At 39.2% G+C, this 60,948-nt stretch overlaps 1 protein-coding gene across 1 annotated transcript; it reads left to right on the forward strand.

Moving 5' to 3' along the window:
- The first annotated feature begins 25,433 nt into the window (after positions 1-25,433).
- On the forward strand, positions 25,434-58,913 carry DBX2 (developing brain homeobox 2). Its single transcript, XM_057703413.1, has 4 exons — positions 25,434-26,151; positions 40,577-40,672; positions 51,462-51,649; positions 58,244-58,913. The coding sequence occupies exons 1-4, from the start codon at positions 25,752-25,754 to the stop codon at positions 58,574-58,576; spliced, it is 1,017 nt and encodes a 338-aa protein (XP_057559396.1). The 5' UTR covers positions 25,434-25,751; the 3' UTR covers positions 58,577-58,913.
- Positions 58,914-60,948: the final 2,035 nt, after the last annotated feature.

The raw sequence follows: 60,948 nt of genomic DNA on the forward strand, positions 1-60,948 counted from the left end.
TGCTTAGAATTAAGCTCTTCCCATCTCCAACACTCTAAAAACTTCCATGCAATTCCTTGTATCTGAAACAGCAGTTTGATTTCCTGATATAGCTTCTTGCAGCAAGTTTATATTAAATAAAATGTGTACGTCTGTTTCAAAACATAAAACATTGGTGAGCTTTGTTTGTTTATTCTTCAGCATAGGCAATGCACTAACTGCTAGGAATGAACAGAACTGATGACCCAGCTGCATTCACCTGGAGCTTATTCAGGTGCAGAGGACAGCAATTAAATGAAAAAGAAATTATTTGATTTTACTTAAACACAATCATTGGGGTACTTTGAAAGTGAACAACATGGGAGTCTAACCTCAGCTGGCTCTAAGATTAGGGAACTTGGGGAAGGTTTCCTGAGGAAGTGACATTCAAGCTGAGGCCAAAAAGGCAAGTGGGCATTTTCCAGGTGAGGCTGAGAGTGAGGCTTTCCTGGCAACAGGAATAGAATGTGCAAAGTCTCGGGGATGGGGAGGAACATAACACACTCAAAGGAAATGAACAGTGAGCAGTAACCTAGGGGCAACTGACTGAGATGCCAGGAGGCAGGGCAGTCAGGGCTTTGAAGAACGTCAAACGATCTTAGATTCTATACCATTCTAAAAAAGAGAAAAGAAAACCATTGAAGAGTTTTAAATAGGTGAGTTATATAACTAGATTTATACTTTATAAAAAGATTTATACTTTATAAAAAGATTAAGCTGGCTCCTGTTGAAAAATAAAGCATTTCCATTTTTGGTAATATAGGGACTTAAAATAAAACCCCTACTGGCATAAACAATTAAAAATTACAGGGTAAAACGTAACCTCTTCATTTGAATTATATACCTTGGGTTTCAGTTTTGTTTTTTAAAAAATACTTATTTTTATTTGGTTGCACAGGGTCTTAATTGTGTCAGGCAGCTTCCTTAGTTGCAGCTCACAGGCTCTTTAGTTGTGGCATGTGAACTCTCAGTTGTGGCACGCATGTGGGATCTAGTTCCCTGACCAGGGATCGAACCCAGGCCCCTTGCATTGGGAGTGGGGAGTCTTATCTGTTGTGCTACCAGAGAAGTCCCTGGGTTTCAGTTTCAATTGCTCAATTTGTATCTTCCCAAGACCTCATCTTATCAAGGTTGGAAAAATTGGAAGAAGTAGCCACAAAGTATAGCGATACACAGTAAAGTCAGATAATAGTGGGTTTCTCTAAGATACAACTCCATTAAAAATGACCGCACAATAAAAAACTGCAATACAAAAGGAAGCAACCTAGCAGAAGCAAATTTCATATGACATTAAAAACATGTATAGAACTTTAGGATCTTCAGATAACAGAACTATTAATAGAACCCATAAAATAAGTATTCTTAAATTGTTTGAAAACATTTAAAAATAATGAAAATATAAGAAAAGATCAATAGAGTATTAAAAATGGCTGTGAAGGGACCTCCCTGGTTGTCCAGTGGTTGGGACTCCGAGCTCCCAATGCAGGGGTCCCAGGTTTGATCCTTGGTTGGGGAACTAGATCCCACATACTGCAACTAAGAGCCTGCATGCTGCAACTAAAAATCCCACATGCCACAATGAAGATCCTGCACAAGGCAATGAAGATCCCATGTACCACAACTAGGACCTGGCACAGCCAAAAAAATAAATAAATATTAAAAATAGAAATGGCCATGAAGATTTGAAAATAGAACTGTTAAAATTAAAATTGAAAATGTAATCATTTAAGTAAAATTTTCACTAAATCAAATTAAATAGCAAGTTGAACAGCTGAGGATAGAAACAGTGTCTGGAAAATAGATAAAAGGAAATTACCTGGAAGACTGAAGACATGAAAAAGATGAAAATGTAGATAAGAGAAATGGAAAATCAAGCAAAAAATGTCTGGAATTGGTTAATAGGATTTTAGAAGAGAGAGATTAAAGAGCAGTTGGAAAGGAAGTAATATTTAATGAGATAATAGTTGAGAATTTTTTAGAACTGATCAAATATATGAATCATCATATTCAGGAAGCACTACAAGTTCTGAGGAGGATTTTTCAAAAAGGAAAAAGAGTAGTCATTGGATATGTTACAGTGAAACCTTAAAAGCAGGAAAGAAAATACAGATGATAAGCATACATCTGAAATATTGCAGGTTCAGTTCCAGACCACTGCAATCATGCAAGTATTGCAATAAAGTGAATTGTATGAATTTTTTGGTTTCTCGGTGCATATAAATGTTATGTTTACACTACATACTGTAGTCTATTAAGTGTGCAATTACAAATTGAAGGTTTGTGTCAACCTTGAAATAAGCAAGTCTATCGGCACCATTTTTAAAATAACATTTGCTCACTTTGTGTCTCTGTGTCACATTTTCGTAAATTTCGCAATTTTAAGAACATAATGCTTTTGCACACTTAATAGACAACAGTGCAGTGTAAATTTAGCTTTTACATGCACTGGGAAGCCAGAAAACTTGTGTGACATTTTATTGCCCATTCTCTTTATTGTCACCACAATGGAACTAAATCCGCAACATCTCTAGGGTATGCCTGTAACCCTTTTGGTCTCATAAAACAATTGATTTCTTTTCTTTTTATTCTTTTTTTTCCTGTTATTTAATAAGTTTAATGGAAATACAATATAAACTCGAAAAATAATCAGTTTATGCAGAATAAAAGAAGGGCAGGAGAAGATTCCTCTTAAAAGATGAGAACTTAACATGGGAGCAGTCATGTAACAAAAGGATGAGAATGGAAGAATAAAGCAAGAACATAAAAGAATTCACATCGTGAACAACTACTACATTACAAACAATTTGCATTGAATCCTCACAGCAAATATATTTGGTAGGTACAATTACGTCCATTTTAGAGATGAAGACTCTGAGAGTTCTTCAAGATCAGAGGTTGGAGTAAGCATTTAAATATGAACTGTTTGACTCCAGATGTCTTATGCCTCATTACTGGATTAAACTTGGTTTACAACCCTTTCCCCCTAAAAAATGTACACCAAAGAACGATTTATTTCTTAATTAAAATAAAAGGCAGCTGGGCTATTTAAGATGGACATAGAAAATTTTGGGCATTATTTCCTTAATTAGACCTAGTTTTGGAGAATCCTCTAGTCCATTCTTAAATACTTTTACTTATATTTATTTGTCTCATAGTTGTTTGATATCTTTGTCCAGAGTCTTAAATACTTCTGCATTCCTAGATTGTCCAATTGATTGGTGTATAACTGTTCACAGTATTCTCTTATGATTTTTTTTTATATTTCTGTGATATTGGTTGTAATTTCTCCTCTTTCATTTCTTATTTTGTTTATTTCAGTCCTCTCTCTTTTTTTCTTAATAAGCCTGACTATAGGCATACTAATTTCGCTTATCTTTTAAAAAAACCAATTCTTGGTTTCTATTGTGCTTTGGTCTCTTTCATTTACTTCCTCTCTGATCTTTATTATTTCCTTCCTTCTGCTGACTTTGGACTTTGGTTGGTTTCTTCTTTTTCTAATTCCTTTAAATGGTAGATAGGTTAGGTTGTTTATTTGTAATTTTTCTTCTGCCTTGAGGTAGGACAATATTGCTATAAAATTCCCTCTTAGAAAACTGCTTTTGCTGCATCCCATAGATTTTGGAAACTTGTGTTTTTATCTTAATTTGTCTTAAGGTAGTTTCTGATTGCCTCTTTGATTGGAAGAATAAAGCAAGAAAATAAAAGAATTCACATTGTGAACAACTACTACATTACAAACCTTATTGATCTACTAGTTGTTTAGTCATATTGTTTGATCTACTAGTTTTTTAGTAACATATTGTTTAGTCTTCACATTTGTGTTTTTCCATTGTTCTTTCCATAACTGATTTCTAGTTTTATACCACTGTGATCAGAAAAATGCTTGATATTATTTCTATCTTCTTAAATTTGTTGAGACTTGTTTGTGGCCTAGCATGTGATCTATCCTGGAAAATGTTCCACATGCATTTAAAAAGAATGCGTATTCTGTTGTTTTTGGATTGAATGTGCTGTAGGTCTCTATTAAGTCCAACTTGTCTTATGTGTCATTTAAGATCACTGTTTCCTTATTGATTTTCTCTCTGGAGAATCTGTCCATTCATGTAAGTGGAGTGTTAAGGTCCCCTATGATTATTGTATTATTGTCAGTTTCTCTGTGTCTATTAATATTTGCTTTATATATTTAAGTGCTCCTGTATTAGGTGAATATATGTTTACCAATGTTATATCCTCTTTTTTGTATTGATTCCTTTGTAATTATATAATGCTCTTCTTTGTCTTTTGTTATAGACTTCTTTTTAAACTCTCCTTTGTCTGATCTGAGAATTGCTATCCCAGTTTTTTGTTTCCATTTGCATGAAATATTTTTTCCCATCCTCTCACTTTCAGCCTAAATTTGTCTTTAGCTCTAAAGACTCTCTTATAAGCAGCACATAGATGGGTCTTATTTTTTTATTCAATCAGCCACCATATGTCTTTTGATTGGAGCACTTATGCCATTGATATTTAAAGTGATTGTTGACAGGTATGTACTTAGTGTCATTTTGTTACTTGTTTTCTGGTTGTTTTTATAGTTCTCTGTTCTTTTCTTCTTTTTGTTTCCTACCTTGTGGTTTGATGATTTTCTTTAGTGATATGCTTGTGTTTCTCTCTATTTTTGTCTATTTTAGGTTTTTGATTTGTGGTTGCCATGGAGTTTATATATGTTGACCAATAACAATATTTACTTGTTTTAAACTGACATTCATTTAAATTCAAACATATTCTAAAAGAAACCATTTTTACTTTCCTGCCCCACATTTTGTGCTCTTGATGTCATATTATACATCTTCATGTTTATCCCTTAACTATTTATTGTAGTTATAGTTGATTTTACAATTTTATTTGTTGATCTTTGTCTAGATTTTTAAGTGGTTGATCCACAGCCTTTACTATATATTTACCTTTACAAATGGGAATTTTTCTTTCTTAGAAATTCTTACTTGTTATTGTAGCCTTTTCTTTTCCACTTGGAGCAGACCCTTTAACACTTCTTTTTGTGTTGGTTTAGTATTGATGAACTCTTACAGTTTTTGCTTCTCTGAGATGTTCTTTATGTCTTCTTCAATTCTGAATAATAATCTTTCTGGGTAGAGTATCCTAGTTTGTTGTTTTTTATCTTTCAGAACTTTAATTGTAACAAGTCACTCCCTTTGTCCTGCAAAGTTTTTGCAGAAAAATCAGCCAATAGTCTTGGGGGTGGGGGGTTTCCCATGCTCTCCGTTTAACTCTAGGCATTTTAAATATATGTGGGTCCCCTTGGGTTCATCTTGTTTGGGACTTTCCATGTTTCCTGTACCTGGATATCTGTTTCCTTCTTCAGGTTTGGGATGTTTTCAGCCATAATTTCATTTGAATACATTTTTGACACTTCTCTCTCTTTCTGTATCTTCTTTTACAACTCCTGTAATGCAAATGTTGGTATGCTTGGTGCTGTCCAAGAGGTCCCTTAAACTTTCCTTATTTTGTAAAAGTTGTTTTTCTTTTTGCTGTTTTGATTGGGTGATTTCCATTATTATATCTTCCAGATCATTTACTCATTTTTCTGTATCATCTAGCCTGACATTAATTCTTCTAGTTTATTTCTCATTACAGCTAGTGTACTCTTCAACTCTGACAAGTTCTTTTTTATATTTTCTAGTTTTTTATTAAAATTCCCATTGTGTTCATTTATCCTTTTCCCAAGTTCAGTTAGCATTCTTATTATTGGTTTGAACTCTTTATCTGGTAAATTATCTCTCTTTTCATTAGGGTTTCTTCCCCAGGTTTTTTTCTTGTTCTTTCATTTGAAGCATATACCCTTTTCTTCTCATTTTGTTTAACTTTGTCTCTATGAAATTACATGAAACAGTTACCTATCCTAGTCTTGAAGGGGTATCCCTGTGTGGGAGCTTTCTATGCCCACTGGCTTTGGTGGGAAAACTGGGTCTGAAGGGAGCACAGGTCACATTTTCCCCAAGGTGTGCTGTCAGTTACCACCTTGGTGGGAGGCAGGGCTGGAGATGGAGGGGCTAGAGCTATAGCCAGGTGTAATCTGGGGCTTCTCTGATGCTTGATGGCAGTCCCTACCCTATCAGGTATGAGGGCAGGGTTCCAGGTGCTGGAGCAGAGTCCCTGAAAGAGTTGGGTTTCTCTTGTGTGGGTGATGGCAGTCTCTACCTTGGTTGTTTAGTGGCAGGGGCCTAAGGGCTTGGGGCATCACTTCTGTATTGGTTTCACTTTCTCCCTGTTGTGCGTGCCTTGGTTAGAGGCAGGATCAGGGCCAAAGAGGTTGGTATCACACTACTGAGCTGGTTTTGCTCCTGCCAGCAATGTCAGTCTCTGTCCTGGAGCTAATTTCACTGCTCCTAAATATAGGTAGGGATGTGTGTGCTGGCAATGGCTACCTTCACTGTGATCAGAGATAGGGTCATGTCCAAGCTGGCTCCGTTCCAAGTGTGTGCATTGTCACTGGCAATGGCATTCTCTGCCCTAGTAGAGAGCAGCACTGGAGCGAGATGGGCAGGAGCAGGTGGCTGGTGCAGGCTTGGGGGCATGCTGGGGCAGGCCTGGCAGGCCAGCCAGAGCCCCAGGCAGTTTTCAATTTGCTGCCTCTGTACTGTGACAGGGAGTAAGCAAGCATGGTATGCTTTTTTTTTTTTTTTATTAAATTTATTTATTTATTTATTTATTTTACTGGCTGTGTTGGGTCTTTGTTGCTGTACATGGGCTTTCTCTAGTTGCGGCGAGCGGGGGCTACTCTTCGCTGTGGTGCGTGGGCTTCTCATTGCAGTGGTCTCTCTTGTTGTAGAGCACGGGCTCTAGGTGCGTGGGCTTCAATAGTTGTGGCACACAGGCTCAATAGTTGTGGCTCACGGGCTCTAGAGCACAGGCTCAATAGTTGTGGTGCACAGTCTTAGTTGTTCCGCGGTATGTGGTATCTTCCTGGGGCAGGGATCGAGCCCATGTCTCCTGCATTGGCAGGCAGATTCTTACCCACTGCGCCACCTAGGAAGTCCACATGGTATGCTCTTCATGAGCAAAGTCTTGGTTTCTTTTAGCCTTCTGGTAAGCCCTACTAGTTTTCAGTCCAGCTAAGGGGATTTGCTTTCCTGGTGTTGGACCCCAGTGCCAGGGTGCCTGATATGTGCTTTGAACTCTGTGCTCCCCAGAGAAGATGCGTTAGCCTGCGATATCCCCTTCCTCTCCTAGGTCCCCCATCAGGGGTGCAGGTCCCAGCCAGATTGCTTCTCCTCCCTTCTGACCAGATTTCATGTGGCTCTTTCTTTATAGCCTTGGTTGTAGAAGAGCCTTTCTGTCAGTCTCCAGGTTGTTGCAGCAAGAACTGCCCCACATGTAGCTGTATTTTTGATGTGTTCATGGTGGGAGATGAGCTCAGTGTCCTCGTAACTCTGCCATGTGGGTCGCTTCCTGCCCTGACATTAAGCATAAAGTATTTCATTATTAAGAAGAAAAAGAAACATCTTAGAGGGCCAAAGGTAAATAGGAGAAAGCTAGTTAGAATGGTTCTCATTCGTGCATTCAACAAGTATTTATTGAGTACTTTTACGTACAAGGTACTGTTGTAATCTGAGGATGTAACAGTGAACAAGAGACAAACACTCTGCCCTCATGGAACATAAATTATAGTGGTTATTATAGTTGAATCAGCAAAAGTAATCAAGGCTTGGATTAGAGTATTGTCAGATGGCAATAAGATGAAATAGTTAAAAGATGAAAATCAACAGAATTTAGGGAGTGATTGGATATGGGTATGAAGGAGTAAGAAATATCAAGTATAACTTGGAAATTTTACCCAGAATGTGGGTGGATGGTGGTGCCATTTCCTGAAATGTGAAACCTTGTTTGCCAATATTAATAGGATTTATAAATATTACTGAAGTTTAGTCTTAAATGCTTATATTAGAAAGAAAGAATAAACGTTAATAGGCTAAGCACTTTACCCTCAGATTAGGAAAAGTACATCAGAATAAACCCAAAGAAAATAAAAATTAGAAAAGGATAAAGATATAACTAGTTGTTATAAAAATATAACCAGCAGAAAACAGAAAACACAGAACATAGAATAAAAATGCCAGTTTGATATTTTGTGAAAACTAATAAAATTGAATAACCAACATTTAGCAGGACTAATCAAGAGAAAAGAGAAAAAGAACAAATAAATACTATGAGTAAAAAGAGATATAATTAGAAATTCCACAGAGCATAAACAGAAAAAGTATATTATATTTTTTTGCCTATAAATTTGAAGTTAATACGTTTCTAGGAAATATAGCTTACCAAAAATGACTCAAGAAAAAGACAGGAAAACCAGTGTAACCTTTACTCTTTAAAGAAATTGAATGAGTAGTTTAAATCTCCCTCCCCCCAAAGCACCTGATCTATTAAGTTATACAGAAAAGTCTTCACCAAATTTTCCTGAAACATAATTTCAATTCATATAATCTCCAGAAAATAGAAAAAAGAAGAGAGACTCTAAAAAGGACAGCATAGAAATGCAAAATCATGGGCCAATCTAACTCATGAATATAGATGCAAAAATTCTAAACAAAGTATTTACAAACAAAATGTAGCCGTGTATAATGACAGAGTTGAGTTTATCTAGGGAATTAAATGTAGTTTTGGTCTCATGGGTCTCTTTATCAGTTTATCATAGGTAAAGCCTATGGACCTCTTCTCAGAAAATGTTTTAAAATCATGAAAAAATATGGAGGGTAAAAAAGGAAAATAACTATATTGAAAAGCAGTTATTAAAATATAGAAAAACAAATCTGTGATATAGTAATATAGGAGTTTTCCTATTAATATGTTAAATAATAAGAGGATCCAGAGGAGGGTCTAAAAACTACCAAAATTTTGAGGTAGCAATAAGTGTAAGTCATATTTCATGATATCTGCAACAACTGCATTTCCATATAAAAGTATTTGTGGCTTCGATTGGTACAGGTACTGATTGTTCCATTGTGGTTCGTTGCCTACATTCATAATTGAAGGAAACGCTAAATTTCAGTTAAAGAATAATGAAAAGAAAGATATAATTCTTTTCTCATGTAACTTGTTATGAATTCTGCACAGGCCCCCGATAGGTCTGTGAAACCCAGGTGAAGAATTCTAGTTCAGACAGAAATCTTGGCTAGAGACGTTTGAGGTGTCTCATCATGGAGGTAATGGTTGAAACCACAGAGATGGATATTTAGAGCAATCAGTGAGAGTGTGTAAAATATTAGAAAAGAAATTCCTATAGAACACTAAAATTTAAGAGATCGGCAGAGAAAAGGACCCTGATAAACAGAATGAGATGCTCAAAAAGTAGGAAGAAAATTAGAAGAGACTGAGGCCAAAATGTTAAAAAAGGAGCTGTTTCAAGGAGGAGGAAATGGTTATAAGCATCATCAGCTTAAGAGAAATCAAGATTTCAAGAAGAACCAACTGCGACCATTGGATTTAGAAAAAAAAAATCACTGATGACTCAGGCATGAGCAGGTCTCTGTAGGATGAGAGAGGAAGTCATGTTATAGTAGTTTGAAGAGTGAACAGAGGGAAGGAGAGACAGAAAGTAGAGAATGCTTTCTAGAAGGTAAACTTGAAGGTGAAAAGAGAGAGAGAAATGTTAGAGAAGAATCTCCAGCATTAAGGATGAGTTTTGCTTTGCCAGATGGAAGAAACCTGAGCATGTTTAAATGCAGATAGGGAAGACCCCAGAGAGAGAAACATATTAATTGGACATCCAAGATATCTCATTCACATCTATTGCGTTTATGTGTCTTAATGTCTGTCTGTATCTCTCTGATACTCCCCCTGTCAGCTTCTCTCTCTCTAAGTAGCACCTCTTTTTCTGGAGCCTCTTCATGTGGCTTGGGCTTGTCTCAGCACAATGGTCTTTGGATAGACACAATTCTATGGTGACTTGCTTCCAAGAAGCAGGAAGAGAAGTTTCCGGCCAATTAACGGCTATACTCGGCCCCACTGTCCATCAGCAACACCTAGGGTAACTGTTAAAGGTGCTGAGGCTAATTCTGGTTCGGAAAGTGTTGAGTGGTGCCTGACATCTGATTTTCAGCAAGCTCTCTCACAGGTGGTGCTTCTGCACATCCAGGCTTTGAAATTACAGGGTTAGGAAGCTAGAGGAGAAACACTGATTGCCCCAGTTGGCTCTCAGCATCAACCCTCTCCTACCCTTCCTCATCAAATCTTCCTTTTCTTTTAAAGATCACACATTTCCTTTTCAATCTCATGATTATTCCCTTGCTGTGAAACACGCCTTCGTTTTAGTGCCATATTTCTTAAAGGAGAAAACCCCCTTTCCTTCTGAGTGATTTAAAATCACCAAATCAAACGAATTCAAAGTTGAACATGGATTTCACCTGTCAAACATCCTCTTTTTAAGGAGACTTTATTTATGAGAAGAATTTTTAAAAATATTTATTTATTTATTTATTTTTGGCTTAGTTGGGTTTTAGTTGTGATGTGTGTGGGCTTCTCTCTAGTTGTGGTGCCTGGGCTCAGTAATTGTGGCACGCAGGCTTAGTTGCCCCATGGCATGTAGGATCTTAGTTCCCCAACAAGGGATTGAACCTGCATCCCCTGCATTGGAAGGTGGATTCTCAACCACTGGACCACCAGGGAAGTCCCGAGAAGCATTTTTAAATGTCAGCTTCTCCACTGAATCTCATTTTTCTATAAAGAAGCATCCCCACTCTATTATCTCATCACTCTCACTATCAGACTGGCCTGGTGTCACTTCTCTATGGACTCACCTCGATTCTCTAGTCTATTTACTCCTTTAAAATACAATCATTGCCTCTCCTCCTCCTCCTCCTCATTGTACATGTCAACAAAACCTCAAACTATCCGTTTATAACCAAGAGATCACTGAAGAAATCAAAGAGGAGGTCAAAAAATACCTACAGACAAGTGACAATGAAAACACAATGATCCAAAACCTATGGGATGCAGCAAAGGCAGTTCTAAGAGGGAAGTTTATAGCAATACAATCCTACCTCAAGAAACAAGAAAAATCCCAAATAAACAATCTAACCTTACACCTAAAGAAACTAGAGAAAGAAGAGCAAACAAAACCCAAAGTTAGTAGATGGAGAGAAATCATAAAGATCAGAGCAGAAATAAATGAAATAGAAACAAAGAAAATAAGAGCAAAAATCAATAAAACTAAAAGCTGGTTCTTTGAGAAGATAAATAAAATTTATAAACCCCTAGCAAGACTCATCAAGAAAAAGAGGGAGAGGACTCAAATCAATAAAATTAGAAAGGAAACAGGAGAAGTTACAACAGACACTGCAGAAATAAAAAGCACCATAAGAGACTACTACAAACAACTATATGCCAATAAAATGGACAACCTGGATGAAATGGGCAGATTCTTAGAAAGGTATAACCTTCCAACACTGAATCAGGAAGAAATAGAAAATATGAACAGACCAATCACAATTAATGAAATTGAAACTGTGATTGAAACTCTCCCAACAAACAAAAGTCCAGGACCAGATGGATTCACAGGTGAATTTTATCAAACAATTAGAGAAGAGCTAACACCCATGCTTCTCAAACTCTTCCAAAACATTGCAGAGGAAGGAACACTCCCAAACTCATTTTATGAGGCCACCATCACCCTGATACCAAAACCAGACAAAGATATTACAAAAAAAGAAAATTACAGACCAATATCACTAATGAATTTAGATGCAAAAATCCTCAACAAAATACTAGCCAACAGAATCCAACAACACATGAAAAGGATCATCCATCATGATCAAGTGGGGTTTATCCCTGGGATGCAAGGATTCTTTAATATATGCAAATCAATCAATGTGATACACCATATTAACAAAGTTAAGGATAAAAACCACATGATCATCTCAATAGATGCAGAAAAAGCTTTTGACAAAATTCAACACCCATTTATGATAAAAACTCTCCAGAAGGTGGGCATAGAGGGAACCTACCTCAACATAATAAAGGCCATATACGACAAACCCACAGCAAACATCATTCTCAATGGTGAAAAACTGGAAGCATTCCCTCTAAGATCAGGAACAAGACAAGGATGTCCACTCTCGCCACTACTATTCAACATAGTTTTGGAAGTCCTTGCCACAGCAATCAGAGAAGAAAAAGAAATAAAAGGAACCCAAATTGGAAAAGAAGTAAAATTGTCACTGTTCGCAGATGACATGATATTATACATAGAAAATCCTAAAGATGCCACCAGAAAACTACTTGAGCTAATCAATGAATCTGGTAAAGTTGCAGGATACAAAATTAACACAGAGAAATCTCTTGCATTTCTATACACTAACAATGAAAGGTTAGAAAGAGAAATTAAGGAAACAATCCCATTCACCACTGCAAAAAAAAGAATAAAATACTTAGGATTAAACCTAACCAAGGAGGTAAAAGACCTATACTCACAAAACTACAAGACACTAATGAAAGAAATCAAAGATGACACAAACAGATGGAGGAACATACCATGTTCTTGGATTAGAAGAATCAATATTGTGAAAATAACTATACTACCCAAAGAAATTTACAGATTCAATGCAATCCCAATCAAATTACCAATGGCATTTTTCACAGAACTAGAACAAGAAATGTTACGATTTGTATGGAAACACAAAAGACCCCGAATAGCCAAAGCAATCTTGAGAAGGAAAGATGGAGTTGGTGGAATCAGGCTTCCTGACTTCAAACTATACTACAAGGCTACAGTGATCAAGACAGTATGGTACTGGCACAAAAACAGAAATATAGGTCAATGGAACAGGATAGAAAGCCCAGAGATAAACTATAGTCAACTAATCTATGACAAAGGAGGCAAGCATATACATCGGAGAAAAGACAGCCTCTTCAATAAGTGGTGCTGGGACAACTGGACAGCTACATGTAAAAGAATGAGATTAGAACACTCCCTAACACTATACACAAAAATAAACTCAAAATGGATTAGAGACCTAAATGCAAGGCTAGACACTATAAAACTCCTGGAGGAAAACATAGGAAGAACACTCTTTGATGTAAATCACAGCAAGATCTTTTTTGATCCACTCCCTAGAGTAATGGAAATAAAAACAAAAATAAATAAGTGGGACCTAATGAAACTTCAAAGCTTCTGTACAGCAAAGGAAACTATAAGCAAGACGAAAAGACAACCCTTAGAAGGGGAGAAAATATTTGTAAACAAATCAAAAGACAAAGGACTAATCTCTAAAATATATAAACTGTTCATCCAGCTCAATATCAAAAAAACAAACAACCCAATCAAAAAATGGGCAGAAGACCTAAATAGGCATTTCTCCAAAGAAGACATACAGATGGCCAAGAGGCACATGAAAAGCTGCTCAACATGACTAATTATTAGAGAAATGCAAATCAAAATGACAATGAGGTATCACCTCACACCGGTTAGAATGGGAATCATCAGAAAGTCTGCAAACAGTAAATGCTGTAGAGGGTGCGAAGAAAAGGAAATGCTCTTGCACTGTTGGTGGGAATGTAAATTGATACAGCCACTATGGAGAACAGTATGGAGGTTCCTTGCAAAACTAAAAATAGAGTTACCATATGACCCAACAATCCCACTGCTGGGCATATACCCAGAGAACACCATCATTCAAAAAGACACATGCACTCCAATGTTAATTGCAGCACTATTTACAATAGCCAGGACATGGAAGCAACCTAAATGTCCATCAACAGATGAATGGTTAAAAAAGATGTGGTACGTATATACAATGGAATATTACTCAGCTGTAAAAAGGAATGAAACTGGGACATTTGTAGAGACATGGATGGACTTGGAGACTGTCATACCGAGTGAAATGAGTCAGAAAAAGAAAAACAAATACCGTATATTAACACATATATGTGGACTATAGAAAAATGGTACAAATCAACCGGTTTGCAAGGCAGAAATAGAGACACAGATGTAGAGAACAAACATATGGACACCAAGTGGGGAAAGTGGGGAGGGTTGGGGGGGAATGAATTGGGAGATTGGGATACCAAATTGTAGTCTCTAAATATATGCAGTTTATTGTATGTTAACTGTATCTCAATAAAGGTTCAAAAAAAAAAATACAATCATTGCCTCTCCTCCTCCTCCCCATTGTACATGTCAACAAAACCTCAAACTACCTGTTTTCTCCTACACAAACTTGAGCAGCTGAAAGGTACTATAGAAAATCAAATCATCAGGCTGACTGAATGACATTAAAAACATGAACACAAAGCTCAATCATGCCAGACAATCTTAAAATGTGTTCTCAGTAAGTTTACTTCCCTACTTTCCAAAAATAGTGTTCTGTTTTGTATTTATACCCGCATCCTCAAATCTCCTATACTGGTTTGCACCATCTCACACATTTCTGAATATATGAAACCCATCCAGGAACTCCTTTATCTTTCCACCACCAAATCAACAAAGTGCTTGCATTGATATCTCTTCCTATGTCTTCTACGCAGTTACAGCAGAGGATGCATCCTTCCTTTCATCAGAGAACCATCCTTCCACGAGTTATCTGGATTTCATCATTTCTGTTCTTAAGGACAGTCCTTCAGTTTTTCTTCTCCCTTGCATCAAGAATTTCTCTTTTCCTACTGGATTGTTCCTATCAGCATATGAACATGCCCTAGTATTGCCTGCCTTCTTTTGTTTTTCTTAGCCCCTCCTTACTTCACGTACCTTTGTAGCAACTGCTTCATTTTTAGACTCTTCCTAGCAAAAATTCTTGAAAGTGGCCTTCATAAAGTCTCCACTTAACTCTCCTGCAATTCATTCTTCATATCAACCCCTTATACTTCATAAATACTTTTCCATTATCTTTCTAACCCTTTAAGCAACACTGACTACAGTTGACCACTTGCACATTCTGGAACCACTCTCCTTTCTCAGCTTCTGTGTGTAACACTACATTCTCCTAATAGAGGGCAGCTTCTAAGATGACTCCTAATAACCCTCACTCCTGGTAGTCATGCCCTTGTATGATCCCCCCACCCTGAGCATGGGCTAGACCTAGGAATGTGCTTCTAAATGAATAGAATATGGCAAAAGTGATGGGTGATACTTCTGAGATTAGATTACGAAAGAACCTGGCTTCCATCTTGCCCACTCTCCCTTGGATGCTCTTTTTCATTCTGATGGAAGCCAGCTGCCATATTAACATCCCTATGGAAAGGCCCATATGGTTAACAACAACAACAACAACTAAAAGAGGTCTCTGGACAACGGGCAACAGGCTGTGAAGAACTGAATCCTGCCAACTACCACTGGGTGAGCCTGGAAGCAGATCCTCCCCAGTGTGAGCCTTGTGGCGGTTCAGCCCCAGCCAACACCTCAGTGGCAGCCTGTGAGAGACCCTGGGCCAAGGACTCAGTTAAGCTGAACCCAGATTCCTGATACACAGACACTGTGAGAAAATAAATATTTGTTGTTTTAAGCTGCTAAATTTTGGGGCAACTTGTTACACAGTCATAGATTACTAATACATGGGAGTTTGCCTCAGAGGTCAGCAAACTGCAGCAATGGGCCAACGCTAGCCCACTGCTTGCTTTTGTCCTGCTTAAGGATGGTTTTCACATTTTTAAATGGTTGAAAATGAATAAAAAGGATGCTAATATTTCATGAAATGTAAAAGTTATGTGAAATTCAAATGTGTCCATAAATAAAGCTTTTATTGGAACATAGCCACATAATTCATTTCTGTATTGTCTATGGTTGCTTTTGTACTGTAACTGCAGAGTTAAGTAGTTGTGACAGAGACCTTATGGCTTGCAAAGCCTAAACTATTTACTATCTGACCCTTTACAGAAGAAGTGTTCCACTCTTTCTCCATCCTCTTTGCAGGCTCCACCTCCTCTGTTCTATCACTAAACATCGTACTCTGTCTCTGTCTCTCTTTCTATACACACATATATACAACATTAGGCACACAACATATAATTTGCTATGTATTACACATATTAGATGTTATATATGTTACTCTGTTTCTATTTGATGTTTGTGCTTCTATATCTAATAAGCTTCTCAAACTTAACATGTCAAACACAGAAGCCCTCTGCTGCCAGCTACCTCCAAAACCTGATTTCCTTCTACTCTTCCCCATCTCAGTTGATGATACTATCATCTACCTAGCTGATCTAGCCAGACATTGAGTGGCCTTTGATTTCTTCCTATTGCTCATCTTGTACATACAATCCATCAATAAGATCTATGTATTTTATTTCCAAAATATATTTTGGAATATATTCAGTCCATCTCAATTAATTTCCTAAACACAGCATCATTTCAATTTTTTTGTCATTTATCAACAGTATATAATTATTTTACTTATTTAATTAATAATGTATTTTATATGTCTTTAAGCAGAATTTAAACTTCCTGAGGAGAGACCATCTCTGTCTTACTCAGTATAGTATCCCCAGTGCCTTGTCCACTGCAAGTACTAGGGCAGTTGATAAGTATTTTTGAATAAATAAACTGGAATATGCTTGGTAAGGAGCTATAGCTTAAAAGGGCATTAATTCACCTTTAAAAGGTTGTATTTGTCTTTTGGTTAACTGTAACTACATTTGCTAGATGCAAGCAAATATCTTCAACTCAAAAAAAAAAGGGTGATGAGGGAAGAAGTTTGTTTCTCTATTTTTAACTACAGTAGTTCACTAAACAACATATTTTTAGAGAATAGTTATGTTATTTTAATGACTGAAGAAGTAAAGACTGTGGTTTATATAGAAACATTTAACCTACAGTTTAAAATGTCTAAAAATCTGTTATCAGTGACCTGTACTATACAAAAATATCACTAGAAATTATTCAATGCTATCTCAATTTAACAGCTATTTTAGGCAAAGTGAGAAAAATCCAGATAATTAATAGAAATAAATGAAAAAAAACTAGCATAGGTATCTAACTAAATAATTTAATTGCATTAATATGAGGCCGTATTACTACTCATGCAAACCAAAGATAATTCCTTATATAATCAACTGAGTTTATTGTTTTATATCATATTTTCCTTTGATTTTATAACCCAGTAGTATTATATGTATGCTTTGATTTCTAATTATTGCAGAATATTACATGATTAGGATACTGTAGTGTACTTTATAACTGTTTACACATGCACACTGTCCCTCCTCAAGGGAAGATTTTATCTCCTCACCCTACTGAACTCAAGTGTGGTCACTTGAGTGACTTGCTTTGGCCAGTGAAATGTGAGCAGAAGTGACATGTGCCCCCCTTTGGGCAGAAACTTTAAGAGTTAGTATGTGCTTTCCTATACTTTCTTTCCCTTCTACCAAAAGTCCAGAAATACTTCAGATAGAGGTTAATCCATCAGCTTGAATCCAGGAATAAATTCTACGTGGAGGAGAACTATGGCCCAGCAGAGACGGACATAAACTTTTACTGCTCTAAGCCATTACGATTTTGGAGTTATCAGAGCATAACCTAACCTAACCCTATCTTTGAACATTATATACATTTGGAACAAGTAGAGTAAAACCTTACATTGACAGAGTGTTGCCTAGGAGAAGGCCATTTTGAATTAGTAAGAAGTCAGAGTTGTAGAATATTTTAAAGAAATTGAAACATTACTTCCAAACAACAAGAACCTAATTAGAGGACTAATTAGTAGTTATACTCTATTAAAAAAGGTATGACTTTGGCCGAATCTAATTAAACAATGCAATCTGTAATGCAATACTGCAATGTAAGAAGAAATAAAAGATGTTGGTTTGTCATTTATTGAAGTGGGGTGCCATTTCACAAGTTCATTACTGAATGACTGGTCAAAGGGTGTAGGCTAAAGGAAGAATGTGTAGCTAGAGCAGAAGTGTTGGATTGGGGCTGGGGGTGATTAGTAGATGGAAGGATGGCGAGAGTGAAATATATGTAGGAACTTGAAAAACAGGGAGGGTATTGGAGTGACATAAGGAATGTCACTGGAGAATTACACCCCACAATTTAAATGATTAACTTTCAAGCAATGCTTACTTTAGAAGTTCTGTAATGTTACTCTAGTTTAAAAATAAATCAACGCTGTGAAACTCAATAGAGGACTGGGGGACTACAAAAAAACTCTAAGGATTAATTTTTGTTTATTGGCCTAAAACACTTGTTATATTTTACATGAAACAAATTCGCACCAGAGAAGGGATATTCTGAAGCAAGGTGATTAACACATCTAAATTTGGTTCAGAGCCTGGATTCATAGCCTTAGAGCGGAGCTTCAGAAGGGATTAACTTCTCTGTGTGCACTTCATAACTTTGGCAGTAAATGCAAACAACTTAATGTTCATCAGAAGGGAGTACTTTGGTGTAACCATTGGGGAATATGACAAAATTCACAATGCAATGTGCATCCTTCCTTTTGTCCAAAGCGTTGATTCAGGGCCAACCAGAAAGCTTTGCAGGATTTCAATATGAATGAGGGGCACCTGTGACTCTGAGGACACTGAGCTAATGAGAAATGGTTGAAAAGGCCGCTGCTCAGCAGCACCCAGGGTAATTTCCTCAAAATCTTTCAGGGGTTCTCACATTTCATTTTGGGCCAAGCAGTACAAGCGGAGACGTGGTTAGAAATGATCAATGAGCAAGGAATGCCAGAGAAACTGAATGGCCTGGAAGGAAACTGGGAAGTCTCCCAGTTACAGAAGAAAGTCAGTAAAATAGAGCTTGAAGGTAGAATGCAGAGCACGGAGATGAACAATGCCCGAGGAATGGCAAAATAATACACCAACACCAACAGGGCCAGCCAGAAAAGACATGTGCAGGAAAAGCAGTACAATCAGGGCATGGGTCTTGCCAGAGCAACACTGAAAACATATTTATAAATGTCTTTCAGAGGTGAGCCAGATTTTTAGAATTTATTTCAAAGACCCGAGAGTATACGCGGATGAGAGGGGGTGGAGGGAATGGGAGACTATGTGGGAAAGAATAGAATTGTATAGAATTCAATTGAGTAATTATTATTGAAGTGGCTGAATGTGCCTAACTGTTCATATATTCCTGTAATTTTCTTTTTTTTTTTGATTTTTAAATTTATTTTATTTTATTTTGGGGCTGCGCCCAGTGGCATGCGGGGTCTTAGTTCCCTGACTAGGGATCAAGCCCATGCCCCCTGCAGTGGAAGTGCAGCGTCTTAACCACTGGGCCGCCGGGGAAGTCCCCCCTGTATTTTTCTTTAAAATATTTTTTCCCTCTAACTCAAGGAGAGGATGTAATCTGCCCACGTTTCCGCGTCGTGAGTGGGTGTTGGGCTACGGAGAGAACCTACAGAGCTAGCAGTTATTGGGAAACATTTGCTTCTCCCTAAGTAACCCTGCACCAGCCAGATTTCCAGGTTACTAAAAGGGCTACCACGAGTCCCTGGATCTTCTCCTTTGAGAACAGAAACCTAGTCCTCACAATGACTTTTCTTCTTCTTTTGGCTGCATCACGTAGCATGTGGAATCTTAGCTCCCCAAGCAGGGCTCCAACCCCCACCCCCTGCACTGGACGTGCGGAAGGAGCCTTAATCCCTGGACCGCCAGGGAAGTCCCGCATCTTTTCAAAGATATCTGATTGTTGGTGCAGGTGCTCAGAGGCTACCAATGAGAGGTCAGCAATTCATCCTGGACTTCACCATCCAGTGTCTGGGGCTACGAGACGGCTTCTCTCTCCACCAAGCACAGTCTCTCCTGCTCAAAATGAAGAATTCTGCTGATCATGGAGGGATGAGAAGAGCTTCTTCAGACTCCATAATAGAAGTCCAGATCTTAGTGGAACTAAGCATGTGCACTCAAAATTAAAAAAAAGATTTACCTATTTGTTGTGTTTGTTTATTACTTAAAGGATTTGAGGAGACACACTAAATGGATACATATACAACAGAGACATTAAAATAAACATAAAAGATGCAAAGTGAGCCAAGCAGAGGATAGAAATGAGGGAAATGCAGTCTAAGGGAGTTACTGCCATTGAACTCTAAAATTAGCTCAACTTCTTGGCATTCAAAACACATCTGGAAACACAATGGCTATATAGTTCTCACGGTCTGATAAAACTAAGCACACTTGTTCCTTACAAGAGACAAGACTTCCTCAGACTCTAAATTCACAGATACTTTCTAGATAGCTCTCAAATTGTCCTGTTTCTCTCCATCATCATTGCCACAAACCCAGCCCAAACTCCCGGGACCTCTTATCTGGATTACTTTAATGGTCTCCAGTCACAGTCTTCTCCAAATCTTAACATAGCCTCCAGGCCACAGAAGTGGTCTTTTAAAATGCAAATAGGAGATCATATCTCATTGCTTTTTAAAAACTGAGATACAACTGACATACAACATTATATCCGTGTTAAGTATACAACAAAATGATTTGATATACGTACACACTGCAAAATGATTATCACAATAAATTTAGTTAACATCCATCACCACACAGTCATGATGTTTTTTTTCTTACGCACATCTCATTGCTTTAGCGACAAAGTCCAAAATCCTGAGCACTGCATACAAGGCACAATCTGGCCCCAGCCTACTTCTCCAGACAAATGATAACATAGGTCTCAGCATACACGTTCCCCTATAGGCTCTCTCCCATCCTCTCCTCCTCTCCATCTCCCCACCTTTTTTAACAGCTAACTTGCACTCATTGTTTTACACTGGGCTATCCCATAAGTTTTATCCATCCAACCCTGAAGGCATTTAAGTTTGTGATGATGCTTTTTTTCTTTTTTTTTGGACCAGATCTCAGCATAGGCCAATATGGTTCTTTAAGGAATGAAAACTCTAGCAAAATGGCCTGAGCCTCTTCGTGCATTCTCAATTATTAGGTTCTTTTGCATAAATGTCAGTAGCTTCTAATAGTTAATTAAGCAAATTAAGGGATATAGAGCCAATCCCATAACCCCACCACCACCAGGCGTGAAAGCAAGTGTCAGACTGAATTCTACGACACACTGTGCAAGCAGGTACAGAGACAATCATACAGCAGGCTTTGGAAGCTCAATGATGTCCAGCTCTTGGCCCTTTAAAGTTCAGATCCTCTAAGAGAGAGTTGCTTGAGGAAATGTGACAGTGTTCCAGTCCTGGGATGCTGCTGATCCTAGCTGGGTTTGGCAATGAGTTCTCTAAGTCAGTGGCTGAATATTAGGACTAGTACAAAATTAAGCCTTGGGCTCCATTCTGGAGGTCACAGGCTTTCACGTAAAGGTGGAAATGCTTCCCTCCACATCTTAAACACCACTTATTGATCTCCTGAAAAATAATTTGTAATGTCCATTGTACTAACTAAAAAAAGTCTGGTGTTAATTGAAGATAAAGATAACTGTTGGGAAAGGCAGTCTTTCATCCCCTACTTGGCTGCATAAGAATGGGCCTGGGGCCCGGAACACTTCACCAGGAGATAAAGAGCCCAACCAACCTGTGCTGGGCTCATCGCCTCTCTCAGCTCCATCAAACAGCCCCCATCTCTTTTTAATCTTCAGCTTCCTGTCTGTAGCACGTCTTTTTGTCTCATCATATAGATATATTCGTCTCTTCTTCTTTTAACCCATGACTCCCTTTAGCTTTTCTCCCGTTTCTTCAATCTCTATTTTCCTATCTTCTATTGACCTTTAATCATCCACAAACTGGTTTCTGCCTCCCTTGCTCCCCATGAAAAGCCTCTTGCCCAAGTCACTTAGAATCAAGTTATTTTTTTGGTCTGAAACATTTACGGAATTGCATATTAACTACTGTAGGTGAGGATATGCTGTGGAAATCAACTCTTTAAATTTTAATGGCATTAACTAATAAAGGTTTACTTTTTGCTTATGTCATAATTTACTCATGTAAATTCTCATGGTCACTGGCCTTCCAGGTGACGATTCAGGGACTTAGGCTCCTTTCACCTTGTGGCTGCACCATCCTCAGCTGGACCTCTGATCCGGCAGCTGAACTGCAGAAGAGTGTGGAGGACTGTGGATCCTTAGCAGCGGACAGCCCTGGAGGAGAAATAGATCACTTCTCTTCTAACTCCATCAGCCATACACAGCCTGCAGGGGAGGCTGGGAAATGTACTGCGGCTGTCTGTCCAGCTGGAAAAAGAAATTGCTGAGAACACAGCAGTTCTCTACTAAAGCTTGCCATTCCCCATTTCTGAAACTGTCTCTCCCTTGTCTGCCATTCTCTCCTGGTTTCTGTCTTCAAATCTTGACTGCCTTACAGCTCCTCTTTCTTTTATCCACCCTTCCATGTTGGTATCCCCCAGCATCCGCCTCCTGACTTTTTCCTTTTCATTACATTATTCTCCCTAGAAGATTTCATAAACAACCAGAACATCTATCTCCATCTTTTTGCTCATACCGGCTCCTCCTCTTACAAGTCCCCATCTTGATAAGTGGGCATCTGCTCAGTCATTGAACCAGAAAACCAGAAGTGATCCTACATTCTTCCCTTACCCTCTACCGCTGAGGTTTCTCAACCACCACACTACTGACATTTCAGGCTGGGAGCTGTCCTGTGCATTACAGGATATTTAGCAGCATCCCTGGATTCCAGCTACTAGATGTCAGTAGCTAACCCCTAATCCCCGCCAAGTTGTGACAACCAACCGTATCTCCAGACATTGCCAAAAGTCCCCTGGGGAGGGAGGGGATCACCCCTGGCTGAGAACTGCCTTATCTAGACTTATTGATTCAACCATTACAATATTTATCTCCTCTGTTCCACTTTCTTACTGTTAACTTTATTAACTTCCACATCATTTTGTGTCTGGATTTCTCCCACTGCTTCTTATTTGTCTGTGGCAAGTTAGCTGACCCAACAGTTTCTTCACTCAAATCTTCACTGACACCTTCCACTGAAGAAAAAAGGAATACTTGTTTTTCAGCCCCTCTTTGCATGGCCAGGCAACACCATTTAGCATGGCAAATCCGGTTTGTGAAGAGGGTGACAGTTGAACTGGGTTGTGAAGAGGGTTCCAAGGCTTTGGAATCATTCAGTTTAAATTATATCTCAGCCTTATCACTCTGGTAGTTGTGTAGCTTTAGGAAAGTTACTTAAATTTCTCTGTGCCCCAGTGTGTAACACTGGGATAACAATAGCACCAACCTTATAGGATTATTGTGGAGATACACACGTTAAAATGTCCCAAGTGTTTAGTGCTATACCTGGCTAAATGTAAACACCGGATAAATGGTGGCTATGATATGGGAATGGTGGTGATGTTGTAATCTCTCTACTCCTTGCTAATTTCAAAGGTTACTACTTCACATCCTATCCCCAACCACTGTCCACTTTTTAAGAGTCAGTTTAGGGGAGACTTCTGGAAGTTTTCTCACACTTTTCCCTCCAAATTACAAGCCCTTTCTCAGATGTTACTTGTTTTTCTCCCTCACTAGGCTGTGAGCTACAGAACTTTCTCTCCTCTATATACTCACAGGGCCACCACAAGTGCTCAATACATATGAAATGCTCTGTAGGGGGCTTCCTAGGTGGCACAGTGGTTAAGAATCCGCCTGCCAGTGCAGGGGACATGGGTTTGATCCCTGCTCCAGGAAGATCCCACATACTGCGGAGCAACTAAGCCTGTGAGCCATAACTATTGAGCCTGCGCTCTAGAGCCTGTGAGCCACAACTATTGAGCCCATGTGCTGCAGCTACTGAAGCCCACACGCCTAGAGCCCATGCTCCGCAACAAGAGAAGCCATGGCAATGAGGAGCCCGCACACCACAACGAAGAGTAGCCCCCACTCACTACAGCTAAAAGAAAGCCCGTGTGCAGCAACGAAGACTCAACACAGCCAATAAAATAAATTTAAAAAAAAAAGTTATTCTTTAAAAAAAAAAAAATGCTCTGTAAAAGTGTGTTGACTAAATCAATAAGTGAATGAATATTAGTAACATGCACCAGCCTCGCCAATAACTTCTCTCCCAATTGGCAGCAGGTGGGGAGGGTGGATGTTTAAAAAGCTTTGGACATACCAAGCAGAAGTGAAACACAAATCAACCAGGTGCATTTTCAAGAGGAAATTTATCACAAACCTGGCAACTCCAGCCAGCTTTTAAGTAAATGGAAGCTAGGGACAAGATTATTCTTAGGGTAAAGAGTAAAACCATATGTGTTACCCCAAACTTTGCAGACATCCTTTAAAAACCATATTCTAAATAAACGCATCTAAATTTGCACAGGAGATTGGCAGTGGGAAGTGTGAATTGACAGAGAAGTCACAGTTTGAACACTCCATTGACACAGTTTCCAGAATAAGCTTGCCTTGTGGTTAACTGGAACTTTTAATGACACACGTGCTTTTTTTCACCTGTCCAGTCTCTATTTAGCAGACTTAATAAATTGAGAAATATCCACATTTCTAGAAAAAAAAAGAAACAAGAGCAACTGTAATTCTAAGGAATTCAGTGTTCTCACCCTGGTCTCTCTGAGGAGACCCCAACCAACTTTGCTCTGCCGATGGCTTTCTTCCAGGATTCTGGACCCAAGCACCTGCCATTTGCCATTTAACCAACTCCAACTAAGATCCCCTTTCCTAGATCAAAATTTATTAGATCATCTCTCCTAGAGCGATTCCTAAATCAAATCTTACTAACAAGTGACTGGAAATGAAGTGCTGGAAACTGAGAAACTTCTTAAAGATCTTCAAGAAAAACTCATTTCCTTTCCTCTTAAAAACAAGGGTCACATTTAATATGCGAACAACGCATTCTTTGAAAGGTAACTTTTCATCTGTTCCACCACAAGTCTCAGTAATGTGTGACTTTCTCTGATGACTACAGCCCTCCAAGACACTAGGGAGGGACTTCCCTGGTGGTCCAGTGGCTAAGACTCCACACTCCCAATGAAGGGGGCCTGGGTTCCATCGCTGGGAAGGGAACTAGATCCCACATGACTGCAACTAAGCGTTCGAATGCCTCAGCTAAAGACCCTACATGCCACAACTGAAGATCCCACATGCTGCTGGAAGATCTCTAGTGCCTACAATTAAGACCTGGCGCAGCCAAATAAATATTAAAAAAAAAACAAAAAACAAAAAACCAAAAACACCAGTGATTTCCATTCACTGCCCTTGCTTGCTCTGAAGGGACGTCAACCCCGGAGAGCCAGGAGTCGCCCAACAGGGGGTCCCCTAAGCGTCTCCAGATGCGAGCGCCACCCGCGCTCAGAGCGTTGGGCGCCGGCCTCCGCGCGCCCGGGCGCCCGGGGGACTGCGTGCGCTCGCGGGCGAAGGCTGTGGCCCGGGCCGCTGGGAGGGGGCGAGCGCCAGGTTCCCGTCGCCTCCACTCCCGCCTCCTCCTGCTCCGCGTCCCCTCCCCTTGCCAAAGCTCGGACTCTCGGGGTTGCCCTTATTGTTGGCCGAGTCTGTCACTTTGTGGGCCGGATGACATGAATGGATGGGCTGGACACAACTTCCAGCCTTCTAGAAAAAAAAAAAAAGTCCCAATCTGCACGGAGAGCGGGAGGGACGTCCGCGGCGCCCCAGGCGCCTACGCCGCGGGCGGGGGAAACGCACAGCTTCCCCCCTCCCACACTCACGCTCCCCCTCCTTAAAACCAACCGCCCAGCCCAAAGAAATCGTCTGGTTCCCAGCCCGCGGGAGTCCGCGGTGCCCTCGCCGCCTTCCGCGGCTGAGCGCGCTCCAGCGCTGCGGGGCGCGGGGCCGCAGGCGGGCGCGCTGCGGGCCCGGCCGCCTTACCATGCTCCCCAGCGCCGTGGCGGCCCACGCCGGCGCCTGCTGGGACGTGGTGGCCTCCTCCGCGCTCCTGAACTTCCCCGCCGCGCCGGGCTTCGGCAGCCTGGGCAAGAGTTTCCTGATCGAGAACCTGCTGCGGGCTGGGGGCGCCCCGCCGCCCGGGCTCCCGCCGCCCCCGCCGCATGGCCCGGCGGCCGCTCTCGCCGCGGGCGCGCAGGTCCGGCCCCTGCCCGCCAGCCCGGTTCCGCTCAAGCTGTGCCCCGCGGCCGAACACGTCAGCCCCGGCGGGGCGCCCTACGGCACGCGGTGGGCGTTCCAGGTGCTCAGCCCCTCGACGGACGGCGCCAGGCTGCCGGGCCGGGCTCCGGGGGACCGAGACGGTGCCTTCCAGCCATCAGCCCCAGGTGAGCCCGCTCTCTCCTCCCCACTCTCCTTGCCGCGCCTCCTGGTCGCGGGGCCGGCGGCCTGGGCGCGCCGGCTCCAGGGCACAGGAAGCCGCTCCGGCCTGGACCTTCCGAGAGCATCTCGGGCTTCCGTGGAGATGCCGAATCGGGGGTGAGGAGGGTACCACCACTAACTGTGATTTTCCTCCCCATCGGGTACCACCAACTTCCTCTCCGTCCTCTCTTGCTACGAGTGATAGGGCTACCTTGAATTTCAGGCCTTTCTGAAGAAACCCTGAAGGCACCTCTTGGCTTTGGCCGAAAGGGCAGCCCCGGTGCTGAGATCTCTGGGCTCACCGGACCAGTTTCGCGGGGTTTTCCAAGTTCAGCGTCTCTGCCCGCCCGCTCCTGTCCCGGGGGCCGCGCGACACCCGTTCCCAGGAAAGTTCTTGGCTTGGAAGAGCTTCGCTCCACCCGTTTTGGGGGCTTTTGCCTCTCAAACCGTTGCGACGGTCGGGGCGGTTGGAGAACGCTCGCGAAGATCTTTGGAAAGAGAGTTGCGCCAAGTTTTGGCTTTGGCCGCTCTTAAATTTTGGATCACGAAGGCACAAGAAAATCGAGGCCGGCTCTTTCTTCGTGCTGAGCTGCAACAGCTGAATTGGCACCTGGAATAGGAAGTTCACCAATAAATGACAGTTTACCAAAAGAAGGGCTTTTGGTTTGCTTCTTTTAATTCCCGCATAAAACCTGTGTTGTGACTGGGAATAGGATGCGGACAGTTTAGTTATATATACGCTAAAACTTACGGAGTGGCTGCCGAAATTGGCAGTGAGAAAGGGAAAAGCCTTTTAAAGACTCAAAAGCTGAGATCCAGTTGGATTAAATTTTTTTTTTCTTTTTTGGCTGTATCCTTAGAAGATCTTAACTCATTCTTTTAATCCCGATGGGTTTGTCCAGAATGACTAATAGACGCTTTTTCAGCAGATTTCATTGTCCCAGCAAACTGCCGGATCAAATGTATTGCTAATGGCTTTATAGAATTGAACATGTTTAGAACCTGTCCTGGTCTTTCAGTTTGAAATGGTTACTAACAGAATGGAACAAATATAATTATGTGAGCACCGGTTTCTTTCACATCGTGTAAAACCTAAATTCTAGGCAGCCTTTTTGCACCCTGGGAGAGGAACAAATACAGTTAAGGCAGAGTTTATGTGCCTTGGAAATCTGGGCCATGCTGTTCTTTTTGAAATATTAGGAAAATTAGAGACGTATAAAGCAGGTTCGTGTAGAAAAGAGCTAGTAAATAATGACTCATAAAATAACATTTTCAAGAAAATTTGGTGATTTGTATAACTTTTGGTGGTTTGGCATTGTGTTCATAGAAGTTATTTTTCAAGGATTCTTAACTTGCCCTTGATCATGATTAGCTACGCAAAAAAGTTAATTTTAACCTTTGTAAATTTTACAGGATAAACTTAAGTAAACCAAATGCAAATCAAATGCAGATATTTCAATAACTCTGAAAAATAATTTTGTATACCTATTCATTTCATTCAAAATATTGCAGTTTTTGGATAAAGGATTTCCTAACTACATGCTTTTTATTTTCAAGAACATGTTCATTCTAGTACACTTACTAAAGTATCAACCCACAAAAATGCTTTTTGGAATAATTAGAGGGTAAGAATTTAAATTTCACTTTGAAGTATTTTAATATAGCTTAAGCCTATAGTTTTCCTAATATTTTATTCAGTCCTTATTGAAGATTTGATGTTTTTCTACGTTAATTTTTATTTGAACAAACTTTTTATTTAAAAAAATTATTCCTGTGAAGAGTGCATTTAATTTTTGAAACTCAAAAAAAATCTTAAGAAGAAAATTAAAACACTGTAAGTTGTGCCCACAAATATACTGCTTAAAAATAGTAAAAAAAAAATAATTTGACAGAGAGTATAGCTTTCTGATCTCTAGTTTTATTTAAATGACAGATTCTTGCCCTACTAAATGCTGTGGGAATTCTTTTGTACTGTGTAGAACTATGAAGTTATAATGAGTGCTGACAGTGTTAGCTATCACCTGAAAACTAGGTGAGGAGGAAATAGTGACTGCCATTCTGTAAAGAGTAGAAAGGAGATTTGGAAAAGCTGCTGTTTTCAGAACAATAAAATACTTCCTACTTCTTTCTGAAACATCAGTGAACAACCAATTCTGATCTTTTAGACACTATCTTAGGAGTGAATCACAAAATGTGATTTTTAATGATTTCAGTGTATCGACTACTCATTTTTTTGTCAGCTTAATTTGTTGAGTGCGCCAGTCTAAATATTGAGTAAGAAAACCCCAGAGTTCTTTTTAAGGGCATTGGTGAAAGACAGCACCATTTAACTAGGGGATTTATGCCACTGCATGCATTTCTGCTTCATTATTTTTGTTACCCACTATTAATTATACCATATAGTTCATTTATTCAGCAAATGCTTACTGACCGTCTCCCATGTGTTCAGACTCTGTTCCAGGCCATTGGGATAATCAGTGAACAAAACAGATGACTGTCTCTGTCCCTGTGAAGCTTATAGTCCATGTTCTGTCCTACTTTATGGTTTACCAAGCATTTTCATAATTGTTAGCTGCTTTAATTCTCATAATAGGCCAATTTTTTTTCTGCAATGATTATTCCACTTGCTAATTTTGTTTTTGTCTGAAATATCAGTTTAAATATCCATGGTCTTGTGAAAGAGAAAAAATCACCCCAAATCTCCATATTCCTTAGATTAGACTTTCATTGAATATGAGAAAACTAATGGGCTTATGGGATAACCAATTACATGTATCACAATAATAAATCAGACTGGGATGTTATAGCTAAGCCCAAAAGGAAAGAAAGTGGCCTTCCCCTTCATCTTGTTATGTGTGTGAAAGGTGGTGACAGTTAAACAGTAACACAGATTTACAGATTATGGACGAAAGTTTAGCTGTCAGTGCTTCATCCCTGAAAACTGGCAAGTCTTTAAGTATTTAGAACAAGAAAAGGAACACTCCATAGCTATTGTCAAGCTGTGTATATAGTTTAAAAATTTTAAACATCAGAGGGCATTCTTCAATGAGAGGAGCATGTTTAGTGTAATAATAGGTAGTGAGTAGATTCACCTTCAGGGGTTGTATGTGAAAAAAAGAATCTTGGATGTTATAGTTTATTAATGGAAACCACGGTTTTCAAGTAAATTCTAACCATCAGAGATCCTTCTCCAGAAGTTCATTAATGCCATTATTTGGTGGCTATTGGGCTAAGTTCAAATGTCCATGATTTTGTATATTAAAGAGGGTCTTGAAATGTGAAAAGCTGAAAATTTTAAATTTCTCTTAGCTGTGCCACCAATTTTCTTCAAAGTGAGTGGAACAAATAGCCCTGCTTTTCAGTAACATTTGTTATTTTAAACATTTTAGAAAATGTTTGAAATAACTTCCTGAATATAATTTAGTGATTATTAAATCTACTCCGTGTGCTGCATATAAAAGGAATAGAAAGCAAATGTTTATTCTGAATGGTTGAATTGAACTGTTCTTTTTTTTTAAAGTAATTTTGTTGAGTAGGTTTTACCATGTACTACAGAAATGGGACCAGATCCGTAGTATTGTTTTCTGGTACCCCGTTAGGACTGTTTCTTACCATTAATACCTCACGTGCACTCTGATTTTCTTGTCCACCTCAGAGTTCCAGTTACTATTTACCTATTAATCCTTGACTCTGTCTTAAACTACTGGCGCTTACGTTTTATGTTCCAACTGGTAGTTTTTTCCGCTTTCACTGAGATACCCTGAAAGTGTGACATAGAAGAGCTTCTCTTGTATCTTAGGCACTTTGGGGAGGGAGGAGAAGATGGATCTGTGCTCCCGGTGAGGATTCCAGTCCAGCTGAAGACTTTGTGATCTGATTTATGAAGCCAGAGTTCATCATTTATTTTTTTCCAGCGCTATGCTCTAGATTTGGTTGGGCAAATTAAAATCACAGAATCTTGACTGTTGATGATGCTGACCTAGAACCAGGACAAAGAAAATGGGGCACCCTGAAAAGGATAATGATGGGACCCATACTAATAGCTCCTTGCTCAGGCCATTACTCCAAACATCCTTTGGTGGAATTTGTAGATAATACCAAACAATATTCTTACTACACCTGTATTTTTTAAATAATCTGCGTAACATATCTTTGGGTTTATATTAACATATTACTAACTTTTACGTAGTTCCTGAGGAGCAATATAAATTGTTATATGGTCCCCAAGTTCATAAACTTCTTCAGGTTCAGAAAGTTCTTACAGTGAAGAGAACCAGGAGGACTAAACAGACAGTCCCTTTACTTCTGGTTCGATTGAGAAAACCACACTCCCTCCAAAATAATGTCTGAGTTGGAATTACAGAAGGGTAGCAGTTTATGTGCATTTTTTTTGCCTCTGGCTTTAGCACCTATCCCTCTCCCAAACCCCAAAATATGCTTGTCTAGTTCACTTTAACAGCAACAAATCTCAATCTGTTAACACGTATTGAAGCTTTATTACTGAGGTTTAATAATAGAACAGTAGTAAATCCAGTAGGCAAGTAGGAACATTTTAGAATTTTCCCCCTAACTCTTACTCACTTGAGGGATTTGAGGATTATTTTAAGAGGCACAGCATTTTGAATGCCCAGAAAATTGCATATGGATTAATGCAGAAGTAAATGTAGGACCCAGAGAGTTCAGAGTCATGTCAGGAAGCCAAAGGATGCCATATGTTGTGGGCAATTAAAAAGAATTGGTCAGGACTTCCCTGGTGGCGCAGTGGTTGGGAATCCACCTGCCAACGCAGGGGACACGGGTTCGAGCCCTGCTCTGGGAAGATTCCACATGCTGCAGAGCAGCTAAGCCTGTGCGCCACAACTATTGAGCCTGTGCTCTAGAGCCCGTGAGCCAAAACTATTGAGCCCGTGTGCCGCAACTACTGAATCCCACGCGCCTAGAGCCCATGCTCTGCAACAAGAGAAGCCACTACAATGAGGAGCCTGCGCACCACAATGAAGAGTAGCTCCCGCTCTCAGCAACTAGAGAAAGCCTGTGTGCAGCAACGAAGACACAACAAAGCCAATAAATAAATTAAATAAATAAATTTATAAAAAAAAAAAAGGATTGGTCAACAGTGATTTTAGCCACGTATGTTTGCATCAGTGTGGCTCAGATGTTGGACCCAACGCTGTGTATTAGACTCCATTGTGTCCCTCTTAGAGCATGCCGCCTCCTTCCTGTTCTTGTGCCCACCAGATAAAAAGTCTCTTTTTGCTGTAAGAAAACATCTTATGGTTAGTTTTGCCCCTGAACAATGATAGAAATAGTAGCAACTTGAAAATAAGGAAAGCAACATAGGTAATAGCTGTGTTCATAAAATACTTTGAGCTTCTTTGCTATGAGTTTTTACAGAAGTAAAAATGTTATCTTTCAAATATGGCTTCTTATGTTAGAGTTGGGGGGAGTAAACACCTTAGTCACTCCTCAGTTTACGTTCCACCACCCTATTTCTCTTGTTCATATCGCCCGTAACTTTAGAACCCATCTTATTATATCTTTTGGGGAGACTTGATTTGTAGTTCTTAAAACAGTGTTTGTCCACTTCTTAATCTTGGGTTAACAGAGGCTCTAAATAAAGTTTTTTTTTTTACCTTAATTACTGTGATTATTTTTTCCCCAGTGAAGGTATATAATTTTTAAGTCAGTTAAATAACTTTGTTTTCATTCAAATACACCTGGGGTCTGCCAGGAATAAAAAGGGGTCTGCCAGGAAAAAAATAAAAATTGTAAAAAGAAACTATGATTTTTATCTAGGAATGCTTGTTAGAACCCTTCTTTAAGACTTCAACAGATTGTGCTTCCATTTTACACTCTCTTAGTAAGAAATTGGATTTTTGCCTTAACATATAATATGCTTACCAGACCCTTGTATATTTTATTCCAAAATATTTTATTTTACTTTCAGTAATGTTTCCACTTTTAATGAAATCTCTGTCTTTGATTCTCTTTAGCCTCCAGTCAGTACTTGTTTTGGCAATGCTGAGTGATTCATCACTTTATATAAAGTTACCATAACTGATTTTATTTTTAATAGCATTATTCAGTTTGTCAGCTAGCTATTAGTTGGGAATATTTCAGGGGCACACACTTTCTGTGAGTTATATGAACAGTAAACTTAAAGCACTAAAATTCTCTCTGAAGTCAAAGATCAAAAAGCCTCTATAAGTTTTTTAGACTTTTGTTTCAGAATCAAAGCATCTGGGAAAAGGAAAGGAAAAAAAAATTCAAGTCTTTTTCTATGTATTGCTGAATATTTAATTGCCTTCTTGTTTATAAATATTCCAAAGTGAACTATGTTTTTGCCTTTTCTTTCACATGTTTAGGCACCATGCATACCATAACAACCTTGATTTCATTAGCTCTAAGTGGCCATCAGAAATAGAATATTCAATATATACATTTCTACCAGTCCTCTTGAGAGGGCTCAAAATTTCTTGTTCCTTAAAAATTTAAATCTCTGATACTTTTAAAATTAAAATATGTGAAGGAATTAGTTATTCTTTGAGAAGATATATGCACATTGAAAGAGAATAAAAACCATTACTGCTGGTGAATTTTTTAATAGACTGACCTAGGACTGGATTGAGTTTAGGTGTGTTGAATCTATTCTAGAGTTATAGTGGGTCTGAAACCAGAAGACAGTCTGATGCTTCCGAGTGGGAACAGCGTTATTTCTGTTTGTTTACATATTTTCTATAGGTGCTTTTGCACTATAAATTGAACAGTTGCAACAGAGACCACGTGGCCTGCAAAGCCTAATGTATTTACTGTCTGGCCCTTTATAGTAAAAGTTTGCCAAGACTTTCTCCAAAGTATAAATGGCAAATTGAGTCAATTTTAGAATAGTGTATAGTTTTCTGAGCTGGTTTTAGCAGCATTTCTTTAATTTTAAAGCCTAGATTCAAATCTAAGGTCTTTAAATGACGGATTATATAATCCTAAGCAATTCACGTAACTGCATTGAGCCTCGTTTCAAAATGATCACAGATGTTAGGCTCACCATTTGACTTTCAACCACATACCTCAAAAACCCATTGATAACATACAGGGAAAGATGTGAAAGACAGCTTTCCACCATTGCACCGTAAGTAAAATGCATACTACTAAAAGGGGTATTATTGTGTAAGGAACCATCTCAAAACTTAAAGGCTTCAAGGAACAAGTTACTATTTTCTCTCCTGCTTTTGTGGGCTCACTGGGCTCAGCTGCGTGGTTCTCACTTGGAATCTCATTGCAGTTAGAGATCAGCTGTGGCTGTCATCATCTGAGGGCTCAGCTTGGCTCTCATGGACGTCCGTGGACTCACGTGGCTGACAGGGATGCTGGCTCTTGATGGGGTGCTCAACTAGAGCTGTTCCAGCATCCACACTTGGATGTTCCTAGTGTCTTGAGCTTCTTATACCATGGCACCTGGGTTCTGAAGGGCAGAGTTTTAAGAGCAACATTCCTAGAAACCCAGGCAATAGCTGTAAGTCTTCTTATTACCTTGCCTTGGAACTTCCAGAATGCCACTTCTTGCATATCCCTTGGTCAAGCAAGGAAGCAAGACCATCCCCAATACAAGAGAAGGGGAAATTGGGATGGCTCTCAATGAGAGGAGTGCCAAATAATTTGCAGCCATTTAAAATCTGCTGCAAGGTAAAATTAGAATAACCATCACCAGACACAATTCCTGCCAGGTCTGTCTCCTGCTGGAGGAGACCAGTGAAGGAATTAATCACATACGGTGGTATAGCTGAGAACTCAAGGAGACTTCACTGAGGATTTTAGAGTTTTGAGAGCTGCAGGTACTGTTCTGCTATGGTATGCTCTTCTGTGACATTGACTTTATAATAAAGAAAGCAAGAAATTTCCTCAAATTTTGCTCATTTTTGGAAGCTGTCTAATGAAGACTCCTTGAAGGGAGAGGCAGCAGAGGTAGTGACTACCTTTGATGATTGCAGTGAACTAGGGCCCCACAGCTTGAGGAGAAGCCAGACTCCACCCGCTGGTTGGTGTGGGGGCAGAGGAGAAGGTGCTAGCGGGGGTGTCCACACAACTTGTCGTTACTTCTCGCCACACAGCACATGACCACAGTAGGATCCTTCCATTTAGCCCCTTACTTTTCTACAACAGCCCATCCACGGCTGCCAGGTGATTTTTTTTTTTTTTTAACATAGCTTTCATCATATCATCAAGCTATTAGGAAAACCTTAATTATCCCCATCTATCAGATCAAATAAAAATATTCACTTTGGCCTTCAAGACCTTCATTCCATCAACTGCATTTAGTGCCTCCATCCACATTCTTTTTTTTTCAGTTATACATAGACATATATATATTCTTTTCAGATTCTTTTCCCTTATATGTTATTGCAAAATATTGAGTATAGTTCCCTGTGTGATACAGTAAGTCTTTGTTGGTTATCTGTTTTATATATAATAGGGTGTATCTGTTAATCCCAAGCTCCTAATTTATCCCTCCCCGCTGCTACCCGCTTTGGTAACCATAAGTTTGTTTTCTGTGTCTGTGAGTCTGTTTCTGTTTTGTAAATAAATTCATTTGTATCACTTTTTTTTTAGATTACACATATAAGTGATATCATATGACACTTGTCTTTCTCTGTCTGGCTTACGTCACCTAGTATGATCTCTAGGTCCATCCATGTTGCTGCAGATGGCATTATTTCATTCTTGGCTGAGTAATATTCCTATGTCTATGTATCCACACACACATTTTTATATATATATATATATATATATATATATATATAAATACAAATATATATATATACACACACACACACACACACACACCACATCTTCTTTATCCATTCATCTGCTGATGGACATTTAGGTTGCTTCCATGTCTTGGGTATTGTAAATAGTGCTGTTGTGAACACAGGGGTGTCCAACCACATTCTTAATGTTCACATCTTTGGTCTTGGCCCAACAGTCAGGCTGGTCTCCTTAACCTGCCCCGTGTGTCACCACCATCCTTGCCTTCTTTCCTTTTGTTCATGCCACCTTTCCTTCCTGGAATGTCTTCTTTCTCTTCTTTTGCCATTCAAATACTTTCCAAATCAAATTTCCAGATCAAGATGCTTTTCCTGCTTAAAGCCTTCTTTGGCAAAGGCTTCCTAAAAATATTTTCTTTGTTCTTCCTAGTATACTTTGGTGGAAGTCTGGACCATGCTGCCTCTTTTTATATGCTGTCTTAGAATCGATCCCAAATTGTATAATAATGGTAGGAGTGAAGGCTACCATGTATTGAGTGTGTGCTGCATGTCAGGCATTTTTTTGTGTGTGTTCTTTTCAGTGGTCTGATCCTGACCATACACTATAATCAGGAGTGCAGCTTTTGAAAAAGATGGTATCCTAGGGAGCCCACTCCTAGCCAGCCTGAGTTAACTCACATGGTATAGGGCCTTGGCATCCATATCTGTGAAAAGCACTCCAGATCATTCTGATGTGTATTCAGAGTTGAAAAACGTCAATTAAGGGAACACACAGTACTGTGTTTTGTTTTGTTTTGTTTTGTTTTGTTTTGGATCTCATGGCCTTGGGAAATGCCTCACATTTTATAGAACAAAACTGAATTTGGAGTTTGAAGATATTTGTATTTCATTTATTTGATCAGCAGATTCAAACCTGTAAGTTACGGAACATTTAGAAGTAGAAATTCTTCCAGGGAGGGAAGCTCTCCTTTTGTAATTCTTGTCGTCCCAGCACACAGTGCATTATGTGCACTTGATAGATATGCAATAAATATTATTTGGGTGGAATTAAAAGGACAGAATCAAACAAGTAGACCCTGCACTTGGTTTATCTTCTCATGAACTGTACCGGAATATTAAGACCTTTGTTTTTCTGTCTCCGAAATACTCAAGGCAAAAAAAAAAAAGAATGCATACTTTTGTTTTCTGATGAACAGAAAGGTAAAGGATAACTTAACTTGCTTTGCCTTGTGATGGAAGGCAAGTTTGCATGTGGATCGCATAAATGGATTCTTCCAGGCTGTGTTATGAAATAAAGCGCACTTTATTCATGTGTTATTTTTTAGGTCTTACTACTCAAGACAGATGGTTGTCATTCTTTAGTCTTTTTTGGTGGGGGGCGGGGGGGCCACTATTAGTCTGTTCAATTGTGTGGTATTTAAAGGTCAGAAGTTTAGATTTCTTTACTCCAGGTGCCATGTACCCAGCACTTGAAGGAGGTCATTAAAATCATCCTTTTGAAATTATTTAATTCCCTGTTATTCTTTCCCAGAAGTATTTGTTGACTCTTTGGTTGCCTTTGTATGACATCTTGGAACATTTTCTCGTTTCTCCTTGTTCTTCTTAAAATGTGCTGCCCAGTCAGCATAGCACTGCACTGGCTCCTGAAATTTATTTGAAGGTTTTGTTAGTGGTCTTTAGGATTCTTCCTTTGAAATGTCAGCGCAAATCAGTTAATACCACGGTTTGCTATGGCAATAAAAAGAATGTGGTTTCACCGCATTTAGATACACTGTTCTTTTTCATCAATAAAGAAAAATGAAAATAATAAAAAACAATTACAAATGTTTTGCTTGCTTTCTAGACAACAGAATTTTGAAAATAATTTCTCTATAGCTAAGCATGTAACCATCCTTGACTGTGGGATGCTTTTGTTACAGAACCATGTAGTTAAATTAAAAAACAAACAAAAACAGGCCAGATCACCATTAAGTTGGCTGTAAGTTCCCATCTTAATTAAACATTCAAAATAAGTAATAGTTTGATTCTTTGTCTTCAGATAAGTCAGAACATCTGATTAAGAAGTGAAAAGTTGGTGAATTTTTCTGTGAATAAGCGATTTTATTCATTTGGATTCAGACAGTTTTTGTTCCAGAAACTTTGTCATTTGTTTGTAACTTGTAGCAGATTGCCACAGAACCCAGAAGGCACATTTGTTGGCAGGGTACAAAATTTGGAGTTTCTGCAGTGTTGTGCTTAGAGAACCTAGCATCATGCTGTAGAACCTGACACCGTGCTTTTTTTCCACAGGGAAAGCCATTCGTTTTTCTCTTATGGAAAGCTGGGGAGATGTGGAGGTGTCCATTTTCTGGATTCCATCTCTTACTGAATACCTGGCAGTCTGTGTGCATGACATCCTTATCCCTTATGGCTAATAACTATATATTATGCTAAAATGTCTGTTTCCCTTGTCTTTTAAAAAATGTACTGAGACCAGTCATCATCACATTCCAGATGCTTGCCCATTTGAGGCTGACAATGAATGAACATAGCAAGTGTTGAACGCATAGCCAGTCCAATGCCTGTGTATACTAAGCTTTCCTTAAATAGTATTATCATAAATATGGTTCGGTAAGCCTAACACGAATTGTTCCTAACGATAAGTGATAGATAAGTGATAGAGTGACTGCGTCTAGATTATACTGATGGGCTTTGAAATGCATATCATCGCCTTGAAATTGCCTTGTTTTCTGCCCTTTTCAGAGTGTCTTCAAGGTAGTTCTTAAACGGTTTACATAACGCATCTGTTAACTCAACACTTTGTTTTAGCACACTTGTTTCCCTTTTTGCTCACTGCTTTAAAAAGCATGTGGTTTACAGACATTTAAAAGTGTGATGTGTACTTTTAATGCATTGCATTGTTTTAAATGGCTATCTCCTCACACCATTCAACACCCCTGCAGTCACATGCTCCGTTGGATTAGCATTTGACTTATGTCCAAGTAGGAGCACATAAAAAAATGGAGCACTTAATTGGAATTTCACAGTGATTTCCACATAAACCAGCTTAAACATGGTGTATTATGTATAGAAATTAGGAATTGACTAATCTTTTGTGTAAATATGTGTGTGTCAATGAGGTGATTTTAAATGGTGAAGAAATACTACACAGTGGAACTTTAAGCCTGGTCATGTCACATGTAGTTTTTTAGCCACTGGAGTTGCTACTGTAGACTAACGTCATTTTGATTACAGCTTTACTATGTTAAGATAGGAGAGTATAGAGCAGTGTAACAAAGTGTCCCATTAAAACTTTTTACCGGTTAAATTTAACAGTTAGATCTTATATCTCAGAACGTCATTTATCAGCAGTGAATTTAATTGAACACTTGTCTCGAACTATCCACTTTTAAAAATTCTTTATTTCTTTCATTTTTAGGGCCATAGGGTTAGACTGAAAAACATTCTGGCTAGAATAGTGTCACTAGTGTGCTTAATTTTCTACACTTGATATTGACCAAAACCATTTCTTTTGTGTGCTTCTAATTATCATGATAAATGCTTAAAGGCATGTATGTAAATGCAACATGGCTGAGCCCTTTTCTTTTACCTCAGTTTAAAAAATGCCAAACAGCACAATTAAGCCATGACTTACTTATCTGTGGAGTGTTTAGTTTGGAGGTGAAATAAGTTCATTAACAGAAATACTTGAGAATAAACATAATGAAGCAACTTTTATACAGGGAAATAGTTCCACTTTTCAAAGTGCTTCATATATTCATAGAAACATTAGAAACATTAGAAAATGTAACTCTGCCTAAATAATGCCATACTCTTATAATATAATTTAAGGTGTTAAATTCAAATAAAGCAATTTATCATTTCTGTGATGGTGTTTCATTCAGCATTAGAACAACCTATGATAATAATGAAAAACCTTAAAAAGTTTTATAGAACTTATTGAACACCAAAATGGGTCTCCTTTTCATACTTTGCTTAGTTGCCATATTTTCAAGGTAGCATTAAGGCAGTTTATTATTTGAAAATCCAAATATTAAAAAAACTGAAAACATTGACAGTGATAACTTTCCATCATATTATAGAAAACACTCTGCATTATGATTAATTTGTAGTTCAAAGGCGTTAAGGACCATGAGACCATAAAATTCTTATGTTGATATATACTTATTTTGATATATCCTTCAAAGATATTGGTAAAGTAAATACATGCTTATCAATTGGTTAAAATATGAGTCTGAAATTACTGTGTTCTTGAAAAAGACATGTATTTGTAGCAAAGTAATATTCACTGTATATGATTAAGAAAAGAAAAAAGTTTCCATTGAAAATGAAGGGAAAATAGTAAAAATATTTATTTGCAAGTCATGTTCTAGATTTCAAGGTCATCTGAGTTGTGGAAGATACTATGTTTCAGGGTGTGTCAGGGGAGTAGGGAAGGGGTTGATTCCTGATTTCCTATTTCTTAGTTTTAAGATTATTCGTTCATTTATTGAAAATTTACTGACTATTTAGAATGTGCGTGGCATTCCGCTGGCTATGTGATGGTAAAAGCACGTTGCTCACCTAAGGAAATCTCACCCATATTTATATTGTATTAAACCCCACCGTACTAAAGGACATATGGTATCTAAGGTACTTAACCAAAGCCTGGCATATAGTAAGTGCTCAATAAAGAAGAGCCATTAGTATTCTGTGATATCCTTTATAGTTATTTTTCATGTACTGAGGAACAGAGTGTAAAATTTCTTTATTTACAAGAATAATGATAACTATTCTGTGTGTATGAATTGAAAATATTCTAAATAGCATAGGCTAATAAAATGAGCAGAGCAGAATTCTGTGGCAACTCCCTATACTTTAAACACAAATGCTTTCAATGGTAACTAGATATCTTTTGAGAGTAAATGTTGTTACTATTCTCAAATATTTTTAAACATGTGAAAATGATCAGAAAGACGCCTTTTTGTTATGGAATTGCTCAGTAAATTAACTATTATCAACTTTGGACTCCAGCTATCTATATATTTCAAAGAACCTTCTGAAAATAAAAAAAGCAGAGTCATATAATCTCTTAAAAAAGTAAACCAAAGTGTGTAACATCCAAATTGTTTCTTGGTAAGTATTATATCTAGAGCTGTGCTGTTCAACGTGAAAGCCTCTAGACACATGAGTCTATTTAGATTTTAAAAGAACTTAAGAATTCAGTTACACAGACATACGAGCCACATTTCAACTGCTTAGTGGCATATGTGACAAGTAGATATGTACTGGACAGTGCAAGTACAGGACATTTCCATCATCACAGAGTTCTCCTGGACAGTGCTGCTTGAGGATATTTTAGATAAAGGACTATTTGATATTCACTATTTATAACCACACGGAAAATGAGTGCTTAAGTTCGGTTTTGATAGTGTGATTGTTTACACCACAGCTTCCAAATTTTGATTGAATTATTTAGCAAGCTCTTTGACAGATAAAGGCTACTTTAAAATGACTTTGATTCCAGTGAAAGTTGTAACTAACTAAAGTCTCAGACGATGTAGTGCTTTACTCCATGACTTCGAGGAAACTGGAATTTCGAGTATTGTCTTAAAAAAATGGCTAATCAATGCGATCAATGCTTTCCCTGCAGCGCCTTCCAAGCCTTTTTTTCTGAGCGCCCCGCCATTCTACCCGGCGTGCTGCGGTGGGTCCTGTCGACGCCCTGCATCCCCCACTGCTTTTCCAAGTAAGTTTTTAATGCTTCATCAGCAATGCCTCAGTTACTCTGTAAACCGAAGCAGCAGGGTTTAATGTGCTCTGGAAAACTAATTGGTAATGCAATGGCAAGGAGCTAATTCCTCGCTAAAAATCACAGCGATCCTATTCAGGAGCTTCCCAGAGATTTATCAAACCTCAGCACACTGAGCGATTGTGAGTGGTTTCTAATGGCACTGAAACCCAGGGCTGACACACCAAGGAAAGCGACTTGTTTTCCATTTGATATAAAAGATCTCAGAGGGACCCGTTTGGCTCTTTCTGAAATGTGTAGCAATGCTCATTTAAAGAAGAAAAAAGAAAGGAAAGAAAGCCCAGAAATTGTGTGAAATTTCCACGCAGCTTAAAGTGTGACACAGAAAGTCACTAGGCATCCACAGAAAATAATCAAAAATTGTCAAGACTGTAAAAGGAGATAAGTACCTTTTCTTATGATCTTGAAGAAAACCAACTGGGGTTGTAGGAAATATTTTCAAGAGAACTCTTCACACATTACACAATTTTAATACTGTCTGGGGTAGGGGGAGAATGACAGCTTTCAAAAACTTGAAGAGCACACACACGCTCACACGCACAAAGAAAAAAATATCTAACTGAAAATAAAAAGAAATAAAGTTCACCTTGATCTTGAGATTTCTAGGGCAGCTAAGAATCTGTAGGCAAAGGGTTCGAATTTATGATAAAGAAGTCCAGCGGAGGGGTGCATTTATTTCAGCTGCCCAAGAGAAAACATTGATTCAGGTCAACAGCTCTGGCAGGTGAAAAGTGAAATAGGGGTAGAGTCAGGCTGAAGTCCAGAGCTGTATCACGGTTGAATTCAGATGCTGGTTGCCTCTCTGCATGTGTTTTATCTGTGTTTCAGGAGAGCAGTTGCTCAACAGAATGATTCCTGACAAGTGAGGCAGCAAGTGCTAGCTGTTTAATGAGCTGCAAGCTTCTGAGCATCTCTTTAGGGGGCTGATACTTTCCCACAGAGCACTTTACATGGCCAGGACCCGGCCACAATGGGTGACAGACCCGTGACCAATCGTCACTTTCACCTGACTCATCCACACGCGACCTCACCACGATTTTTCACTGTGAGGATGAACTTTCGGAACCATTTCACAGGGAAAAGGCTCGGGCAAGGGTCAGTTGCCCTTTTGTATGGTCATAAAGCAAGGCCCTGTGTGTCAGTCTTTTCTCCTGTCTCACATTCCAAGTGCATTTCTGGACACCATTTAAAGCACTTGGCTGAAAAATAAAGCAGTGAATGAAACTGACTTTTATAGACTCATTCTAGCTCATCTTCCCATATAACCCTGTCCACCTGAAAAGGGATTTAGTGGGTGAGCTAAGTGTATACAGGGCTTGCTGAATGTATAGGGCCCATTATCCACTGTAGGAATTGTTTATTAACCAGGACTGATGCACCGCTATTTTGGAAGTGACCTATTAATTGTCCATTTAACTAGAATGTATTGATTCAAATAGAAAAATAGAAACCATGACTAAACCTTTTACTCGCTCCTTCAAGGTGGTCCCCTATGAGGGTAATTGAAAACTGTTGTACAGATTAAGGAGACATTTATCACCGTATATGAGTATCGGGAAAGGTCGGCTGGAGACTTAAACCCAAATATCTGATACTGCAGCATGGTGGCATCTCTGTGGAATTAAATCTTTAATGTGGTACTCCAGGAGTGGAGATTGAAAGTGATTTCGCCTCGTTTCAGTGATTTCACTTTGATATAATACCGGTCTTCTACTATAGGAAATCTCTGGCAATGTAGATTAGGTAAGTGGCGGTGGACCAAAAAATCCAGTGTAACAGGTGGGCATTCATGTATGTGTGAGTGTGTGTGTGTGTGTGTGTATTCATTTTATAGCAGTGTTTTAATAAGAGTTTCTAAGCCGTAGAAGTGTACTAATGCCCAGGCTAGTTTAATAGCTAGAACACTTAAAAGTAAGTCTAAAGTCATTTCCTGGATAACCTTGTCTTCTCAGTTGCCGGAAGAAAATCACTCCAAGTGAGGCTCTTTTTTCCTCCATCTGCTTCTCAACCCTCCCACTTTATGCCTTTGGTGTAGCTGTTGTAAATTGTGGCGTCTATTCCTGGAGGCTTATAAAGTCCTGTGTTTATCTTTTTATTTAATGAAACATACACGGGGGAAATCAGCATAGCTCAGGTCGAGGATAAGAAGGCTGTGCTTGGTTTCTCTCCGTTTCTCAGCTGGCATTTTAAAACAGCTTAGAGATGCCACGAGTGTTCTTAATAAACATTGGCATCTCAGTGATAAATCTGAAAGGAATTTCTTATTTTCTTATTTATAGTGTTCATTGTATTGGCAGCAAGTAGTAGTGAAATGGTGCATTTAGGCTGTCAACAAAGAATTTTACAATTTGTACAAAAGAAGGAAAAGTACTTTGATATTATTTTTTTGTTTCAGCTCAGACAGCCAAAATTATGGTTTATACTAAAAATTTTAATAAGAGGTGAAACCCGTGTCCCTCATCAATGTTTCACAGTACTGACTTCACTCTTTCTAGAAGTGTCGGGTCAGATCAACACATCCATAACTAGCAAGTGAAATATCATTTTGACTCTTGACATGATTCACTTATTTAAAATTGATTTCGTTTTTTCTTGTTAACCTTTCAGATTTATGATTGACTTGTTGCAACGTGGAAACAATCATTCATCCAGGGCCCTTCTCACATATAATAAATAGTTTAATAGCCTATTTAAGCACAATCCTTACTGTGGAAAAAAATTAAAAGGCAGTGGTGAAAGTTCTCTCCCCCAAAGCAGTGTAAGAAAAATCTTTGATAGTATATCCGTAAGATTCTTTTCAAAATAACATACTTCTCAGCGAAAAAGGAAATGGAAAGTTATAGAAATTATGCAGAGAATGACCTAAAGAAAAAGGCTACCTGAAAATGTATAGGAGCCTTAATTATGTAGAATAAATAGCTAATTGAATTAATGAGATAATTATTTCTTTTTGTCTTTGAGTATACAACTTGAATTTGACCTTTCAAGAATTTTATGCATTAAAAGACAAAGTTTAAATTTGGTGCAGTGTTATAAAAATATGAGTGAGGAAATATTCTTCTGGGATAAATTGCTCCCCCTTTTTCCTGGGAGATGAACTTAGATTCTGCATTTAGAGATCATTTTACTATCTTCCCTTCCTTAAAACTTAAAAGAACATAATATACTCTCCAAATTTGAATTTAGGATTTTGTTGAAGGCAGCAGGGAAGGGACTTATTTTTATTACTGTAGGTTGGTCCTATGAGTGACACTGTCAAAGGTGGCAATGCTCTGATGGGTCTTCTTACCTCCTGGCCTGGCTGTGTTTCTGCTCTCAGCCAGAGCAGTGAGTGGGCTTAGGGAACTGATCAAGACCTATGGAAATCCACAGAAGACTGCCCGAAAGCTTCTTTTATAAGGATTTATCTTTAGAACTCTAAGATTTTCAGAGGGATACAGCACTTTGTGCTTACAGAAAAAGAAGCCTAATTACTGTGTTGAAAACATAATTGAGTTTGTGTGATAAGTCGAACATAGGTTTTGACTTCTGAATAGGGAAGGGAGGGATGCTCTATAGACAAATGACACTCAGTCAACCAGGAAGAAGGTTTAAAGGAGTCAGAGGCTCAAAGACAATAGATTTTCCAAGTTGATGGCTCTATTCAGCAGTTCCATAGAGGCAGTGAAAAGATTCGAGTAACGTTCCTGGAATGGAGTTCCCTTTTCTCCCCAGATGCTCATAAGTATTATAGTCGTAGTAGCCTGCCCTGGAGTAGACAGAGACCTCAACCAGTTTATTTACTGCTGTGTTTCTCTACTGCTCTTCACCCTCGCCTGCCCCAGTATCATTCACACACTGCACACCTCCCTTTGGAGTGCCTTCACAAGGCTCCCTGCGCACAGGGATTCCCGGTGCAGTGGTACATGGGGGCCGTCACATGATGCAGGGAATGACGCCTCTGAAAACTTTTCTATCCTAGGACATTCTGCCATTTTAATGACTCTCCCCACCTCTTGACCTCTTTCTCTGCCCACTCCTATTTTTTTTAAATTAATTAATTAATTTTATTGGCTGTGTGGGGTCTTTTTTGCTGTGTGCGGGCTTTCTTTAATTGCGGTGAGTGGGGGCTACTCTTCGTTATGGTGCACGGGCTCCTCATTGCCGTGGCTTCTCTTGTTGCGGAGCACGGGCTCTAGGCACGTGGGCTTCAGTAGGTGTGGCACATGGGCTCAATAGTTGTGGCTCACAGGCTCTAAAGCTCAGGCTCAGTAGTTACGGTGCACAGGCTTAGTTGCTCCGCAGCATGTGGGATCTTCCTGGAGCAGGGATCGAACCCATGTCCCCTGCATTGGCAGGCAGAATCTTAACCACTGTGCCACCTAGGAAGCACCTGCCCACTCCAAGTTTTGACAGTCTTTGGTATAATTTTAAAGAGCATCGATTGGCCTCACTCTGCTTGGATGTGTGATCTCAATTGTACAACTTATCTTTCCAGAGCCTCAGTTTTTTTCCTATGGAAAATGGGGATGCTAATATCTACCTCTGGGGATTGTGGTAAAGATTTCATGACATGCTGCCTGTCGTTGGCACATACATCAGCACATGCTGAGCCCCAAATATATATGGAAGCCACATTATATAATAATGATAATGATATCTGCAAATTGGCAGAGCCTATAGCACCTTGAATTGGCAGTCCTAACTTTTAAAGCATCTTTTCTACTGCAGGCCTTAAATTCTGTTAATTGTTATTTTTATATTGTTTATTTGTGTATTTATTTATTTTTGTCACCTGTATGTTTCCGTATAAATCAGGCTTTTGTCATGAATTTAGGAATAGTCGGAGGTATCTGTGGCTTTTAACTTTTCAGTGGCTTCTGAGAGATTTTTGAGTCACCAACAAGTTCTTGAAGTCACTGTGTTTGATTTGGAGGTGTAAATTTGAGCTCATATTCCTAGATTTAGAAGGCAGGAAAATGAGGTCAATTCATTAGTGGTTTATGGTTACATCCAGCGAGAGCCCACAAAAGACTCACCAGGGAGACAAGGAGAGGAGCATCAGCGGTAGAAGTAGCATCTGGCCACATGCTTCTTGTAGGAAACTGAGCCACATCCGTTTATGAAAACAAGCACAATTTGTGTATTGAGAGCAATGCTAAGAGAAGCCAGGCAACTAGCAAAGAAAAGAATAGTGGAATATTCTTTAGCTTTGCCATCGCGTTTGCTTGTTTGGTGGTTGTATTTATGTTTGTTATAGGCCACTGAATCCTGAGGACCAGACCCAGGAGTTAATCCTCTGACCCTCACAACCACTCCAGGTCTCTGAGAGATTGAGGTCTGCTTTGCGTGTTATTACCACACGAAGTATTTATTTACCACGTTGGTGAGAGTAATTTATTTACCACGTTGGTGAGAGTAATTTATTTGTAGGTCCCTTTGATGGGACTCTTCCTTCTGTTCACTCAAACATAGCTCAGTGGAAAAAGCTACAGTTTCCTCTTAAAAGTCTTAGGGGTGTTTAAATGTGTTACCCCATTGTTTTATGTAAACATGTAGATCTTGGTGAAGAAGAGGTAAAAATGAGTAAAACCATGATCCCTATTTATAAAACCTCAACTTAGAAAAAAATGCTACATTGGTCAGGTCCTTGAAAGGCAAGTTATTCCCTAAATTTGTTTCAGCCTCCCCTGCCCTAATCTACCTCCCAGCTAATGTCCTGTGTTCTTCCCGTTCAACCCCTGCAGTGTGGAAATACCAAGCTGTGTGAGATTCTTAGATCCAGTACAGTTCACACCTGTCCTCACCCGACTCATGCGTCTGCACATGTCAGTCCCTCTCTCTGCCCGCCTTTGTAGAGATTGCCTGCAAGAGGAACTGCTCATCTTCTGGCAGCTCTTGTCTCTCAGAACGTACTCTGTTGGCCTCCAAGACTAAGTGGCTTCTCCTCTGGTGCTTAAAAGCTTCCTGTGCTGTGGCCTGCAGGTGTTTGTCTCACTGTACCCTGGCTGTCTCTATTCTCAGACCTCCCCGTATCACCTGTGAGCATCTGTGAAAGAGGGAGTGGATTCATTTTCAGTTGTCACTCAGCCACGACTCAGTCACTTGGCCAGATTACTCCCCAAAAGGTTACTACAATGTTTGCTTGTTTTCCTTAGAAAACTGAACCAGACTTCAAATGCAGAGTGCAGATGACTTATTTGTCCATACCTCTACAACAGTGGCCTATCTTAGTGAATATTTTTTTTTGCCTTTTAACTCTTTTTTTTCTCTGCATTTTTACTTAGTTTTGAGCATAGTATGTATCTTATATATCATACATATTATAGTGTATTTTTTTTGCTGCTGCCTATTCTTTCTAGTCATCATCTCTAATGGTTCTTTGACATTTCACCTAGTAGGCATAGAGTAATGCGCTTATGCATTTCTTTACCTTTGGATATTTAAGTTTCTTGCCCTAATTTTTAACATATATGACTATAATTATGGTAGATTGGATACATTTATAAATTAAGAATTCCAGATCAAAATATGAAGTGAGAAAGGCGTGCTGGAATTTAAGGGCACTGTTACCAGGCTGTATAGGAGATGCCACGTGGTCCAGGCTCACAGACTGACCCAGGACAGGGAGCAGAAGCCCATAGTCACAGACAGGAGCTCTGGCTGTGGTTATGAATGTTTCTTTCTTCCCACCAAGAGATAGTGAGCAGGGGGAAGTTGCAGGGAGCCAAGAATTTGGATTCGGAAGGTCTGGCTACCACTGAGATCTGTGTCCTTTGTGCCTCTTTGGATCTTAACTTCTCTGAACATGTCTTCATCTGTACAGAGGATTTCTGTGGCATACGATGCTTATAAGAATAAAATGACATCCAACAGGGGGAAGTAAAATAGATGTGAAGGATCCTCATTGTGGGCTAGGCACTGAAAAGTTTTTTGTGCTATTTCATCAAATCCTTAGAGGAACTCTATAAAATAAGCTGAAAGAGTGAGTAACTCTCTCCAAGTCACCCAGGTAAGTGCCGAGATCCAAACCCAGTTCTTCCATCCTCCAGAGTCCTTTGTCCTGAGGCTTCTTTCTAGAGAGCTACCGTCTCAACAGATGAATCTGTGATCTGAAATAATGCACAGGGCCAATTCCATGGTCTCTATACCAAGAATAGTTCAGAGAAGAAAAGCATTTAGAAAGATATGAACATATTGAGATGTTTATACTATTTTTATTCTTGACCAATATTGCATAAAACTATTTCAATCTCTGAGAAAGAAATAATGAATCCAGCTGCCAAAGCCTGACTTCAAGATATGACTTTGGTGTGAGACAGGCAGAAATAATTGGTTCTGTAGATGGAGAATTAACCAAGATCCCATGAGAGGATGAATGGGAAGGGCATCAGTAAAAGTAGACCTGTGTAAAGAACTGGGCTGGATGATATCCCAGGGGCTATGGCATGTCTACAGAGATGCGAGGAGTGTTACAGAGCTGGAAGAAAGGGAGAGGCCACTAGTTCTTCTGTGAATGTCAGGATGAATCAGAATGAGGCACAACCCAGATCTGAGAGACTAGCTGGGAGATGTTTGCAATCTTTTAAACAAATAGGAAAGGAAGCTATTACGGAGGTAGAATTGACAAGATTTATCCATTTATTGACATTTTTCTTCTAAAATACAGGTCAGTTCTCCTGCACTATTGGTGGGGATGTAAATTGGTACAGCCACTATGGAAAACAGTATGGAGGTTCCTTAAAAAACTAAAAATAGAACTACCATATGATCCAGCAATCTCATTACTGGGCATATACCCTGAGAAAACCATAATTCAAAAAGACACGTGCACCCCAATGTTCACTGCAGCACTATTTACAATAGCCAGGACATGGAAGCAGCCTAAATGCCCATCAACAGATGAATGGGTAAAGAAGATGTGGCACATATATACAGTGGAATATTACTCAGTCATGAAAAGGAATGAAATTGAGTTATTTGTAGTGAGGTGGATGGACTTAGAGTCTGTCATACAGAGCAAAGTAAGCCAGAAAGAGAAAAACAAATACCATATGCTAATGTACATATATGGAATCTAAAAAAATGGTACTGATGAACCCAGTGGCAGAGCAGGAATAAAGATGCAGATGTAGCGAATGGATTTGAGGACATGGCAGGGGGGTGGAGAGGGGAAGCTGGGACTAAGTGAGAGAGTAGCATTGACATATATATACTACCAAATGTAAAATAGCTAGTGGGAAGCTGCTGCATAACACGGAGATCAACTCGATGATTGGTGATGACCTAGAGACGTGGGATAGGGAGGGTGGGAGGGAGTTGTGGGAGGGAGCGGATATGGGGATATATGTATAAATACAGCTGATTCACTTTGTTGTATAGCAGAAACTGACACAACAGTGTAAAGCAATTCTACTCCAATAAAGAGCTGAAAGAAAAATACAAGTCTGTGTCAGTACTGTGTAGCGTTAAGAGCATTTGTTTTGTAATCAGTCTTCCTAGCCATGTGACCTTGGACAAAGTTCCATAAGCCTCGTAAGCTTCTTTGTATTCATCTGTAAAATGGGGAGAATAATAGTAGCTTTCATGGCATAGGTAGGTTGGGAGGATTAAATGAAATGCGTGTCAGCAGCTTAACAGAGTAAGTGTAAGAGTACAGAGGCAGTGCTCAGTGTATGTTTATTTTATCATGTCACACACTCCTTAAACATATTCTGTTGATCTTCACTAACTATTGGGTAATGTTCCAAACCCTTGTAGTCCTCTATGGTCTGCCTCCATTCCACTCCATGATCTCTATGCCAGAGGTTCAGATGTCTTCAAGAGCCTGACAGGTAAAAAGCAAGCTAGGTGAGGCTCTGGCAAACTGGGGACCACATGCTGCATCTGAAGGAGGCACCTGCCACTCACTCTGGTAGCTCTTTGCTTTGTGGGAAGGTGAGCCTAGTGTGGTTACCTTCAAAGAGATATTGGAAATCTGGACTTCACGTGAAACTTCCCAATTATTAAATGTGAACAACTAAATCAGAATTTTAAACCAGCACTCTAAACAAAGCCCATCTGCAGGCTGGATTCCGTTGCCAGCTTGCACCATCTGTTTCATGCCCTTCTGTGGCCTTGCAGACTGCTTACTTTTTCTTGGAGCAACTTTATTCCTTTGTGCTTTAGTGCTGTGAGACATGCTAGTCACTCTGCCTGGATTGGCCTTGGTTCTTTCTCTCTGGAACCAAATTGTTCTTTTAGACTTAGCTCAACCTATTTTCTCAAACTCTTCACTTCCTTTTTTGTGATGCCAGAGCACTGTAGAGATCACTGTGTTTTAGGACTTAAGACATTCATTTGCTTCTTTATTTGGAAACAGTTATTAAGCACCAAAATGCATACCGGATGCAGCCGTAAAATGGAGTCTCTGCTTCCCTGGTGCCTGTGATGTTCGTGTGTGGCTCCTCCCATGAGAAAGTGAGCTCCTTGAGGGCAGAGACCATGTGCTATTTGTCTGGTTTCCTCAGCAGTTAGTTCAGTGAACCTGCTACCCCGTGTATTAGTGTCCTCTTGCTGCTACAGCAAATTTCCATAAACTTCATGTCTTAAAACTTATTATCTTACAGTTATGGAGGTCAGAAGCCTGAAATGGGTCTCATTGGACTAAAATCAGTGTATCAGCGGGACTGCATATCTCCTGGAGGTTCTAGGGGAGAATCTGTTTCCTTGCCTTCCAGTTTCTAGTGCATTTCTGAGCTCACAGCCTCTTCCTCCATCTTCAAAGGAAGAAGTGTAGCATCTTCAAAACTATCACTATGACTTCTTTTTTGTCTCCCTTTTCCACTTATAAGGATCCTTGTGATTACATTGGGCCTAGCTGGATACTCCAGGATACACTCCTAATCTCAGGTTCAGCTGATTAGCAACTATAATTCCATTTGCAACCTTAACCACTACAACCTTAACATGTTCACAGGCTCTGGGGATTAGGACATGGGCATCTTTGGAAAGAACATGTTTCTGGCTACCACAGCTGGGAAGCTGAATGAATGAATGGTGAATGATGAATGAAACTCACAGAGGGTGAGAACCAGTGTTGTGCTAGCCATAAAAAGGCAGAAAAAGTAGTAAAGGAGTTGATGATCAACTGAATTGGGGAGTTGGATGATTGGAGGTCTTCCAAACCTTCCTTCTCAGAGTAAACATCTCTGACTCTTGCAAGCTTTCCCTGACATCCCAGATTAATAATAAACGCATTGTCTTGTGCTCCCAAGGCACCCTTCTTAGGAATACTTCATCACACTTGTGATGCTAGTTCAATAAATGCCTCCTACTTGATTTTATAGGTAATGAGTACGATAAAACATATGTCTTATTTCTCAATGTGTAGTATTGAGAGGCGTGCCTGGCGTATGGTACATGGTCAACAATTTGAGACAGCGAAAGAACAATTGAGTATTTAAACCACCTACTACTTGTTCTGCATTGGAGGTATGTAACCTGGGACTATGGACTTTCTGACAGGACATTTGGGAAGGCAAGCATATGTACTTTTTTTTTTCCCAGTGGGGAGCAAAGGGCATTTATCAGATTCTCAATGGAGTCCATGATCAAAAAGAAGCTAAGAAGCACTCTAAGGGTGCAGAGTTCAGGGATGAGATAATGTGGCCATGGTACAGAAAAGGCGGATGCTGTCCTGGGAAAGATGGGTGGAATTCTCCTTCCTACAGCTTATGGGGCTTTTTGTATCTTTTTTTCCCTGTAGGAGAAGAGAATGTGCTTCCTCTTCTGACACAGGAATCTAATTCCAAAGCGAGGAGGGGTATTTTAAGAAGAGCTGTCTTTTCTGAGGACCAGAGAAAGGCTCTGGAGAAAATGTTTCAGAAGCAGAAATATATCAGCAAAACAGACCGAAAGAAACTTGCCGTCAACTTGGGACTAAAGGAATCACAGGTACTAATGAGCAGGAAGATGTCCACTGCTTTTGATTTCTAAAGGAATTCAATGAAATCCATTCATTTGGCAACTATTTGTTGTACTAGGCATAGTACTGGACCCTGAAGCATTATTGAAATGACTCATAATTTTTTAGTGGGTGGAAATATATGTCACAATTCCTATTTGGAAATTGGTCCATTTGCTGAGAGGTCTAGGTTTTTGCCTGATTAATTCTTCCCAAATGAAGAGGAAAGTGAAGCCTGTGGCATTTACATCATTACATTGTTTGCTCTGTTTTCAGAGAAGCAGGCTACATAATTGCCTGCAAAAGCAGGAACCAATTTTCCTGTCTTTTTCTTCATTTCTAATCCAGAAATCAAGGCTTGAATGAATGACTCATAAATACCTCTTAATAGATTTCATTATTTTGCACTGTGGGCTTATGTCAAGTACAGTTAAGTAATTTCACATCTGCAAACTTTACAAACCTTTCTTGTTCAATGATGTTTCATTATAATTTTAAAAGAGGCTTTCTTGCCTTTTGGGAAGTGCAGCATACTCCCTTTAAAAATTGGCCTACTTATAAATAAATTGACAGTATACGGCACTAGCATTTTCCTATTTAATCCTTCCTACAATCACCATATGAAATATCCCTGTTTTCTAGATGATGAAATGTAGAGAAGTAAACAGAGGTCCAGTGTCACAGAGTTAAGCTGCTTTGAAACTGGGCCCCCACCCCAGGCAGCCTGACTCTGGAGTTTGCATTCTCTTGAACCTGGAGCCACCATGTACAATTGTGCAGGATGTGCACTGCACAAGGGCAACTGAAATGCACCAGGTACTCAGCTTGTCAAAGTGGCTTTCCTGGTGCAGGGCTCCTTCCACCTGGATTTTTTAAATCAGCATAAAGGCGTTGAAGGGCTAGCAGGGGCTCTGTGTTAACCACCATGCTCGACTGTACTTCCCTCAGTACAAATGACCTGGTTTCCAACTTTGGATGTTACTAAACCAGTTATTTTTGGATGAAACCCTTTCTAACCTTGCCTCCTTTCCCTTGGGAAGCAATCTGTCCCCCTGCCCCCTGACTTTTTATAGTCATAGCAGTATGAGATGGGGTAGAGGGTAGTTGGCCTAGATCAGCCAGTCTCTGCTTTCCTTGTGTGTGGTACTAGTGAGCCCATAACCTTAATTGACTGCTCCATGCCTCAGTTTCTCACTTTAAAAACAGAAACAAATGTAGGAATTCTATCTATGTCACAGAGCAATTTTGTGTCTGTGACAGACACATCAGTAGCTATATCTTGATGGTCTATTGTGTGTAAGACACTGTGCTAGGGAAGAGAGACCCCAGGAATTGATACAACCAACTGGGAAAACAGAGCAGAAGCTCATGAACAGTTCGATAACAGTATAAGACAATAATATAGGAGACAGCCCCTGAAGGTTAGATATACTGCTAAATAAAGGAGCCAGATCCAGTGGTTCTCCTGGAACTTATGTATCTCTCTGGAGCCTTACACTAACCCGGCCTCTGGAAAGGATGGTCACATGACTGGTTCGTATACCCCTGGGGAGTATGGGAATTTGTGATGGGAATTATCTGATCCTCAGAGGAACTGTTGGGACCGAGAGAGGACCACATGGGGGCTCAGTTGGCCTGGCGTACATCGCATTGGTGTGGATAAGATACACCAGAGTCAGAAGGGAGAAAGTCTGCAGGTTTGGGAGGCTGGGGGCTCCTGGTTGAGTTGGAACTTGAGGTAGGTGTTAAGAGATCAAAAGTGGCTAGGAAAATCCACGATAGTGCATAGCGTCTTCTTTAAAATGGACTATTGAAAAGGGAATTCAGTAAGCCTATTAAAGAATATTTATGGGGGGATGACTGTAGTGTTTCCACTCTGAGAAAACATGCTGTTTTCTTATTGGTGTGTTATCTTCCTGTTCCTGCACAGACACATAGTTGTACATAGTTGACTATATTGTTTTTAAAATTCAAGTGCCTCAGGAATGAATGCTTTTTATCTTATTGAACTTGGTGAACAGCTCAAAAGTAATTTAGCATTTGCATATCTAATTACACAATTAATACATGGTATTTATTATGGAAAATTCAAACAAAAGGGAGATGAATAAAGTTAAAAATGAAAACGTATCTGTTCCCTTTCCAATCCAGCTCCCTGGTTACCTCTGTCATTTATATATGGCTCTTGTTTGAATTTACTGACACATCATGCCTTATTTTTAAAATAAACTTATATGTGTGTCATATATGGACAAACATATAAAAACACAGGCACCTCAAGAGGCACATGAAAAGCTGCTCAACATCACTAATAATTAGAGAAATGCAAATCAAAACCACAATGAGGTATCACCTCACACCAGTCAGAATGGGCATCATCAGAAAATCTACAAACAGTAAATGCTGGAGAGGGTGTGGAGAAAAGGGAATGCTCTTGCACTGTTGGTGGGAATGTAAATTGATACAGCCGCTGTGGAGAACAGTATGGAGGTTCCTTGCAAAAGTAAAAATAGAGTTACCATATGACCCAGCAATCCCACTACTGGGCATATACCCAGAGAACACCATCATTCAAAAAGACACATGCACTCCAATGTTCATTGCAACACTATTTACAATAGCCAGGATATGGAAGCAACCTAAATGTCCATCAACAGATGAATGGATAAAAAAGATGTGGTGCATATATACAATGGAATATTACTCAGCTGTAAAAAGCAAGGAAACTGGGACATTTCTAGAGACATGGATGGACTTGGAGACTGTCATACAGAGTGAATTGAGTCAGAAAAAGAAAAACAAATACCGTATGTTAACACATATATGCAGACTATAGAAAAATGGTACAAATCAACCGGTTTGCAAGGCGGAAATAGAGACACAGATGTAGAGAACAAACATATGGACACCAAGTGGGGAAAGTGGGGAGGGTTGGGGGGGAATGAATTGGGAGATTGGGATACCAAATTGTACGCTCTAAGTATATGCAGTTTATTGTATGTTAACTGTATGTCAATAAAAAAAAAAAAATCCACAGGCACTTGCATAATGACTACCATGTGCCCTTACATCTGATGACATTTACAGATTATAAAAGTAGCTACTTTTGTTATTTCTCTTTTACAAATGAAGAAGCTGAGATGTAGAATCATATGTATGTATTTTTAAATAAGAATGGGCTCGCACTCTGCATAAATTCTGGCATTTTCTGAAGGGCAATACGAATCACCTGTGTAACCAGAACACAGCTCAGGCAGTAGAATGTTACTGCTGAGCCAGGAGCCCCCTGCATACCTCCTCTCGCTCACTACCTGCTCCTTCTGGATTTTTAACAGCATGGATTAGTTGTGCCTGTTTTTATGTTTTGTATACATAGGATCATTCAGTACCTATTCCTTGGTATATGGCGTCTTTCACTTACCATATGTGTGTGAGATCTGTCCATGCAGCTGTGTTGTAGCGGTAGCTCATTTGCACTCATTTGCTGTGTAGCATTACATGGTGCACAATGGTTTCCATGTGAATTATTCCCATTCTTTGGCTCTTATGAATAATGCTGCTGACAATGCGTATTGTTTTGTACTTTGCTTTTCCTCCCCCGTTCAAATGTCATGGGATGCACCCTTCCATGTCTGCATACACATTTCCTTCATTCTTTTTTAGTTAAGTGTCTCAGAACCAACCATTACGTGGACATACCACAATTCACTTAGCCATCCTCAAGTTTAAGTTACTCTAGTTTTTACTATTGCATATCTTTATGCACTTGAAAAATATTTCTGTAAGATAGGGAACTAGGAGTGGGATTTATAAGTTAAAGTTTATTACATTTTAAATTGTGATCAATTTAAAAATTCCTTTCCAAATATGATATTGTATCAAGATATTGAATTATTGAATTATATCAAATTTCACTGTTGCTAATAAGCCATCCCTTTTGGCAAACCCTCCACTATTTAAATTTTTGAAAATATTGCCAACCTCATTGGCAATGGTGTTTATTATTTTTTTCCTAATTATCAGAACTTGGGAATCTTTTAATCACTTTACTGATCATTTTTCGTCTGCATTAGCCTTTTCATGGCTGCACCATGTTTTTTTCTATCATGTTGTCTTTTTGTTGATAGATATGCAGGCATTAATTTGGCTGTTAGTCAAAATATTTGGACTATTATGATTAATAACATTTTCTCGTTAACAGCTGTTACAAAAATCCTCCCCAAGTTTGTAGCTTTTTTTTTTTTTTTGGCCATGCTGCGTGGCGTGTGGGATCTTCGTTCCCCGATCAGGGATCGAACCCTTGCCCCTTGCACTGGAAGCTCAGTGTCTTAACCACTGAACAGCCAGGGAAGTCCCCTGTGGCTTTTTTTATTGTGATAAAATACACTAACATAAAATTTACCACTGAAACCTTTTTGAAGTGTACAATTCAGTGATATTAATTACATTCACTTTGTTGAGCAACCGTCACCACCATCCATCTCCAGAACTTTTTTCATCGCGCAAAACTGAAACTCTGCACCCATTAAACAATGGTTCCCCATTTCCCCATCCCCCAAGCGCCAGGCAAGCATCATTCTACTTTCTGTCTGTGTGAATTTGACTCTAGGTGCTTCCTGTGAGTGGAATCATACTGTATCTGTCCTTCTGTGACTGGCATATCTCACTAGGCATAATGTCTTCAAGTTTCATCCGTGGCGTAGCATGTGTCAGAATTTCCTTCCTTTTTAAGGCTGAATAATATTCAATTGTTTGCATATACCACATTTGGTTTATTCATTCACCCATTGGTGGACAGTTGGGTCGCTTCCACCTTTTGGTTAATATGAATAGTGCTGCTATGAACATTGTGTGTACGAACATCTCTTTGAGTCCCTGCATTTAATTCTTCTGGGCAGTTGGTGGCTTTTTCATATGTTTGTGGCATCTTTATTTGTACACAATCTAGCTTTCCCATTGTAACCTTCTTGTTTTGTTGTGCTTAAGAAAACATACAACTCCCCAAGACTATAATGATCATCTCTTTTATTTTCTTCTAGAACTTTTGGTTTTGTGTTTATGTTTAGCTGTTTAACCCATCTGGAATTTGTTTTTGTGTTTGCTGAGAGACAGAACTTTTATTTTATGATTTTCCCCAAATATGCACACTTGTCCCAATACCACTGATTATGAAGAAACTCCTTTGATGGTTTTTTAAATTGAGGTATTACTCAAAAATTTCTAGATATACGGAAAAGCTAAGAGGAGAAGATAATAATTAATGTGATAAGAAAGGCAAGAATCACTAATGGGAACAAATAACTGTCATAGTGAACATCCATTAGAACTACTTGGCAGGCTTTCTGGGAGTAAAATGCCTATGGAAAATGATAAGTGAGTTTATGAACAGAACCAAATGCTCTGGTATGTACACATTAGTACTGTTTTTTTATGAAGAGCTTTAATCACAGGATTATAAAGGAGATGGCAGCCTTTCAGACTCAATTTCTTTTGTAGCCATTTTGGACATTGCCAATCATGTTGAAAGAAGGAAAGAATTTTTTTGCCAATCTGGAAAGACCACCTCAGGGAGAGTTTTTTACTTCATTGGGAGAAATATTTGATTGGTACCCTTTGATAATTATTTCTTTAGGTAAAAATTTTCCAGTTTTTGTTTAAAAAATGGAAAGCTATTAAAAGGGTGGAATGAAATCCACAGGAAAACAGTGTGATTGGCCTTTAAGCTATCAGGAAACCAGTTGTGAAGTTTTCTGCTCAAGCACAGTTGACTACACAGTAAAGAGGGAGGTTGGTGATAAAGAGAGACTCAAGAGGAATGGGGGGAAGATATGGCTCAAATTAGAAACTACCATCATAAATAAGCACTTTTAGGTTAACTACAATCAATTATTGTTTGTTAAGCCTGATTCTTCAAGTTGGATAAATCCTGGAAGTACTCAAACTTGGAAATTATATAAAGCCTGCAATTTATCCAGGATTATAAAATGTATTGTTAATTTAGCCTCCAAACATTTCTGATGAGATCTGAATGTTTGTAAGAGCCTCAGTGCTGGAGTGGGACTGTCATGTACTCTAGTCTACGTACTTCCATTTTGCTATCTGTGTGACCCTGAACTGGTTCATTGCTTTGAACCTCAGTTTTCTTATGTGAGAAATAAGAACTTCTTGCAGTCATTGTAAGGATCGAATTGTATAATCCACGTTGAGAGCCTGGCCTGACACCTGGCACAAAATAAATACTCAGATGCTATTACTAGTCGATAACATTTCCTTTGGATAAATAATTTAGCACAGACTAAATGAGGTTTTAAAATATCGAAGAGAGTTACATCAGTCTTGAAAGATGCCCGACTTACAGGATGTCACCAACTTACCATAGTTGTTTTGTTTCATAATTGTGTGTGGAGATGTTATACTGAAGTAATTTCTCAGATATTTCTGAAGTGAAAAACTACAAGGACTTTGCTAGGCTGGCTCTCATAATAAGGTATTCTATGGAAGGCACAGTGGAAGAAATTACAGTTTAAAATGCTGAAGTGAAGTAACGAGTAAGTGATCATTTTGTCCAATTACTTTGTCAATAGGTGAAAATCTGGTTTCAGAACAGAAGGATGAAATGGAGGAATTCTAAAGAAAAGGAAGTGCTTTCCAACAGGTGTATCCAAGAAGTAATCCTTCAAGAGGACCCCCTCTCACGATCTGCTCTGGGTTTCACTTCTCCATGTCCTTCACTTTGGGAAGTCTCCCAACAGCACTCAAGTCCAAGATGGAGGGAGAATTCACCAGAGCCTTCAGAGAGACTAATCCAGGAGAGTCCAGGGGCACTGCCCCCAGAAGCAAAGTCGCTGCAGGGTGCCTTGTATTTGTATTCTGAAGAGGACGCCAGAGACAAGGGTGTACTTACTGGCACGGTGTGAATGGAAGTATTCTGCCACCTTAACTTAAAGAACGCTTAATTATTAATGTTTGGACTCTAAAGCCTGCTAGCTTGTGCCTCATCAGTGCCTAAAACCTAACACCTTTGGAGTGAAGCATGAACTAATGTTTTAGGAAACCCTCTCCAGTGTTCTCTTATTTGGGTCCTAGACTCAGACTTAATTTGTAAGTGGGACAGAATCTCCCAGAAAGTACGATGGAACTGAAAAAACGAGAATGATACTCAGCTCAGTCCCTGCTTTGAGTATGTGTATATATGCATGTGTCTCTATGTGTGTGTATATATATATAAATATTCATTAAAATACGTTAATAGAAGCTAGTTCCTCTCTAAATGGTGCATTGAGCAAATTTCTCTTCCTTTTATATGAAGAGAAACCAACGATGGACTGAATGTTTTTTAATTTTTTGAAAATTATGTGAAATTTGGACTTTAGTACAAACTTTAATATCAAAAGAACATGTTTTTAAAAATTCTCTATTTTCTGGTTTCTTTCACTATCCAGCTGTAAATGATTTTTAACTCAACTCAGCAGTCCTAATCAAATGAGCCACTGTTAGATACATACACTGAAAGTATATATTTAAAATTAATCCAACAAGCATCCAGAAGAATTTCTGAATGTAACTGTTAGTATCTTTAATTTTCAATGCTCTGGACTTTATCAGGCCATCAGTGAGGGAGGTAACCATTTAACTAATGATTATCATTTGATCTCTTTTTTGTAAGGATGGCCCTTAATCAGGATTTGCCAAATAAAATGCCTTTAAGGGCTTATCAGGTAAATAGAGGACATGGCCCGCCTGAAGATATTTGAGTTTAATAATTTTTAAAATACTGTATTGGCCAAACAAAACATCTGTGCCAAGCAGTTTGTGACCTCCAGCCAAGACTTAAGGAAGTGTCACAGTTCTTAAAATGTTCCCAACAGGACTTCAAAACCCAATACTGATGGACTCTATAGTGATTTCTGTTTGCACTTCTAGTTATAGACTCAGTTTTCCACTTAGGTGGTATGCACTACATACTAGGTTATTTTTATGTACTAACAAACCCGACACAGACATTTTATGTTTTTTGAGTACTCTGAAATAGTATTATTATAAAATTGTATTTCTGGTAACGATTTGCTTAGTTCATCTAGAATTTTTTATTCCAGGTCCAAGAAAAAATTATGTTTCACTTTGAAGGAAATGAGGCAGAAAAAGGAAATGATGTGGTTTTGAACTAGGTTGTTATTAATCTGTGGACAAGAACCATTATTAGAAGTTCATGATGTGGAATTTTGTTAGTGAGAAAGCTACATAAAGAAAGTAGCTTCTAATTTGCTTACGTTCTTAGCTGTAGACTTTGAGGGTTTAGAGTTTTATCAGAAAATAACGTTTTTTGTCAACACCAGGAAATTCTTTTGTATGAATGGAATTTGATTTGGTGTATGCTAGCTTATGTCTTTATCACAAGATCAGAAGTCATCTCAGAAGCTTGTCTCAGTCCATCTTTGTGGGAAGTAGAGGCAGGGAATCTGCTGACAAGTTAAATTTTAAAACCTGTCTTAAAATGATTTATAATATGGTTTCTTTTCTTTGTATAATGTTAACCTCATTTACATTTATTGGGTCCTTTCTATGTGCTGGAGACTGTGCTAATAAGCCTTTAGGATGGATTAACTCATTTACTCCTCATGACAGTAACCCTATGAAGTATAGGGACTGTTACTATCAGGATTCTTGTTCCAGACAAAGGACCTGGAACAGTATGCTTAGGGTGATTTGCCCAAGGTCATGAGGTTAATAAATGGGATTTGACCCCTGGCAGTCAAGTTTCAACTCTTGAAATCTAACCAACCATGTGGGGGTGTATATCACTGTGAATGTATTCACCCAGCTATGGGATGCCTTGTAAGACACACATTTTGAGGATTGCAGTGAAATTTATTAAATAAATTCAGAAGCGCATTGTACTCTATAATCTCTTACTTGGGGAATGGTTTTCTCTTCAGTATCTTCTCTATTAATTTTGAAGTTTCGAGAAAGTAAAGAATCACAAAAGTCTTCAACCATGAAGTCTCTGTTGACAGTAGTCCTATAGGAGTGTTTCAGTGTGAAATGGAAGTGTATTTTTCTATTACTCATTGTTAGAAATCACAGTGCTAATCTATGGTCAGTGTTTCTTCAGAATAACTTGAAAATCAAGTGAGGGAAACCTGCGTCTTGGCAATCCGATTGCTAGGGTTTTAGAAGTGGGGTACTTGGTGCTTTAAATAATTTTCCCCCAGGGTTTCACCTGGTGCTCTGAGACCCAGCAGAGGCTTCTCTGGGTATGATAGGCCTGCTACTCATATACACAGATACA

The sequence above is a fragment of the Hippopotamus amphibius genome, chromosome 12, assembly GCF_030028045.1.
Source record: "Hippopotamus amphibius kiboko isolate mHipAmp2 chromosome 12, mHipAmp2.hap2, whole genome shotgun sequence".
Classification (NCBI taxonomy): Eukaryota; Metazoa; Chordata; class Mammalia; order Artiodactyla; family Hippopotamidae; genus Hippopotamus; species Hippopotamus amphibius.

Excerpts from the sequence above, each read along its gene's own strand:
- DBX2 (XM_057703413.1), top strand. The coding sequence starts at position 25,752 with ATGCTCCCCAGCGCCGTGGCGGCCCACGCCGGCGCCTGCTGGGACGTG. Across the intron at positions 40,673-51,461 it reads ATCCCCCACTGCTTTTCCAA|GAGAAGAGAATGTGCTTCCT; the intron begins GTAAGTTTTTAA and ends TTTTCCCTGTAG. Across the intron at positions 51,650-58,243 it reads TGGGACTAAAGGAATCACAG|GTGAAAATCTGGTTTCAGAA; the intron begins GTACTAATGAGC and ends CTTTGTCAATAG.